Consider the following 72,089-nt stretch of genomic DNA (forward strand, 5'->3'; position numbering starts at 1 on the left):
GTTTGGTATTGACATTTAGAACTTGCCCAGTGTGTTCACAAAGCGAAATGAAGCTCGGTTGAGACTGGGAAATGATAGAGGCGCTTCTTTGATTAGTCACTAAAAAGCCTATAACGTTTATCCTACCAACTTGTAAATAGCACCCTAGTTAACCCTTTTGAACCTTTAGCCTTTTCGTTGATAGCAATAATTAGCCTTTACCCCTTCGTTCTATAAAACATGATTTTTGATCCAAATACTCTATGAGCACTTTAATCATTTACATATATAATGGGAGTTGGGATGTGAATGAAAAAGGGAAAATGGTTGTTAATTATAATCTAGTTAGACTATGGGCACACCAAGTTAAAAGAACTAACTCACTTGTTAGTTGGGAATTGAAAAAAAAATCTGAAAAAGACAGAAAAAATGTAGCGAAAAAGTTTCCCTTCCAACTTGTGTGACTTTTAAAAGAGTGGTGCTTAAACAAAGAAAAATGGGTGAATTGGGAGTAATTTAAAGGTTTGTTGGTGTTGAATAAAGGCTAATGAAGAAACTGTGCAAGAATGATAGAAGTATATGTAATAAAGAGCTTAGGGAGGATAGTCACTATTATACAAATAATTCCTACCCGTCCCTTAGCCTACATTACAACCCTTGAAGGCCTACTTGATTCCAGGTTCGTCCTACTTGTATTAGTGGAGTGGTTACACTAAGGGCAAGCCTATGGTACGTCGTAGCCTATGCAATAACATCTACAGGCTTGTGAGCAGTTCGAGAGAATATCATAAAGTTATAATTAACCCGTACCTTAGCCTATGCAATAACATCTACAGGCTTGTGAGCAGTTCGAGAGAATATCATAAAGTTATAATTAACCCGTCAAGTAGTAACCCAGGAAAAAAAATAGGTGGAATTGTCCGAAGATCAACTGGATTGTCGAAAGACATGACCCTAGATCTTTCTCTCATCTGATAAATGTTATAGTCTTTGTCAAAATACTCTCAGTCACAAAAACACCCATCACAAAGTATTTATTTTTCAGTCTTAGTTTAGTTACAACAAATACCTTCATTTTCACTTCCTTGAATAGTTTTATTCGAATTTGAATTAGTTTGACAGTGGAATCTAAGTCTCTGTGGAATCGATATCTGGACTTAACGGTCTATATTACTTGTACGACCACGTATACTTGCGTGTGCGTTTGGGAGCAACACACATGTATATATGTTGTATATATGTCGTATCTAGGGTCAATTTCCAAATATTGCAAATTATGAAATAAGGATTTTCATTTTAGCATATTCAAATTGTATTGATTATAATCAAATTAAATTCCAAAAATTAAATGACAATCAAATTAAACTCCTAAAATTAAATGACAATCAAATTAAACTCTAAAAATTAAATGAACTCTAACTTAGACGATTAACTTCCTAAAAATAAATTCAAACACGCTTTGTTTTACCTAATTAATCCAAATCTCTTAGCTTTGACAGAGTAAAAATACTCGATAACTAATTGCATTTGGTTAAAATAAATGACTCGTAATTGTTTTGTTCTTTTTTTTTTTTGAGAAAAGAAATAGTTATTCTCGAATTTCTTGAAAATTTACAAAAAATGTTAAAATGATATGCGATTGTTCTTTTGTTGGTGTTTTGCCAAATACAATTGCAAAATGTCACTGGTATAATTTAATATCCTCTTTGATTTATGTAATGCATATCCTACTCCATTTATAGTTCGGAAACTCTGAATAATTAAATAAGATTAACGGAGATAAAAAATAAGGTGTCAACAACTGTCCCTTCGTTTTGTGGGGATGGCAAAGCCATCTGCGAGCAACAAAATTTGACAAACCCTGATTTTTGGCCGACCAGTCCAATGTACTTCACTTTTGTGCATTTCTTTTTTATAGTGATGGTCGGGCCCTGATCTATGGGTTTCCTACATATCTCGGGTTGTACGAGAATTCAGGCCACTTGTAGTTCGACTCAACTAAACTTTTAAGTGATTTGACGGAAAGTCTCTAGATTTTCGGCATTGTGATTTAGATATTTCAGGACGACTGCTAGAATGAGACCGACTCTCTGGTTTTAAGCCCGACTTCATATCCCTGATTTCTAGGAATCATGTCACATGTATCCGACTGGTTGCGGTTTTTAGTAAAGAAAGCAGATAAACAGACATGATTGTGGACGAGTCTGAGATCGGATGGCTTCCAAATCCCGGGCGGAGAGCTTGACTTTCAAGGGCACCCTATGTTGACCGCTGCGCAAGAAAAAGTTTCACGTTTGCTTCGCAAGTGTCTGAATTCGGTTCAACGGCCTGCTCCTCTCTGGCAGCTCAATACATGTTTCCGTCTGTTGACAGCCTTGCCGATATACCCCGTGATGTATACATGATCCTTTGGTGAATGGTCCTTTTGGCGACAATTTGTTTGAATGATTGTCCCTTGTGGCATGCACATCCTTTTTGTTTGTATGAATGGCCTTTTGGGCATGTAGATGCTTTTTGTTTGGATGAATGGTCGTTTTGGCATGTATATGCTTTTTTGTTTGTGTGAATGCCCCTTTTGTCAATGCTTGTTTGAATGAATGGCCCTTTCGGCATACACATGCTTTTTGTTTGTATTAATGGCCCTTTTGGCATGCAGATGCTTTTGTTTGGATGAATGATCCTTTTGGCCTGCATATGCTTTTGTTTGTTTGTGTGAATGGCCCTTTTGGCAGTGCTCGTTTGAATGAATGACCCTTTCGGCAAGCACGTGCTTTTTTGTTTGTATTAATGGCCCTTTTAGCATGCAGATGCTTTTTGTTTAGATGAATGACCCTTTTGGCATGTATATGCTTTTTTGTTTGTGTGAACGGCCCTTTTGGCAGTACATGTTTGAACGAATGGCCTTTTCGGCATTGTCACGACCCAATTTAGTTAAGTCGTGCAAGCACTTACCTTTTCTACCTCGGTAAGCAAACCCTCAACCAACGATAATAAAAACGTAAATAATAACTAAATAAGTGGAAGAGAATAAATCACGTAAGTCTGACCATAATAATATAAATAAAGTGCGGAAATAGGAAAATACACCGTACAGTCTAGTCTAATCCATACCAGAAGATCTAGCTTGAAATATACAAGTCTTGAAATATAATAATATATCAAATCTAAATATGTCTCAGAATGGAAAATAAGACATAGATAAGAGGAGTCTTCAAGGTAGCGAACGTCTCGTGCTCACCCTGTAAACTCTAGGCTGTACTGATAGCGACTATCAGCCACGGGAGACGGAAGCAGATCCAACCTGGAACACTGCAGTCATAAAAGAATGCAGCAAGTGCAGGTCAGTACAAAACCACAGTAATTGGAAGGTATCATAGGCCGACTAAGTATAGCTAACATAATTCAAACAATAAAGAAAGATAAACAGATAAATCAACAAGTATACGTCAACCACAAACAGAACCAAGTACACGTCATTGTCACGACCCAACTAGGGGCCGCGACGGGTACCCGGGGCTAACCACGGAGCACCGTTCGTTCTATTTCTTATCATACTCATTTAATTTCTTTTAACCAATTTTATTCTCAAGTTAAAAGAAAAATCACTTTTCAAGTCAAAACATAATATCTTTATATGCATAAGCCTTTAGGCTATCAAAATAATGGTTGCATACATATACATCATAGTAACCTTGTGAGACCACATAACCCGCATCAAGTATCTACGAGCCTCTTCTGGAGTACAAAACACATGGACGGGCCCCATCGAGCCCAAAATATACAAATATACACAAAAGAATAATTAAGCACCTCCGGAACAAAGGAGTGCTTTCAATCGTTAACAGCTCCTACGAGTCTGGCTCAAGCTCGCTGTCACGACCCAATCCCGTAGGCCGTGACTAGTGCCCGATCTGGGCACTCAAACGCATTCCAGTGTATAGCAGAAGCCGACAAGGCTTTATTTCAAATTTAGCTAATTTCTAGAAAAATTTCGGTAGAGTCTCCTTTGTTTTACGGACTATCCCAAATACCCTGCACGCAGAAAATACCAACAAAGGCCACACAGGGCCAACAGAGCAACATTTAAATATATGCGGACCGGCCGCCGCGGCGAATGGGATCGCCCAAACACAACATATACACACATCTGTACAGAAAGACCCCAACCCACAAACATGTCTACAGACCTCTAAACAGACCAACAGAATCATATGGCGGGACAGGGCCCCGCCATACCCATGAACGAGAATATACATATATAGAAGTGACAGACTGTACCAAAAGATGGCTCTGAATAAAAGAGCGCTCCAAATGGCAGAAAAGATATCCTAGACAGACGGATCGGCAAACCTGTCGTCGGTACCTGCGCGGCATGAAAACGCAGCCCCCGAGGAATGGTGGTCAGTACGAAATATGTACTGAATATGTAAAGCCTGAATTACAGAAACAAAATCATAACTAGTACAGAAACATATGTCATATCAAATCCGGCCCCTGCCAAGGGACTCGGCAGACAGAACGTGGCCACCCTCCCGACGCTGGTGCCACAACACAGAAGGATCAGAATGGGGGCATAACCCCGTCATATAATATATAATATCAGATGGCCATAGCAGATCATATCAGAACAAGTGTACATGGCACAACATACTCCAAAAACCCATGTAGGCATATACCTGCCCCCTCACATCGAGGCACGGCGAACAATGCAAAGGATCACACTTGACAACATATCCTGGCCCGGGCTCAGTGTGGGAAGCATTGGGGCATCCACGAGTGGAGTAGTGAGAGACTAATGCAATTAAAATATCATAAATGTTTCCATAGACTCGATGAGGCATATCAAAGACAACCGATCCAATGAAGTCGGAAGGGATCATAATAAATGAGTTTCGGACATTATCGTGAATTACAGAGCATAACCTTTCTGAAGTTGTTCCGAGTGTCAAAACAATTTATCAGACTTAATGGAATATTTAAAACAATGTTTGTTAAGTAATTAGAATGGTAGTCAAAACATTTCTTTCGAAAACCGCTCGAAAGTAAGACTTGAGTACAATACGGGCAAAACCGGAAATAGTGGGCCCACCTCGGGACAAGCAAGGCGGTGGGCTCAAATTAAATATTTTAAACTTATGGGGTCACCTACAAAGGTTCTACGGACGTTCTATAGCTTTCCAAGGAGTTTAGAGAAAGTTTGCATAATTTCCAAGAATACAAACCAAAAGGGCTCAATCTTACTTAAGGAAAAAGCGATATTTTCAATTGCGGATTCCGATGGGCAGAAAGTCTTTCGAGGCCCGAATCCGATTCTAATACACTTAGGCATGCCAAAAGAAGGATCGGGGTAGCTTTACATACCTTTCTAGCTCCTTACGCCTCTCCAAACTCACTTCCCATTTTGTCAAAAATCTGCAAATGGTCAAGTTTACCAATTGTGAGTTATAGATTCTACGAATTCAACTTAACTCATATATGTCTATCGAAATTTCGGCAGCACCTCCCCTATAAATATAGCACCCCCGAGAATTCAACTCGGCCAAAACAATCATCAACAACCCAACAACAACACCCACAACAACAACAATCAATATAATACACAATATGACATAACTAGTTCTACTTGCCGACATAATGCCTTAGCCTTTATTTCATCTTTAATTTCCAAACAAATCTCAATGGTTTCACATTCGTCATTGATCTAGATCATCACAATATAGTTTAGAAGCATTTCATATCGCTTCCTTAAATTATACACACGATATACATAATATACAACTTTCCGCCAAAGTCATATTTCATCCAAAGCTTCTAATCTTTGGCATACATATTCATGACATGTTTTCATGTTCCAAATTCATCAATAATCATCATTACTTGCAACCTAACAACTTCATTTTCGCAATGTCGTAAGATCGTACTAAAACAACATAAGCTTCTACATTCCATTTCAATACAAACTTATATCATTTTATCTTCATTTACATTGCAAGCATCACAATAACACAACTAACACATTAAACAAAATTAATTCATTAGCATCCTACCAACACCATACCACACGGCCAAACCCCTATATTTCAACTTCAACCAAATTTATTCAACTCTCATTCTCCATATGAATTCCATCATACACACAACTAGAATACAACATAAATTTCAACTCATTTCACTTACACATTAACACACACACACAGCCACATTCTATATTCCATACCAACTTTGCAAACTTCCACTTTTCCATACAATCAACTCATTTCTACATACTACAACACAAACAAGACTTCATAACATAAGGATAGGGAATAAATTCTCACCTTTTCCTCTAGTCTTCTTCACTTGGAGGTATGGTCACTTTGATGAATTTGATGCTTCTCTCTCCAAACCAACTACACCAAGTTACAAAGGGTGCTCAACTTAGTAAGGAAATCACAAGAGAAATTTTTTTCGAGCAATATTTTTGGTGGTGATTTTTGCAAGCCAAACCCGAGCCCTTCTTCTTCTTGCTCTCTCTTGTTTGGTTTTTGTTTGTTCTATGCTTCTTGAACAATCTAAGGGATAACATGATATATATATAAAATGGTCCCCTTATTAATTTAACACATGGGAAAATTAATAAAATCATGGGCTTGGGCCATTGGCTTGGCCGGCCACCTACAAAGCTTTTGGGCGTCATTTTACTTCTTATTTTACAAGCCCAATTGGCTACAAATTTTATGTTTGCAATTCCCGAAGCTAATTTCTGAAATTCCACGTTTTGCCCTTAGCCTTCCTCGACACTTCCATATTAATATTCTTTCATGCACAACTCTTATGTTAAATACCCTCAACTATAACCTTATTTCTTACAAGTCAAAATTATTTCCAATTTTTCCAAAGGTGCGAAAACACGGGATATAACATCCTCCCCCCCTTTTGAACATTCGTCCTCGAATGTTAAATTAATCTTATAGGGTCTGAAAATACTTTGGGGGAGTTTCTGTTTATAGACAGCACATATGGCACACATTCATTATTGAAGTGGAATTAAGCAAAGATTCAAGATTACCTGAGGGCATAGGGAACAAATGAGGATATTTCTTCTTCATCTCCTCTTCGGCTTCCCAGGTCATTTCTTCCCTATTGTTGTTCCGCCACAGCACCTTAACAGAGGCTACATCTTTGTTCCGGAGCTTCCTTACCTGGCGGTCCAAGATAGCTACAGGCTGCTCCTCATAAGATAACTGCTCCGTCACCTGAATATCATCCGCAGGGAATATTCTGGAGGGATCACCAATGCATTTTGCGGAGCATAGATACATGGAATACCGGATGTACCGCTTCCAAATCTGATGGCAGATCTAACTCATAGGCGACATTTCCAATTTTTCTAATAATCTGATAAGGCCCAATATAACGCGGACTGAGCTTACCCTTCCTGCCGAACCGCATCACGCCTTTCATAGGCGATACCTTCAGGAATACCCAATCGCCTACCTCGAATTCCAACGGTCGACGCCGTTTATCGGCGTATGACTTCTGTCGACTTTGGGCTGCTAACAGTCGCTCTCGGATAAGTTTCACCTTATCAGAGGCCTGCTGGATCATTTCTGGGCCAATTAACTCTGTCTCGCCAATATCAAACCAGCCGATAGGTGACCTGCATTTCCTACCATATAAAGCCTCGTACGGAGCCATCTGGATGCTGGAATGGTAGTTGTTATTATGCGCAAATTCAATCAATGGCAAGTGATCCTCCCAGCTACCTCTGAAATCAATAACACAGGCCCGCAACATATCTTCAAGTGTCTGAATAGTGCGCTCGGCCTGTCCGTCGCTCTGAGGATGGAATGCTGTGCTCAGACTCACCTGAATCCCTAATCCCTCCTGAAAAGATCTCCAGAAGTTCGTCGTGAACTGGGCACCTCTGTCAGTAATAATAAATATAGGAACTCCATGTAGTCGCACAATTTCTTTAATATAAATCCAGGCATAATCCTCAGCGGAATAAGTAGTTCTGACGGGGAGAAAATGGGCCGATTTTGTCAGCCTATCAACAATAACCCAGATGGAATCATACTTCCGTGGAGTGCGAGGCAAACCTGTAATGAAGTCCATATTAATGATCTCTCACTTCCACGTCGGAATTTCCATTTCTTGCAACAGTCCACCCGGTTTCTGATGTTCAATTTTGACCTGCTGACAATTTGGACACTGGGCGACGAACTCTGCGATATCCTGTTTCATACCATCCCACCAGTATAGGCATCTAAGATCATGGTACATCTTCGTAGACCCAGGATGAACAGAATAGCGAGCATAGTGTGCCTCGCCCATAACCTGCTGCCGTAGCCCCGCAATATCAGGTACACACAACCTGCCTCTGTATAGTAAGGTTCCGTCTGGTGTAAACTCGAACAGAGTCTTCTCCATATCATAGGTTGTGTCTCTGTAACGAGCTAAAACAGGATCTTCATATTGATGCCGCCTGGTATCTTCCTTAATAGATGATTCAGAAATCCCTCGAACAGAAATCCGTGTACCGCCAGAATCGGCCAGACGAACCCCAAGAATAGCCAACTGATGAATGTCACATACTATCTCTCTCCTGTCTGGCTGTAAATCTGCCAAGCTGCCCATAGATTTCTGGCTGAGTGCATCTGCAACAACTTTAGCCTTGCCCGGATGATACAAAATGTCCACATCATAGTCTTTCAGGAGCTCTAGCCACCTCCGCTGCAGCAAATTAAGCTCCTTCTGCTTAAAAATATACAGGAGACTCTTATGATCTGTATAGATATCAACATGAACGCCATATAAATAATGTCTCCATATCTTAAGGGCATGAATCACCGCTGCAAGCTCCAGATCGTGAGTAGGATAATTCTTTTCATGCTTTTTGAGCTGTCGGGAGGCATACGCTATAACTCGGCCGTGCTGCATCAATACATAGCCTAACCCCACACCAGAAGCATCACAATAAATAACATACCCGTCTGGTCCCTCGGGAAGAGTCAGAACTGGAGCTGTAGTCAGCTTCTCTTTCAGCAACTGGAAGTTTCGTTCACAAGCATCAGTCCACTGGAACTTGGCTTCCTTCTGAGTTAGCCTTGTCAAAGGCGCTGAAATCGAAGCAAACTTTACCACAAATCTTCTGTAATAGCCTGCTAACCCCATAAAAATACGTACCTCTGTGGGCGTCGTGGGTCTGGGCCAATTCTTCACGGCCTCAATCTTCTGTGTATCCACCCGGACACCATCAGCTGCAATAATATGCCCCAAGAATGCCACTGAAGCCAGCCAGAATTCACATTTAGAAAATTTTGCATATAATTTCTGATGCCGAAGTACCCCTAATACCGCTCTCAGATGATTTGCGTGCTCTGCTTCGGACCGAGAATAAACCAGAATATCATCGATAAATACAATTACGAACATATCCAAGAACGACCTGAATACCCGATTCATTAGATCCATGAATACCGCAGGAGCATTAGTTAACCCAAACGACATAACTCTGAATTCATAATGCCCATATCTGGTCTGGAATGCTGTCTTAGGAATATCGGCCTCTCGTACCCGTACCTGATGATAGCCTGACCGAAGGTCTATCTTCGAGAAATATTTGGCGCCCTGCAACTGATCAAACAAATCATCAATTCTGGGGAGGGGGTATTTATTCTTTATGGTTACCTAATTCAGCTGCCGATAATCAATACACATACGCAGCGACCCGTCTTTCTTACGCACAAATAATACCGGGGCTCCCCAAGGCGAAGTACTAGGTCTGATGAAGCCTTTTTCTAACAAATCCTTCAACTGCTCTTTCAGTTCTTTCAATTCTACTGGTGCCATTCTGTACGGGGGAATAGATATAGGTTGAGTATCTGGAAGCAAATCAATAGAAAAATCTATCTCTCGCTCTGGAGGAAGGCCTGGAAGCTCTTCTGGGAACACATCTGGAAATTCATTAACCACGGGAACTGACTGAAGAGTCGGCGTTTCTGCTGTCAAGTCTTGTACCCGAACCAGATGATAAATATAACCTTTTCTGATCATTTTCTTCGCCTTAAGGTATGAAATAAACTTACCTTTCAGCGATGCTGTATTACCGGCCCATTCTATAACTGGCTCCCCGGGAAACTGGAAACGAACTACCTTATTTTGGCAGTCAATATTAGCATAACAGGAAGGTAGCCAGTCCATACCCATAATAACATCGAACTCGATCATATCTAACTCCACCAGATCTGCCTTAGTGTCTCGGCCACATACAATTACAGAACAATCTTTATATAGCTGTTTTGCTACAATAAAGTCCCCAATCGGTGTGGCTACCTCAAATGGCTCTATAGGTTCAGACGTTATACCAATTTTTCCAGCAACAAGAGGCGAAATATATGAAAAAGTCGAACCTGGATCAATTAATGCATACACAGACCGAGAGAAAACCAATAATGTACCTGTAACGACATTAGGCGATGCCTCCTGATCCTGGCGGCTGGCCAAAGCAAAAATGCGGTTCGAACGACCGCTAGTACCAGAAGCTCCACCACAGCCTCTGCCGCGACCCGCCGGTGCTGATGTACCCGGCCCTGTAGGGCGCATAGCCACTGACGAAGATGATGACCCGGCGACTGATTCGGTAGGCTGCGCTGCACCACCCGAACCGCCCTTATAAGGGCAATCTCTCACAGAATGGCCCTGATGGCCGCAAGAAAAGCATGCACCGGTGGCTCTGTAGCACTCCCCAGGATGGTATCTGCCACAATAAGAACACTGAGGCCTAGGTGGCCTCGTCTGACCAGAACCCCGATCTGTCCGCGAACCTGAAGCCCTGGAGCTCTGACCTGCTCCTGAATAACCTGGGCTATCAAATCTGCGACCTGTAGGCTGCGGAGGTGCGCTCTGTGCCGGCTGGGATAGATGTCTGCTAGGCTGCTGCGGCTGCTGAGGCTGTCTGCCCCGAAAATCTCCCGAATACCCAGATGATCTGGCCCTCTTAGGCTGTCTCCGATCATGACTCCTATCGGGCTGATGACCCCTGTGCCGGTCCTCCATGCCCTGGGCGTGCGCCTGAATACGGGCAATATCCATATCGGGCTGAGCGGCCAATACCAAACAACTGTCGACAAAATACCGGTCCAACCCCATAATATACATGTGCATCCTGTCCGCCATAGTAGCTACCACAGCAGGTGCATATCGGGCCAATGAGTCGAAATCCATACTGTACTCTCGAACACTGCGGCCCCTCTGTCTCAGCAATAAGAATCTGTCAGCCTTGGCCCGCCGTAACTCCGGAGGCAGAAAATGGCTAAGAAAAGCCTGAGAAATATTATCCCAAACTGCTGGGGGAGCGCCGTCGCCTCTGGATAACTCCCATGACTCGTACCAATTTGCCGCTACATCATACAACCGGTACGAAGCCAATGTGACTGACTCTGTCGCGGAAGCATTAATCAAATGTAAGGTGCGCCGCATCTTCCTGATAAACTCCTCAGGATCCTCCTCGGGCTTTGTCCCGAAAAACTCTGAAGGGCCACAAGTCAAGAACTCACGAGCTCTCAAACTGTCACGCCGATATGCTCGGTCACCTCGCAATCCGTGCCCCTGAACCTGTCCCGCCACAAGTCTGGTCAATAGCTGGACTGCCTCTCTCATAGTCTGATCCTCAGTCCCTGGCTGTGGAGCTGGAGACTCAGGTACTGGAATCTCGGGAGCTGGCGGTGGAGCCGGCCCTCGACCTGCAGCTGCTGCTGCTCCAATCTCCTCTACGTGTGGCGGTGTGGAAGAGCCCTCTGCCGGGGGCAAAATATCAGGAGCAATATGGGCATGGGCCCTGGTAACCCTCTGGGCCTGACTAGTCTCTCCCACAGCTGCTGCCTTGGCCTTTTGGGCCGCTGTCGCCTTTTTTGGAGGCATAACTGCAAATGTAACAATTCGTTAGGGAGGAGTCATCCTGATAACACAGCTCTATCGCACGATCTAAGACAGAAAGAAGGGTAGTATCCTAAATGCCCTGTGGCCTCCTGTTTATAGGTGTGGTGCACAACACACCGATAAACAAGACTCTACTAGACACGGTCTGTAGACATTCCGAGGACGAACCACTCTGATACCACTTTTGTAACGACCCAATCCCGTAGGCCGTGACTAGTGCCCGATCTGGGCACTCAAACGCATTCCAGTATATAGCAGAAGCCGACAAGGCTTTATTTCAAATTTAGCTAATTTCCAGAAAATTTCGGCAGAGTCTCCTTTGTTTTACGGACTATCCCAAATACCCTGCACGCAGAAAATACCAACAAAGGCCACACAGGGCCAACAGAGCAACATTTAAATATATGCGGACCGGCCGCCGCGGCGAATGGGATCGCCCAAACACAACATATACACACATCTGTACAGAAAGACCCCAACACACAAACATGTCTACAGACCTCTAAACAGACCAACAGAATCATATGGCGGGACAGGGCCCCGCCGTACCCATGAACGAGAATATACATATATAGAAGTGACAGACTGTACCAAAAGATGGCTCTGAATAAAAGAGCGCTCCAAATGGCAGAAAAGTTATCCTAGACAGACGTATCGGCAAACCTGTCGTCGGTACCTGTGCGGCATGAAAACGCAGCCCCCGAGGAAAGGGGGTCAGTACGAAATATGTACTGAATATGTAAAGCCTAAATTACAGAAACAAAATCATAACTGGTACAGAACGTACAGAAAGTGAGCAGAAAATCCAAAGTATCAAATACATATTTTCAAAACATGCAGAGTGTGTACAGAAACATATGTCATGTCAAATCCGGCCCCTTCCAAGGGACTCGGCAGACAGAACATGGCCACTCTCCCGACGTTGGTGCCACAACACAGAAGGATCAGAATGGGGGCATAACCCCGTCACATAATATATCATATCAGATGGCCATAGCAGATCATATCAGAACAAGCGTACATGGCACAGCATACTCCGCAAACCCATGTACGCGTATACCTGCCCCCTCACATCGAGGCACGGTGAACAATGCAAAGGATCACGCTTGACAACATATCCTGGCCCGGGCTCAGTGTGGGAAGCATTGGGGCATCCACGAGTGGAGTAGTGAGAGACTAATGCAATTAAAATATCATAAATGTTTCCATAGACTCGATGAGGCATATCAAAGACAACCGATCCAATGAAGTCAGAAGGGATCATAATAAATGAGTTTCGGACATCATCGTGAATTACAGAGCATAACCTTTCTGAAGTTGTTCCGAGTGTCAAAACAATTTATCAGACTTAATGGAATATTTAAAACAATGTTTGTTAAGTAATTAGAATGGTAGTCAAAACATTTCTTTCGAAAACCGCTCGAAAGTAAGACTTGAGTACAATACGGGCAAAACCGGAAATAGTGGGCCCACCTCGGGACAAGCAAGGCGGTGGGCTCAAATTACATATTTTAAACTTATGGGGTCACCTACAAAGGTTCTATGGACGTTCTATAGCTTTCCAAGGAGTTTAGAGAAAGTTTGCATAATTTCCAAGAATACAAACCAAAAGGGCTCAATCTTACTGAAGGAAAAAGCGAGATTTTCAATTGCGGATTCCGATGGGCAGAAAGTCTTTCGAGGCCCGAATCCGATTCTAATACACTTAGGCATGCCAAAAGAAGGATCGGGGTAGCTTTACATACCGTTCTAGCTCCTTACGTCTCTCCAAACTCACTTCCCGTTTTGTCAAAAATCTGCAAATGGTCAAGTTTACCAATTGTGAGTTATAGATTCTACGAATTCAACTTAACTCATATATGTCTATCGAAATTTCGGCAGCACCTCCCCTATAAATATAGCACCCCCGAGAATTCAACTCGGCCAAAACAATCATCAACAACCCAACAACAACACCCACAACAACAACAATCAATATAATACACAATATGACATAACTAGTTCTACTTGCCGACATAATGCCTTAGCCTTTATTTCATCTTTAATTTCCAAACAAATCTCAATGGTTTCACATTCGTCATTGATCTAGATCATCACAATATAGTTTAGAAGCATTTCATATCGCTTCCTTAAATTATACACACGATATACATAATATACAACTTTCCGCCAAAGTCATATTTCATCCAAAGCTTCTAATCTTTGGCATACATATTCATGACATGTTTTCATGTTCCAAATTCATCAATAATCATCATCACTTGCAACCTAACAACTTCATTTTCGCAATGTCGTGATCGTACTAAAACGACATAAGCTTCTACATTCCATTTCAATACAAACTTATATCATTTTATCTTCATTTACATTGCAAGCATCACAATAACACAACTAACACATTAAACAAAATTAATTCATTAGCATCCTACCAACACCATACCACACGGCCAAACCCCTATATTTCAACTTCAACCAAATTTATTCAACTCTAATTCTCCATATGAATTCCATCATACACACAACTAGAATACAACATAAATTTCAACTCATTTCACTTACACATTAACACACACACACGGCCACATTCTATATTCCATACCCACTTTGAAAACTTCCATTTTTCCATACAATCAACTCATTTCTACATACTACAACACAAACAAGACTTCATAACATAAGGATAGGGAATAAATTCTCACCTTTTCCTCTAGTCTTCTTCACTTGGAGGTATGGTCACTTTGATGAATTTGATGCTTCTCTCTCCAAACCAACTACACCAAGTTACAAAGGGTGCTCAACTTAGTAAGGAAATCACAAGAGAAAATTTTTTCGAGCAATATTTTTGGTGGTGATTTTTGCAAGCCAAACCCGAGCCCTTCTTCTTCTTGCTCTCTCTTGTTTGGTTTTTGTTTGTTCTATGCTTCTTGAACAATCTAAGGGATAAGATGATATATATATAAAATGGTCCCCTTATTAATTTAACACATGGGAAAATTAATAAAATCATGGGCTTGGGCCATTGGCTTGGCCGGCCACCTACAAAGTTTTTGGGCCTCATTTTACTTCTTATTTTACAAGCCCAATTGGCTACAAATTTTATGTTTGCAATTCCCGAAGCTAATTTCCAAAATTCCACGTTTTGCCCTTAGCCTTCCTCGACACTTCCATATTAATATTCTTTCATGCACAACTCTTATGTTAAATACCCTCAACTATAACCTTATTTCTTATAAGTCAAAATTATTTCCAATTTTTCCAAAGGTGCGAAAACACGGGATATAACACTCGCCCTCCTGTCTACCTGTGGGCATGAACACAGTGTCCAAAGAAAACGGACGTCAGTACGAACATTGTACTGAGTATGTAAGGCAAGAAGGAAATAAACATAACAGAAAGATCATGAGTCGAGAGGCAAAGATATAACCTGCACAAGTGTCATAGGCAATCGCCTTACTTACATATATCATATTTTACATAATCATAGTATACATGTCATCACATCATATAAATCATCTCATCATAGTCCTCGTCGTTAACCCGCGTCCGGGTAACCATCATATGCCGCCCACTAGCGGTGATCATGCCCGGCCCTCTAGGCTCGGTGTAACATCGCAGGCCGCCTTAGCGGTGACATGCCCGGCCATCTAGGCACGATGAAATCATATGCATCCCACCTTAGTGGTGACATGCCCGGCTATCATGGCGCGGTGGAATTTTATCATCACAAAATCAATCATAACACATCACTCTTACACATCTCATTACATAGCATCATCTTATGGACATATCATACATTAGCATCAAGAGCATACGTTGGGATTTAAGGGAAATCACACTATATCGGGGTGACGTAAGGTCGTAAACCCCCGATTACATTATGAACGTTTATGAGTATCGTGCCTCGCCTTGAAGGAAATAGAGCATAAGGCGAGTGTTAACAAAGATAACATCATACCACAACTTCTTGAATCGCTATACTCTAGCTCATTATCATTACCATCATATTCATATGTAGTTCAATATATAGAAGGACTTGTAGGCTTCGTTTTGAGAAGGATTATATAAGACTCGAAGGATTCATGCCTTTTGAAAGAAAAGATAAACCTTACATACCTTTATCGTCTAAGAAATCTAGCATTCACTTGCTCTCCTTCGATATCACGCCTCTACCTTCAAGAGAGAATTCGTACTAACGTTAGTTAATCAGCTATAAGAACGTGTTACTAATTCTAGAGAAATGTGGGCAGCATTTCCTTTGTTTATACTACTTTTCCCATCTTCTATATCAACTCTCAAGAGTTCACAACAACATTCACAATATTAAAATCAACAATCGTCATTCATATACATTTATCGCAATTCACCATTTCTTTCCAATTTCTCCACATTTAGACTTATACCTTATTATCACTCTTTCACGTATATAATACTTATTCCATGGTTTAAACATAAATTACAACATATTCGCAACCTCAACATATTAACATTAATGATCTAATTCAACTACCACTCACCCATGGTACTATTCACTCATTTATGACCCATTGGCTATGCTTTTCTACAATTCAGGTATCTTAACCTTCCAATACCTTAAAAAACATGAGATGGTCATGAAACTTACCTTGGATGATGGTTGAACAAGTCTTGAGTGGAGTTTCTCCTCTAACACCAAAACCCTATCTCACCTCTTTTGGTTTTCTTGGAGGAAGATGAACTTTAGTTAGGTTTCACACTTTTGTTTTCATGAATTTGATGTTGTTGATCTTGGTTTTCCTTTGATTTCTCTTGTAGTTGAAGAGTAGGAAGGGTTCTAGATGTTTCTTGAAGTGTGGAGTGAGAGTTGAATGAAAATGAAATGAAAAAGGGGTCCCTATATCAATCTTAGGGGCATTATGACTTTTCTCTTAGACATCATTATGCCATCATAGACTTGTTGCTCGAAATTCTTATCCATCAGACCACATATAATTCGCTTTCCTTGGCAACTTTCCTTCCTTGTTGTGTATGCCTTTAAAATCTCGTTGAGGGTCATCTAATACTCTTTCTTACTCGTCAAAACATCGCATATGCTATGTCCTCCGTTATCCTATTCACTGTACATGTACGGGGCATTTTCCAAGGTGTAACATTCTTCCCCCCTTTTGGAACATTCGTCCTCGAATGTTAAACACTCGGGATTCTACGAAAATTTCGCCAGAGTTTCCCCTGTAACTTGGCACTAACAACCTGTCACAACAACCCATAATATCATCGCCTCACAGGGCTACACCACAATATCAACATATCTATGGTCACACACGACCAAAAGCATAAAGATAAAGTATACATACCTTATATTGCTGGTGTTTCATCCTGGATTTCTCCTGGGGGTTGGAATAAGTGTGGGTACTTGAACTTCATACTCTCTTCCGCTTCCCAAGTCATCTCTTCCCGATTGTGGTTTCGCCACAATACTTTGACTGATGCTACTTCTTTATTTTGAAGCTTTCGCACTTGCCTATCTAGGATGGCAATAGGCACCTCTTCATAAGTTAGCCTTTCCGTTATTTGTACATCATCTATAAGGACAATCTTTGTGGGATCTCCAACACACTTACAGAGCATCGAAACGTGAAAGACTGGATGGACTAAATCAAACTCCGAAGGCAAATCCAATTCATAAGCTACCTGCCCCACCTTGCGGGTGATCTTGTAGGGTCCAATGTATCTAGGACTTAGCTTCCCCTTTTTGACAAATCTCATCACCCCTTTCATTGGTGACACTTTCAGAAATACCCAATCATTAACTTGAAATTCCAAGTCTCACCGGCGGTTGTCCGCATAAGACCTTTGCCGACTTTGAGCTGTCAGCAACCAATCTCGGATCACCTTGACCTTTTCTACTGCTTGTTGAATCAATTCGGGGCCTATTAATTGTGCTTCCCCTGTTTCAAACCATCCAATTGGAGATCTACATTTCTTTCCATATAAGGCTTCATATGGAGCCTTTTGTATACTAGAATGGTAGCTATTGTTGTATGCAAACTCGATTAGCGGCAAATAATCATCCCAACTACCACCGAAATCCAGTACACACGCTTGTAGCATATCTTCCAAAGTCTGAATAGTGCGCTCGGCTTGCCCATCGGTCTGTGGATGAAATGCCGTGCTAAGTTTCACTTGAGTGCCTAGACCTTCTTGAAAAGACTTCCAGAACTTAGCTGTAAACTGTGCTCCTCTATCGGTGATAATAGACAATGTAATTCCATGGAGTCGCACAATTTCTCTGAGATACAACCTCGCATTATTTTCGGCTGAGTATGTAGTTCTAACTGGAAGAAAATGGGCTGCTTTTGTCAATCTATCCACAATCACCCATAAAGTCATATCTGTCACGGGAACGAGGTAATCCCACGATGAAATCCATGTTGATCACCTCCCATTTTCAGGTGGGTATCCCTATTACTTGCAATAAGCCTCCTGGCTTCTGATGTTCAACTTTTACTTGTTGGCAGTTTGGACATTGTGCTACAAATTCTGCTAGCTCTCTCTTCATGCCATCCCACCAGTATATGATCTTGAGATCATGATACATTTTAGTTTTACCTGGGTGAATAGAATACAGGGAACAATGTGCTTCTTCTAGAATTCTTCGGCGCAATTCCGCCACATTCGGCACACATAGCCTGCCTCGGTATCGGAGAATCCCATCCATAGAAACTTCAAACAGAGACTTTTCTTTCCCGTGAGATGTGTCTCTGTAGTGGCACAATTGAGGATCTTCATGTTGCCGTTCTCTTACTTCCCTATCCAAGGACGAAATGGTGGAATCATTGATAATAATCCCTGCATCACCCGAATCAATTACACGCACTCCCAGATTAGCTAATTGGTGAAGTTCCTGAACCATCTCTTTCATTTCCGGAGGTATTTCACATAAACTGCCCAACGATCATCGGCTAAGTGCATCGGCTACTACATTTGCTTTCCCGGGGTGGTACAAAATATTTACATCATAATCTTTCAATAATTCTATCCACCGCCTCTGCCGTAAATTCAACTCCTTCTGTTTGAAAATGTACTGAAGACTTTTGTGATCTGTATAGATATGAACGTGCACACCATAAAAATAATGTCTCCACATTTTTAAGGCATGAATGACCGTAGCCAAATCGAGATCATGAGTTGGGTAATTCTTTTCATGTTTCCGCAGTTGTCTCGAAGCATATGCAATAACTATACCATGCTGCATCAATACGCATCCTAATCCCACACCGGAAGCATCGCAATACACAACATAGCCATCTGGCCCTTTTGGAAGTGTTAAAACTGGAGCTGAGGTCAACTTATTTTTCAACTCTTGGAAACTGCGCTCACAAGAATCGTTCCATTGAAATTTAGCCGACTTCTGGGTTAACTTCGTCAGTGGGGCTGAAATAGATGAGAAGCCCTCTACGAATCTTCTATAATAACCTGCCAAACCCAGAAAACTACGAACTTCTGTAGGCGTCGTAGGCCTTGGCCAAGTCTTCACAGCCTCAATCTTCTGAGTGTCGACTCGAATGCCATCATCTGAAATAATATGGCCCAGAAATGTTACAGAATTCAGCCAGAACTCACACTTTGAAAATTTTGCATATAATTCCCGGGCTCGAAGAATGCCAAGCACAATTCTCAAATGATCTGCATGTTCTGATTCCGTGCGAGAATACACAAGAATATCATCAATAAATACTATCATAAATAGATCCAAGAGGGGCCTGAATACATTATTCATCAGATTCATAAACACGACCGGAGCATTAGTCAACCCGAATGACATCACCCGAAATTCATAGTGGCTATATCTCGTTCTGAAGGCTATTTTTGGAATATCTGCTTCTCTAACTCTCACCTGATGATAACTCGATCTCAAATCTATTTTAGAAAACCACTTGGCACCTTGCAACTGATCGAACAAGTCATCAATCCTTGGAAGAGGATATTTGTTCTTTATCGTCACCTTGTTCAATTGCCTATAGTCGATGCACATTCGCAGGGAACCATCTTTCTTTCTCACAAACAAGACCGGTGCTCCCCACGGTTATGAACTAGGTCTAATGAATCCCTTCTCGAGTAAGTCTTTCAACTGCGCCTTTAGCTCTTTCAATTCTGCCGGAGCCATTCGATAGGGAGGAATAGAAATAGGCTTGGTGTCCAGCAATAGATCAATAGCGAAATCAATTTCCCTTTCTGGAGGAAGTCCTGGAAGTTCATCTAGGAATTCATTCACTACCGGAACTGACTGGAAAGTTGGCGGCTTTGCCTCTGTGTCATGAACCCGAACTAAGTGATAAATATAACCCTTGGCTATGATATTCCTTGCCTTAAGATAGGAAATAAACCTACCCTTTGGCGATGCTACATTACCTTTCCATTCAAGCACGGGCTCTCCCGGAAATTGAAATCGAACTACTTTCGATCGGCAATCAACATTTGCATAACACGAGGCCAACCAATCCATACCTATGATTACATCGAAATCTACCATTTTTAGCTCAATCAAATCAGCTTTTGTCTGACGATCACATATCACAATGACACAATTTCTGTACACTTGTCTTGCTATCCCGGGATCACCAACCGGAGTGAGTACCTCAAAGGGTTTAATTGACTCGGGTTTCACCCCAAAACAACCAGCAACATATGGAGTAATATAAGAGAATGTAGAACCCGGATCTATCAACACATACACATCACGGGAGAATATAGACAATATACCTGTAACCCCTTCCGGAGAGGACTCGAGACCCTGCTGTCCGGCTAAAGCTTATACACGGGCCGAGACCCTGCTGCCTCTTGGCCTCTCCCTCGGGCTGCTGTCATCTGGGGAGTCTGCCCCGCTGGCCGTGCTAATGAGGAACCCGCTTCTAGGCCTGTGGGTTGAAACCCACCTATGCCATACCGCGAAGGACAATCTCGCATCAAAAGCCTAGTCTGTCCGCAAACATAACAAGCATCGGTGTCCTGACGACACGACCCTGAATTCAACTTCCGACACTGGCTACATCGTAGAACTGGTGGTCCCCTCTGACTGTAATCACCCCCAAACTGAGAACCCGAAGCTCTCGAACTCTGACCCTAGCCTGAAGGAAAAGAGCGATCAAATCTCCTATCCGCGAGTCGGGGAGGCGCACTAGTCACTGACTGGCCTGAATGTCGGGAAGATGCCAATTCCACGAATTCGATTTCGAAGGCATGGGCAATCTTCAATGTCCTCAACATTTCATCAATGAAACCTTGTGGGTCTTCTTCCGACTTTGACTCGAAGAACTCCGGAGGATTTAGACTCATAAAATCACAGGCTTTAGTACTTGCTGCCCGATCACTTGAACCCACGTTTTGTCGTTGTGCTTGTGCGGTAACCAATTGTGTCAATAACTGGATGACCTCGGTCATTTGTTGACCCGAAGCAGCCGGCAGAGGAATGGGAGCTGGGGCTCCTCCTTGCTCTTCCACATTGGGCGGGGTAGAGGAAGTATTAGACAAGGCCTCGTTATGCGATTCGCCCTCTTCAATGTTCATTGAAGGCCCTCTTTCTACCCGCCCCTTTGTCGTAGTCTTGCTCTTCTGGGCGGCTGTAGCCTTTCCCTTTGGCAGCATTCTGAAATCATAACACACTATTAGGGAGGGTAAAATCTTATACATGGCTCTATCGCACGATCTCATAGAAGAAAGATGGTCATTTCTCCAGTGTTGATATATTAACGGTATGCACGAGTAGAATATCATGAGAAACCATATGCAAGCTAAATCATCATCTGAGACTCAATAGAATAATTAGAATAAACCAACACTGGAGAATCAAAGACAACTATCATGTCAAGTACCACTGAGAATTAGAGTTCATTGGAGTCATGTATGTTCATCATTTGCTCACTTTATGTAGTTCATGCCATAAAGAAAGAAGGGGTACATGCACTTTGGAACCTTTAGAAGTAGAGTCATAATCATAAAATCATTCCTATCCATGACATCATCAGAAGTGTTAAGAACCATGACTTTTAGCTTTTGAAGACAAGAAGGTTACGGAAGCATTTATGAAGTCATACCATAAGGATCATGCCTTTGAAAGAAAGGGATGAGCCTTAACATGCGTGTTAAGCCACCAACTACCTACACTTATCCGTCCGAGCCCGAAAGTCTACATATAAGACCATTCATACTATGATTAGGCCCATTATCATATACTTATCCTAAGCCTTCAAATAATTCTTCCTAAAATCTGCCAAAATTTCGGCAGTATCTCCTCTGTTTATATGCCTAGCCCAGAATCGTAATTCAGCAACCAACAACAACAAAAGTAACAACATCAATAATATCATTTCCAACACCAATATGTACCATAAAAATAGCCCACACGCTGTTTTTCAACTTCCATAACTAACCAACTTACTACATAATTATTTAACGACTTTGTGTCCGATAATAAACCTTAAATAATACCAAAAAATAAAGATTCATACCTTCTTTCTTGTTAATACCGCAGTATCCTCAGTATCCACGCTTAAATCCACCGCAAAACAACACTAGAATCACAACCATGCGTTGCCCGGACCTAAACCACTACTCCGCTACTTGAAAATTGCTCACTTTTTGATTCCCTCTCTCTTCTCTTTAAATTTCTGGAATTTTCTGGGGCAAATCTGATGAAACAAAGGGGTTCTTACCCTTTTTATAAGGGTCAAATTCGGGTCGGGTTACAGTAGCATTTTACTGCAGCAGCACTGTAGCAGGTCAGTACTGTAGCAGTACTGTAGCACGCATTTCTGCTCTGTCAGCTGAACTTGTAACGTCCATAATTCTCTACTCCGATGTCCTATCGACGAGCGATTTATTGCGTTGGAAACTAGAATTGACGAACTTCATCTTAGGCTTTTGTTTCACCTTAAAACACTTCATATGCTAAGAGATATGCGTCCCCCAAGTTGGACCAAAATTTTCACACAAGACATTACCCATCCTTTCTCCAAAGTCGTACTACTCCATTTCCTCCACCCATTTCCTTATAAAACCTTCCGGTATACCTTATATACATCCTTCACTCATTAAATATACTTAATAATGCTTGCTCCTTATATTCCAAAGTGGTTTTACATAACACTAACTCAACGTACTTATGTTTCAAATTTGATAAGTGCTCTTCGAAGATACGGGGTGTAACATCCTTCCACCCTTAAAAACATTCGTCCTCGAATGTTGTAGTGAGCCGATCCTCAATATCCTCATTGAATTTTGTTCGATTACCATATAGTTATACTATAATTTGGTCAGTTTCGTCCAGCTCTTTCTTAGCTCCTTATCAAATTCATTTGTGAGTCGTACAGTCTTCATGTCACGACCCAACCCCGTAGGCCGTGACTAGTGCCCAAGCTGGGCACTCGTATACATATCTGTTAGACATAATCAAACTAAAACTAAACATAATCTGGAAGCTTTCGAAAACATAATGTTATCTCAGGACATCACGTACATATATCAAGGCAACCTGTCTCCTGAGGAGTCACAACCATCAAAAGATAACATAGTACACAAGTCGACAAGGCTGTCATAACGCATGGGAACGTCCCAACTATACATACGCAAGCCGACAAGGCTGCCACTACATACAACATCCCAAAATATGTATATACGCAAGCCGACAAGGCTGCCACTACGAATGGGAACGTCCAAAAATGCAAGTCATGCTAACACAGCCGAACAACATCTATATACAACCCACACATATGTCCACAGACCTCTAAGAGTATAGATAGCAAAATATGATGGGACAGGACCCCGCCGTACCTCTGGATAAACATATACATATACATCATAAGATCTGAACCAAAAGTTAGACTCCGGAACAACGGAGCTCTTCAAGACATTTCAGTAGAAGTCCTATGCTGAAGGGTCACCAAACTGACTATCTGTACCTGCGGGCACGAAACGCAGCTCCCCGAAGAAAGGGGGTCAGTACGGAATATGTACTGAGTATATAAAGCATGAAATACAGTAAAAAGGATCATAACTGAAATAGGGGGTACAGAAAACAAGTACAATGTCCAGAATACCAAAACACTTGCCCTTTTGAAACATAAATCATGCATGTCAATATCATATATCATACCCGACCCATTATGGGACTCGGTGAACATGGTCGCCACCCCGTCTTTGGCGCCATAACACAGTATAACTCCATAAACACATCATAACGCCATAACACAGCATAACTCCATAAACACATCATAACGCCATAACATAGCATATCTCCATCATATATATATATATATATATATATATATATATATATATATATATATATCATATTCCGGCCCTCTAGTGAGGGACTCGGCGTACAATGCAGTGAGACTGTGCACGATAACATACCCGGCCCGGGACTCGGTGAAGGACATATTGAGGCATGCACGAGCAGAGTAGTGAGCAACCATATGCAATTTAAAATAGTATCAAGACTCTAACAGAATAAGAAGAAGGGATTAACACCTGAGTATCAATAGCGACAATCATTTCAAATATCCCCCGAATGGCATCATGACTAATATCAAAAGAGCCTTAGGAGTCATGGACATATGTCAATATAGTATGAAACAACTTATAGAAGTCAAAGACATGAGTTATCGTAGAGTTTCTAAGAATAGGAGCTTATGTATATCGACTACTATCCAACGATAGAAAACCTGAGAGGGAAGCTCAATCATTTTAAGAGTTCTAACATCAAGAAGTGAATAAGAATCATGAATCACACTTGAAACTTATGAATATAATTACCCCAAAGCTCATATCATTCTTCACTTAAATCTAAGACATGCCAAAAGAAAGAAGGGACAACTTTACATACCTGCTGAAGGTTATTCGTAATGTCGTTCGCTTCGTCGCCCCTTTAGCCTATTTAATATACAAGTAATGCTATCGTTAGTAACTATACTTCCTAGCTCATAAATCTGTGACCAATCGCCTATAGAACTTATTCTTTAACTTATACTTTCTCGATTAGGGTTTTTCATTAGTTAAGGACTTAACGGAAATAAGGCAGCATTTCCCTATATATTCACCTAGCCCGAATTTCCAATTATCCTCCTGTTATCACAGAAATACCAACAATGACAACAATAGCAATATTCGTATAGAATCCTTACAATTCAGCCCATAAACAACCCTAATAATCCAATAACCCTTTTTAATCATTTTCAACCCACACTTTCGTATACCAATGATTTCATGCAATTTCTTACTTCCAATTTCATCCAATCCAATTTTAATCCTTCCAATACAACACCATTAATACAATTATACTACAAAAAAAAAATCTTACCTTAATTTTCTCGGAGGAATTTTCTACACTTAATTGCTCCAATTTTACAATTTCTTCTTCCCCAACTTAATATCCAATGTTGCTATCACCTCCTTAAACTTGTAATGCACTTGAAACTTGATCAAAATATTCAAGAATGCAATTTTTCCTTCAACACCATGGCTGGCCGAGAGCAGCCATTGAGATTTTGTGATTTTCTTAAGTTAATTTTTCTTGAAAATGAATTCAAAGTGTAAATTTGCTCACTATTATTCATATATATATGGTAGTTTATAGAAGGACACGTTCCCCCTCCCTTGTGACTCACTAATCCACTTCATGAATTTTTTTTAACTTAATTCGGGTGGGGCCCACTTCTATTAATTAAATTAATTAATTTTAATAAATAATTAATCCTTACATAATAATCTAATCACAATTAATTAGTTCCTAACCTCCAATAATATTTCTACACTAAATAAAATTTATATACAATTTGTGTACTAATTAAAATTGAAAATTAAAAGTTCCTATTTCATGTCCGAAAATAATCTTGTCTTTAACTTGAGTCGATTTGCTTGCGAATAATTCGACATATAAAAATACGGGGTATAACATCCTTCCCCCTTTAGAACATTCGTCCTCGAATGTCAATCTGGTCCTGAACTCCCAATACTTTCTCATGTGTTCTCTTATTTAATTATGCCCTTCACATACCTCTTCCCTTTGTCGATTCACTATAATTCACTATAACGCATTCCAGATCTCTACATAGTCATTCCTGTAATATTTGCTCCTTCTGTTGCTTCTCAAGGTAATTATTTTACGTCGTTGTTTTTGTTCTCCTCTTTATTTCGCAATTGGTTGTCAGTTGTCTTTCGAGCTGTTCTGCTTAAGGGTTACTGTCTCTCTTATCTGCATACTGTTCAGTTGTACTGTCATCGATTGATTCGGCCTTGTACTCATGGTGCATGTAGTCATGACTCGACTCTTTCTTTTTCTATAGTTACTCCCTTAAGATGATGTGTCGTTCACTTCACTTTACCTTCTTATCTTTAAACAAGATCTTGTAACGCGCAGACATCCCTGATTTTTTTTATTTTGCAATTCTTAGAGTATTTCATACCTCCGGTATTTGTAGACCCCTCACAGACTCTACGGATAAAATGAAATTTCCCAGAGGGTAACATTTTTGTACTCCAATATCTTTGCTTTACTCCGTTGTGACTGTCTGTATTCTGAAATCCTCAGAAATCATGTGTCACTTTCTGACTTTCTTTTAAAGGTCTCTAAATATCACTTGCTTTTACTTCTTGATCTCAATCTTTAGGGTTGGCTATCAAATGGCGCTAGGGTTCCCTCATATTATAACTTCACTGTCATCCAGTAACCAGTAACCCGCTTGTTCCGATTATCTCGGTTAAATCATTTTGTAATTTCCTTTACCCTAACTGGCAATACTTTAGGCATATTATCGTTTCTCTATTTTTGACTCAAACTCTTTTATTGCCCCTTTACTCAAATTTGCTCTTAGTCCTCCTATCACGCATCTTATTGCAATCTTTACACAGGTATGTGTAGGTGCTCAAATCAGCCTAGAAAATACCTTAGCGTCGCCATACTAGTCTTTATGCATATCCTATATGCTTCTCTTATCTCTTACAATTGATATCAAGGCTCAACTATGGCTTTTTCCCTCTATACTAATTAGATCTCTGTAGTTTTGCCTCAAACCATCTTACACCTTTCTTTGGTGTACCCAAAATATTGCAACCGCATTGTTGTTACTGAATTCTTACTCTTCTTATCAAGTACTCGCTTGGTCTGATTCTTAGCATACAAATATTCGTAGGTTGCATAACTATTCGTGTAGAATTTGTACAAAATGCATCCAATCTTAGTCGTAGTCTTTCCTTCTCCTGGCTTATTCTGCTCTACATATCTTATTGTACTAACACTCACTTGCTGACTATTTCGTCATACTCCTTTCTCTTCCTCTATTCACCATTCATTTTTCTCATATTCTACTATAGGAGATGTTATACACTGTATATTTATACGTCGAATTATTCGCAAGTAAATCGACTCAAATTGGAGGCGGAATCATTTTCGGACACGAAATAGAAATCTTTAATTTTCAATTTTAATTAGAACATAAATTGTTTATAAATTTTATTTAGTGTAGAAATATTATTGGAAATTAGGAACTAATTAATTGATTAAATTATATTAAATAGGGATTATTGGTTAATTAAAATTAATTAATTTAATTATTGAAAGTCGGCCCCACCCGATTTTTTTTTTTTTAAAAAAGATAACAATTGAAGAAACATTTTTGGTGAGTCATTTAGGGGGGGGGGGGGGGGCACTTGTCTACCATAAGATATCATATACATGGGAATAAGTGTGAACAATTTACAACTTTGAATTCATTTTCAAGAAAAATTAACTTAGGAAAATCACAAAACTTCCATGGCTGCTCATGGCCAGCCATGGATGGAGGAAAAAAAATATATTGCTGCCATTTTGATTAAATTCAAGTGGTTTGCAAGTTCAAGGAGTTGATAGCAACATTGGATATTGAATCGAGGAAGAAGAAATTGCGAAATTGGAGCAATTAAGAGTAGAAATTCCTCTGAAAAAAATTAAGGTAAGATTTTCTTGTTTTATGGTGTAATCGTGTTAATAGTGTTGTAATGAAGTTATTAAAATTGGATTGGACGAAATTGGAAATAAGAAATTGCAAAAATTGATGTTATACGAAATCGCGGGTTGAAAAGGATTTAGAGAAGTTGTTGAGTTCTTGGAATTGTTATGGGCTGAATTGTGAGAATTTTATATGTATATCTCTGTTGTTGGTATTTCTGTGTTAACAGGAGAATAATTGGAAATTCGGGTTAGGCGAATATATAGGGAAAATGCTGCCCGATTTTCGTTAAGTCCTTAAATAATGAAAAACCCTTAACGAGAAAGTATAAGCCAAAGAATAAGTTCTATACGCGATGGGCTACGGATTGACGAACTAGAAAGTGTAGTTACTAACGATAACGTTACTTTTATATTAAATAGGCTAAAAGAGCGACGAAGCGAACGGGTTTGCGAATAATCGTTAACAGGTATGTAAAGCTGTCCCTTCTTTCTTTTGGCATGTCTTAGATTTAAGTGATGAATGATATGAACTTTGGGGTAATTCTATTCATAAGTCTTGAGTGTCATTCATGATTCTTATTCACTTCTTGATGCTGGAACTCTTAAGTGACTGAGTTTCCCCTCGAGTCCTCCATACGTTGGATATTAGTTGGTGTGTAAGAGTTCCTATTCTTAAATATTCTGTAATGGTTAACGTCCTTGACTTCCAATAGTTTTTTTTTGCATTATCTTGGCACATGACGTATGATTCCTGAGGCTCTATTTGATATAGTTCTTATTGACATCCATACTTACCATGACTATTGTCTTGATATTCGAGTGTTAGTTAGTCCACTTATTCTATTGAGTCTCAGATGATGATGTAGTGGTATATGGTTGCTCATGATATTCTACTCGTACATATTGTTATTGTATCATTCACCGAGTCCCGGGCCGGGTATGTATTCGTGCACAGTTTCACTGCATTGTTCACCGAGTCCCTCACTAGAGGGTCGGGTACGTTATATGATGATATGATAATATGATGATGTGATGATACGATGATATGATTATGGCACCGAGTCCCATGATGGGCCGGGTACGGTATACGTGTACACGACTTTATTCACCGAGTCCCTCACTAGAGGGCGGGGTACGTATGTATATGATGATATGATGGTATGATGATATGATGATATGATTTTATTCACCGAGTCCCATGATGGGCCGGGTACGGTATATGATAATGATATGCATGATTTTGTTTCGTAAGGCACAGGTACAGTGATTTCTTGATTATCATACTTGTCTCCTGGAATCTCTACTTCAGTTATGATCTTCCTTATTGTATTTCATGCTTTATATACTTAGTACATATTCCCTACTGACCCCCATTCTTCGGGGGGCTGCGTTTCATGCCCGCAGGTACAAGTAGTCGGTTTGGTGACCCTTCAGCTTAGGAGTTCTACTCAGCCGTTTTGGAGGCTCCGTTGTTCCGGAGTCTAGACCTTTGGTTCGGATCTTATGTTGTATATGTATATGTTTATCCAGGGGTACGGTGAGGCCCTGTCCCATCATATTTCGCTATTCGTACTCTTAGAGGTCTGTAGACATATGTGTGGGTTGTGTATAAGTTCTGTTCAGCTGTGTCTAAACGATGTGCGATGGATATGTCCGTCTGTGATGGCAGCCTTGTCGGCTTGCATATGATATGATATTGATGTGTAGTGGCAGCCTTGTCGGCTTGCGTATCATTTTATGATTTGATCAATTGTGACTCCTAAGGAGACAGTCTATCTGACTATACATATATGATGACGTTATGAACCGTTGGAGTTCTTTTGCAAGTTTCCGTATTGTTCATAGATTCAGTTTGATTATATTTAACAGGTACGTATACGAGTGTCCAGATCGGGCACCAGTCATGGCCTACGGGGTTGGGTCGTGACAGGAGATTCCCTATCCTCTCTCCTTTGCTACTTGTATGTCACAATATCATTAGCCAATGGCTCCGTTGCCAACATCTTAACCTCTAATCCAGTATAGCCTTGCTATCCTTTATAATATCTTTTAAGTTACTCGTTACCATTCTCTTGTCGTATTCTTCCTTTTTATAAGCATCCACTTTCTGATGTTATATTATCCAAGATCCTTACCAATAATGCTCAGCACTGTCTCAAATACCATCTTGGCTTCTATCCGTTTATTGCTGGCCTTCAAATCTCACTAACTTGTTTCAGAAAGGGATCTCACTTAAAGTTTAAGTATTCACATTAAACGTGTTGCAGTGTCAGTTGATTTCATCTTACACTTGCATTTCTCTCATCCGCTTCCCCACTTTAGGGTGTACCCATATCATTATCTATTTATATTCTACTCTATGTCCCCATTTCAAAATTTCAAATTCATATGATTCTTTTCCAATACGGTTGGTACACTGCACCATATCCATGTCTTCCTGTCACACCCTAACGATGATAGGGCATGATGGGCACCCGACTCTCATCAGAGTCGAGCGAACCCTTAGACATTCGCTCTATTAAAACCTGTCATTTCAAAAACTTTTAAGAACATAAAAATTTTCCCATTTGAAAATCATTATCTCTAAATGACTCAACTGATATCACTTTGTCGACATCTCAACAAACATACCACAGGACACTGTCTGCAGAAGTCTCTAAGAAGTGAACTGAACATTATGAGTCAGGACAGGGCCCTGACATACCCATAATCATACATATCTATACATGACTCAGCACAACTCCAGAATGAGGTGGAACTTTCCAATCCCAGCAGACGTCAGAGCATCCTAGCTATATACTTAACCTGCCAAGCAATCTGGGGCTGCGGGCATGAATGCAGCGTCCCAAGGCAAAAGGACGTCAGTACGGACAATGTACTTAGTATGTAAGGTGGTAACAAATCATAATCATAATTTGATTTAAGATAGAAGAAATAACAATATAACTCAATACCTGCAGCCTACGCTGGAAGAAACATAAATGTATACACAAAGTCTCAAAACAACATTTAAGTAAATAATGCAATCCAACACACATGCCGCTTCCGACATGTTAACAAAATGGTCCCTTCGGACAGCCGCTTCCGGCTAGTATTACAATAGTCCCTTCGGACGGCCGCTTCCGGCATAATAATACTGGCCCCTTCGGGCAGACGCTTCCGGCTTAGTAATGATCGCCCATTCGGGCAGCCGCTTCCGGCTTAATAATGATGTGTCACACCCCAATCCCGACAGGGTGTGATGGGCACCCGACCCCATATCTGGAGCCGAGCGAACCCACTGACTCTTATTACATACATAAACTCTTGAATCACTTAAGAATAAAATACATAGTAAGCTCTCCAAATCTTTTTTCATAAGTAAAGTCTATCATCATATAGGACCCGTGACATGAACATAATAACATATTTACTGGCGAAGCCATGTACAAAGTTGACACTCTATACCCACGACTCTGTCTGCAAAGTCTCTAACATCGAAAATAACATCATGGCTCATATACTCTGACTCAGCAGCGCTCCAGAACAAGTGGAGTCTACCGACCCCGCTGGAACGTCTTCTATGCTAGCTTCACTCGTCTGGGTGTACCTGCGCGGCATGAATGCAGCCCCCGAAGAAGAGGGGTCAGTACGAACAATGTACTGAGTATGTAAGGCAAGAGTAATAACATAAGATCATGGTAGAAGACATAGAGAATAGTATATAGTAAGAACATAACTTGTACCTCTGCTTGCCTCCTAGGGCAGATATCAAGTAAGCTAACTTTCCCTTTTTGCAACGACATATACACATTTACATGTAAACTGCCCAACCATATAGGTACGGGGTACTTCTGTCTGAGCATATCATGGAACAAAAGAGTAACCTGAACATATGAGTGCCCTGGGGGCGGATGCCATGCATGCTTTATCTGGTCATGTCATATCATGTCGTATCATATCATATCATGTCATGTCATATTATATCATATCATGTCATATCATAGCGTGTCACATCATATCATGTCATATCCTATCGTGTCATATACTGTCGGGTCATAGCATAGCACCGAACAATGTCGGCTCGCCCACATAGCACCGAAATACATCGGCTCGCCCATATATCCCGCGACCAAGCATCCCGCGTCCGGGATGGTAAGCCAGCTGACCATGTGGCAATGAAACATGTTTCCCTTCCAATCCCCATGTATCCTTTCCCCCCACCCCATGTACATATTCATATCTCATATACATATGTCATATAAGCATGCAGGAGAGCCCAAAGAAAATCATGTATCCATCGGAGTGACGTAAAGTCGGTGACCTCCGATTACATTATGGAATAACCGTGATCGCTTTGTCTCACCTAGAAGGAACGAGTATTTTAAGGCGAGACTATCAACGGAGAATGGCATTAGAAGAAAACATAGTATGAAATCATGGGCATCATAGAGATCAATTCATGTGCTTTGAAATCTTTAGAGAATAACGTCACGACCAAGGAATAGAATTAAAGATCATGAACTAGTTGGGCACTTTCATACTCACATTGAATTCTTGACTTAAGACACTTGGTAATGGAATCATTCTTGTCATACTTATCATGGACATATTCTCTTCCTTACATCATCATTATCATTATTATCATAGAAATATTCTCCTTGGAATAGTTACAGTACTTGTCACTTGATAAACGGAACAATAAGGAAAATCCGGGAACAATGGCCAACCTCGGGTCAAATGAGGCGGCGTACCAAATTTACGTACATTACATTTCATGACGTCACTCGTGGGGGTTTTAAGGTAGTCAGGTCATATTTATGCAAGTTCTAGATGCTTCGGAGGTTTTTCCAACATTTCGCACACTTTCTAATTCAATTCCATTGAATGAAAAGGAGAAACTTTAGGTGCGGATTCCGGAGAATAGAGTTGTCCCCGAGGCTCGTATCCAACCTAGTATTCCTAAGACATGCCAAGCAAGAAAGGATATAACCTTACATACCTTTTACCGCTCCTTATGCTACTCCAAATTCACGTTGCAAATCCGCCAGAATCTACAAATTGGTCATATTTACCAAACCTTATTTAGCGCATCTAGAAGTTGAATCTTAAGGTAACATTTATCTACCGAAATTTCGGCAGCACTTCCCCTATAAATACACCATCTCCAAAACTTCAACTTAGCCAATTTAATCAACAACAATCCGGGAATTCAACCCGGCCAAATTATCAACAACAATGCCAACAATCATAATAACAATTTCAATTAACATACTACTTCCTTCAAGACCTTCCAAGTCCAACAAAAACAATAACAACCCTATAATTTATATTCCAACAACACCATACTGACAACCTTATATGCCATACATGCAAGAACATCATATTCAATCTTCATAAACTTCTAGAACAAGTTTCCAACAATTACCACCTAAACTAAAATTATTAAGCATCCATTTTCCATCATAGATTTCACTACAACAACAACCAACATGCAAGATAAAATTTGCTAACTCTTCTAGCACCACACGGCCACACATGTACACTACATATTTTCATGAGTTTCATTCACTTCAACATACCACAACAATCGTGATACTAAGTAAAATTAATTCATCATTTCTCCACAAATGCAACTAAATTCGGCCAACACCATACTCACACGGCCACACTTCAACATTCATGTTTTCATGTTTCTCATTCATTTACACATCCTACAATATACACAAGCATCCATAACATATAAAGAAGATTTGTTCTTACCTTTTTTTCCTTCAACTTTCCTCTTGGTTAAGATTATGAATTTGTACAAATGGATGATTTTCTTGTTCCAACAACTCTTCCATGTTGTAGAGGGCCTTCCAATTGGTGGGATTGCTAGGAGAAAATATTTTTTTGTGATCAATTTCCATGGCATTAATTTTTGGTGTCTTGGCTGAAATGGCCCTTCCCCTTTCTTTCTTCTTTGTTCTTTAAAATTCTAGAAATTTCTAGGAAATGTTATAAAATAAAGATGACTTAGTCATCTTTTAAGCTTATTCATTAAGCTTCTAATTGGGCCTAAGCCCACCCCCTTTGAATGGCCCAAATGGCCTCTTTAATTGGAAGCCCACCTTTTTTTTTATCCTACAATTTATGAAAAAGTATTTTCCAAATTCCAAATTTGCCCTTCGTCTTCCTCCATATTTCCACGAGTCGTATTGCGAATTTCCCTTCATGCCCTTGACCTTTCTTAATATTCCCACTTCAAAATTTTCATAAACAACTTGTACACCAAACAAGATCAAAATTATAGTCTTGTTCTTAATCTTCCGCAATTATCTTAAATTATCCGAATGCTCAAAAATGCGGGATATAACATCCTCCCCCCCTTTAGAACATTCGTCCTCGAATGTTCAACTGACCTCATGGAGGGGGTCCCTTTATGTCTTGTAGTACTTCGGGAGGGGGTCCCTTTATAGTCGCCCTTTTCTCCATGTCCATTCCATATCTGTTGTCCTACTTTCCTTACTATGAAACTCGTGGATCCTTACATGAGTCCTCATTCCATGTCATGGGTTTCTTTTATAGCTGCTCTTTCCATTATACCCGTTCCTTATCCTTTACCTTATGATCCTTATAATCGAACTCTTTGACTTTTCGTGAGTCACCGCTCCATGTCATAGGTTTTTCTAACTCCCTGTGTCACCTCATTATCCTTATTCTTTCCGGGTCCTTCCTTTTCTATTATTGTCTCGTCACCGCACCTTAACGGAAGCCATGTCTTAGTACGCAATCCTTACTTAATGATTCAATGTAGCCGTAGGCTATTTCTTTTTCCTCAGGTCTATCTCTTAGTATACTTTATTTTGCTTCTACTCTTCTCCCAAGTATTCGTGCGACACGCCGACATATTTTAAACTCTTATTCCAAGCTAATAGATTTCCTTTTCTGACACTTGATAGTGTTGCAATTTCTTTTTAGGTCTAATATAGTATGATCTCCCCCCCTTTAGGGGGCTCCTTATATACTAACCGTTTTCGAGTACCTTCCTCTTCTTGCTATTTCTTCATATGAATTCTAAAGCTCGTGAACTATTCCTTTGTTTAATTAATTCCTTCCTTGTCATAGTGCCGGTTACTGGAACTCTGAGATTCACCTATACAATCATCTTGGAATATTCTACATCTTCACATGTAGATATATAATTACTATCAGCTAGCCCGCAAAGTACGTCCAAATGCTGTTCAAGCCTATCCTAATTTTAGGGCTGTGATGCACTCCCTGTCTCTTTACCGAGCTAATCCACCTTGTCTTACGCGTCCTCTTAAGGTTTCCAGCCATCCCATATACTCTAGTTTTCCTTAGGCTACGCTAATCTCCCATTTGTCCCTTATGTCTGAATATGCAGAATTTCTTGTAAACTTCCCAGGGGGTCACCCATCATGAAATTTCTCCCACCTGAGCACGCTTAACCCAAAAACTTCACTGGAATTCGGTGTCTTAATGCTGATATTTTCGCTTCCGCTTCCTCACATGACCTTTATTACATGTTCTGGAGCAAGTCGACGTCTTACAGGTCCCGAAACATTTGCGTAACTCGTCCTTTCTTTTACAATTACGGTTTTACCCTTTTGGTTTCCGATGTTCATCTTCCGCCTGCGTGTATGGCTACCTCCTGTTCTTGTCTTCCAGATTCTCAATTGTAGCGATCTCACCTTCGTTGCCACGCCAGACCCATAGGTCCTCTAGAACAACACATCCCATATATCGTCTGTTTATGGCATTCCCTTTTTCCGCGTCTCTTTCTATTAAACGTATCCATTCTGGTAGAACTTCGTCTACCACTCCTGCTATTTAAAATCAGTACATAGCAAATATCGACAATACTTCGCAAAACATATCGCTATATGACATATTCCAGCCATCAGAACTTCCAGTTCCAAGAAATAAAACAATTATCCAGGCTTACCTTTGTAACTTGCCATCTCGTCACTTGTCTTCTTTCGTCACCACTAGGCGGCTGCGAAAATTCGACGGTTAGTATAAGGAATCTCATTTCCTATGACTTGGCTTTGTCGCACGATCTAAGACAGAAAGAAGGTCAACAATTCCTAGATGCCCCGCAACCTCCTGTTTATAAATGTGGCCAGCTTCACACCCATAAACAGGACTCTACTGGACACGACTTTGCAGACAACCCTTAGACCGACCTGCTCTGATACCACTTTGTCACACCCCAATCCTGACAGGGTGTGATGGGCACCCGACCCCATATCTGGAGGCGAGCGAACCCACTGACTCTTATTACATACATAAACTCTTGAATCACTTAAGAATAAAATACATAGTAAGCTCTCCAAAAAGTTTTTCATAAATAAAGTCTATCATCATATAGGACCCGTGACATGAACATAATAACATATTGACTGGCGAAGCCATGTACAAAGCTGACACTCTATACCCACGACTCTGTCTGCAAAGTCTCTAACATCGAACAAAACATCATGGCTCATATACTCTGACTCGGCAGCGCTCCAGAACAAGTGGAGTCTACCGACTCCGCTGGAACGTCTTCTATGCTAGCTTCTCTCGTCTGGGTGTACCTGCGCGGCATGAACGCAGCCCCCGAAGAAGAGGGGTCAGTACGAACAATGTACTGAGTATGTAAGGCAAGAGTAATAACATAGGATCATGGTAGAAGACATAGAGAATAGTATATAGTAAGAACATAACTGGTACCTCTGCTTGCCTCTTAGGGCAGATATCAAGTAAGCTAACTTTCCCTTTTTGCAACGACATATACACATTTACATGTAAACTGCCCAACCATATAGGTACGGGGTACTTCTGTCTGAGCATATCATGGAACAAAAGAGTAACCTGAACATATGAGTGCCCTGGGGGCGGATGCCATGCATGCTTTATCTGGTCATGTCATATCATGTCGTATCATATCATATCATGTCATGTCATATTATATCATATCATGTCATATCATAGCGTGTCACATCATATCATGTCATATCATATGGTGTCATATCATGTCGGGTCATAGCATAGCACCGAACAATGTCGGCTCGCCCATATATCCCGCGACCAGGCATCCCGTGTCCGGGATGGTAAGCCAACTGACCAGGTGGCAATGAAACATGTTTCCCTTCCAATCCCCATGTATCCTTTCCCCCCACCCCATGTACATATTCATATCTCATATACATATGTCATATAAGCATGCAGGACAGCCCAAAGAAAATCATGTATCCATCGGAGTGACGTAAGGTTGGTGACCTCCGATTACATTATGGAATAACCGTGATCGCTTTGTCTCACCTGGAAGGAACGAGTATTTTAAGGCGAGACTATCAACGGAGAATGGAATTAGAAGAAAACATAGTATGAAATCATGGGTATCATAGACATCAATTCATGTGCTTTGAAATCTTTAGAGAATAACGTCATCACCAAGGAATAGAATTAAAGATCATGAACTAGTTGGGCACTTTCATACTCACATTGAATTCTTGACTTAAGACACTTGGTCATGGAATCATTCTTGTCATACTTATCATTGACATATTCTCTTCCTTACATCATCATTATCATTATTATCATAGAAATATTCTCATTGGAATAGTTACAGTACTTGTCACTTGATAAACGGAACAATGGCCCACCTCGGGTCAAATGAGGCTGCGTACCAAATTTACGTACATTACATTTCATGACGTCACTCGTGGGGGTTTTAAGGTAGTCAGGTCATATTTATGCAAGTTCTAGATGCTTCGGAGGTTTTTCCAACATTTCGCACACTTTCTAATTCAATTCCATTGAATGAAAAGGAGAAACTTTAGGTGCGGATTCCGGATAATAGAGTTGTCCCCGAGGCTCGTATCCAACCTAGTATGCCTAAGACATGCCAAGCAAGAAAGGATAAAACCTTACATACCTTTTTCCGCTCCTTATGCTACTCCAAATTCAAGTTGCAAATCCGCCAAAATCTACAAATTGGTCATATTTACCAAACCTTAATTAGCGCATCTAGAAGTTGAATCTTAAGGTAACATTTGTTTACCGAAATTTCGGCAGCACTTCCCCTATAAATACACCATCTCCAAAACTTCAACTTAGCCAATTTAATCAACAACAATCCGGGAATTCAACCCGGCCAAATTATCAACAACAATGCCAACAATCATAATAACAATTTCAATTAACATACTACTTCCTTCAAGACCTTCCAACTCCAACAAAAACAATAACAACCTTATAATTTATATTCCAACAACACCATACTGACAACCTTATATGCCATACATGCAAGAACATCATATACAATCTTCATAAACTTCTAGAACAAGTTTCCAACAATTACCACCTAAACTAAAATTATTAACCATCCATTTTCCATCATAGATTTCACTACAACAACAACCAACATGCAAGATAAAATTTGCTCACTCTTCTAGCACCACACGGCCACACATGCACACTACATATTTTCATGAGTTTCATTCACTTCAACATACCACAAAAATCATGATACTAAGTAAAATTAATTCATCATTTCTCCACAAATGCAACTAAATTCGGCCAACACCATACTCACACGGCCACACTTCAACATTCATGTTTTCATGTTTCTCATTCATTTACACATCCTACAATATACACAAGCATCCATAACATATAAAGAAGATTTGTTCTTACCTTTTTTTCCTTCAACTTTCCTCTTGGTTAAGATTATGAATTTGTACAAATGGATGATTTTCTTGTTCCAACAACTCTTCCATGTTGTAGAGGGCCTTCCAATTGGTGGGATTGCTAGGAGAAAATATTTTTTTGTGATCAATTTCCATGGCATGAATTTTTGGGGTCTTGGCCGAAATGGCCCTTCCCCTTTCTTTCTTCTTTGTTCTTTAAAATTCTAGAAATTTCTAGGAAATGTTATGAAATAAAGATGGCTTAGTCATCTTTTAAGCTTATTCATTAAGCTTCTAATTGGGCCTAAGCCCACCCCCTTTGAATGGCCCAAATGGCCTCTTTAATTGCAAGCCCACCTTTTGTTTTGTCCTACAATTTATGAAAAATTATTTTCCAAATTCCAAATTTGCCTTTCGCCTTCCTCCATATTTCCACGAGTCGTATTGCGAATTTCCCTTCATGCCCTTGACCTTTCTTAATATTCCCACTTCAAAATTTTCATAAACAACTTGTACACCAAACAAGATCAAAATTATAGTCTTGTTCTTAATCTTCCGCAATTATCTTAAATTATCCGAATGCGCAAAAATGCGGGATATAACATGATGGCCCCTTCGGGCAGCCGCTTCCGGCTTAATAATTATGGCCCCTTCGGGCAGCCGCTTCCGGCTTAATATCACAATTATGTCAACACAAATTTAATCCACAAATATCAATACAAGAAATGATGCTATGGAATGTAAACATAAATCGTAAATGAAATGAAATAGTAAAATCTCGCACCCCCTTCGGAGTGGTTTTGAAAATCGAACTTTATGTTCCCTTTATTATAAAACTAATTTCCTCGAAATCATTAGTAAAACCATATATACAACTCAACTGGCACCTTATGGATGTTCCCTTCGGAACAGAATAGGAGTACAATATCAATAAACCATCACGAGGAACATATAGACCTTACTCGTCTAAGAATGGAGTCATATAGAGTACATATAGAACGAAAGCACAAGAATCATGCCAAAGAAAGAAAGGTTTGCCTTACATACCTTTAGCGCTTATTTGTCACACAATATGTATACGCTGCCCAATAATACTTCAACCTATACTAAGACGCCAACAACTGTGGTTAAGCTACGGGGAGATTCAAAACGTATTCTAACGTTAGTAACTCCTTTCTAGATGTTTAGACGAGGTTTTCTCTTGTAGTAAAACCAACTACATACAACCAATCCCACATCAATAAGTATACATTGAACACCAATCCGGACAGCCCATGTCACGACCCAGCCCCGTGGGCCGCGACTGGTGCCCTTCTGGGACACCCCAAACGAACTCACACCCAGATCATCGTAATTCAAACTCAACCGAACTCAGCATACGTTATTCGAACTCAACATCACAATCAGACATCTACCGAACACTTATTCTAAGCAGTCGCCCGTACAGATCAGACAAATTTACAAATCAGAAAGGAGGCGGAATATACTTCGCCAAATTTCACACACACACATCAGAGGGGTGGCGGAATGTACATCGCCCCCAAATGCATACACACACATACAAACTCAGAGGCCGTCTTGGCCATAGTAGCGTACGGGCCACTCAGGAACGCAAAACAGACTCACATGCGAACACACCGGACCCACGACCCACAAATCTGACTACAGTCCTCTAGACAAAACAGAACATAAGAACATAGGACGGGACAGGGCCCCGCCGTACCCACTCATCCAAATATACAGAATACAGACACAACAAAAGATATGTACCAATGGCTAGGCTCCGAATCAAAGGGGAGCTCTCCAACACAGCAGAATGAGTAGCCTAGACTGAAGGACCACCCAAACGAGCTTCTGTACCTGCGGGCATGAAACACAGCCCCCGAAGAAACGGGGGTCAGTACGGGAGAAGTACTGAGTATGTAAAGCAGAAGGTACAGAAATCACAAACACAGCTGGAGTCAGGAAGAACAAACACACCAACATCGTAAACAAAGCAAACCTGCGCGGGAGGCGAACGTACAAATGCAAATCAAATCATGTATAGGGTTTAGGAACGTGGTCACCCCCCCGACGCTGGTGCCACAACACATCATAACTCCAGAAGTTTTCAAATCTCCATACAGTCTCCAGACACATCATATCACACACACATCATATCATCAGAACATATCAAATGCCATATCACATCATAACTCCATAAGCGGTAACCGGCCCTATGGCGAGGCCTCGGAAACCGTAACACATCATAACTCCCGAATATATTTTAGCGCGCACGATCACAAAGTCGGCCCGGGTACCGACGAACGAAATCACAGCAGACAGCACGAACAGAGTAGTTCAGAAACCATATGCATATCAAAAATAACTTGTCGGACTCAACATATAGTTTACGTATAGGTATATACTGACGCCAGAAGGCTCGGAGCAGGAATCAGATTGATCAAAGTTTATGTGTAAAAGTTACGAAGTTCCAAACTGCCAAATTCTCAAGAAAAAGCGTTCATAAGTCATTTTCCGAAAATCTCACATCATTCAGAGGGGAAAACGTACATTAATGGCATAGGAAGTTTCAAACGCATCTTTGGTCATAAACAGACGGTCGCAGATTATAACGGACACAAACGGACCAAACAAACCGAATAAGGGGAGCCTCGGGGCTCGCAGGCCCGCCTCGGGTCAAATTGAGGCGGCGGACACAAATCACAGACTTTCGGCTCCATAGAGCCATCTACGAAATTTTCGAGGAGTTTCGGACACAACAGCACAAGTTATGGAGGTACGAACATTCTTTTAACCAAATGCGACAAAAAGGGTTCAATCGCGCTGAATGAATAGTGCTCGAACTTGAACTTCGATTTCCAAGAGCAGGGTTATTCCCGAGGGGCCGATCTTAACCTAGTATGTCTAGGACATGCCAAAAGAATGATAGGTAGGCTTTACATACCTGGTTGGCGCCTTACGCTCCTCAAATCGCAATTCCCGTTTCGTCCAGAAACTGCAAATGGTCACTTTTACCAGTTACTATTCATGAGAATTAACATTTTAGTCTTTGGGCTATATTTGGCTACCGAAATTTCGGCAGCACTTCCCCTATAAATCTAACACCCCCGAGACTTAGCTCGGCTCAAAATACAACAACAACAACAGCCCAAACATCATTAAACCATACAAACCACAATCATACTACATTAACTTCAAAATTTCACTTTAATACATAAGTTGGCAAATTCTTGATTCAACTTCAAAATTCCAATTCTATTTCCACATTAGTCCATTCATTCACTCATTCACAATTATTCAAACACACCACCAACAAGTTCCAAACCACAAGCAAACATCCCCAAAGTTCACTACTTTCCAATTTTCATTCAAAATACCAAAAGTTACGACGAACGCTCTAACTTGCGTAGTTTCATTCCAAATTCGTTATCATCAACCATAAATCTTATTTAAGGTCTTTAGTATCATAAATATACTATGATATACACAAATATACCAAAGGTATACACTTTCCGATAACGTCCGAAATTATTTTCTAACACCAACTCAATTCTTTAATCAATCCTTTACAACATAAGGATCACAACAACACATTATTCAAACTAAACAAGATAAAATTCTTATGCCTTGCACCTCATTCCCTCACGGCCAAACACACCCTTTATACACACACACACCATGCACAAACACAACACCATCCCACAATCCTCATGCAACATCAATCACTATCACATATATGTCCATTTCATAACATTAAAACATAAAAATCTTACCTTTTTCTTGAATTTCCGACTTGTCGCAAACGTCGCTCTTTCTCCAAACTACTTGTATCACGTCGGAGAGCGTCTTGAGTACTTCACAATTATGTAAAACTTGAGATTTTTGAATCAACAACAAAACTTGGATGATTTTTCTTTTTCTCCTAACCCTTTCGGCCGAGAGCCTTTATTTGATGCCCTTTTTTTTTTTTTTTTTTTTGATCTTGATTCTAGATAATTCAAAGGGTTACATGATATATATCCACTATGTTGATCATGTGCATGGCACATGATCATTTAACAAAGGGGCTTGGGCCATGAATATGGCCGGCCACCCCTAGCTACTTGGGCCACAATTTTTTTGTTCCATTTCTTGGCCCGATTCATTAAACGTCCCGTTTTGTAATTCCCGAAACTAATTTCCAAATTTACCCTCGGCCTTCCCCGAGGTCTTGACATCAATGATTTCATAATCAACATGAGCATAGCAACTTGAATCAAAATATCTCCTCAACACACACAAGTCTTATTTATTTCTTGATTTCCCGTTATACGAAAATACGGGACATAACATTCTCCCCCCCTTAAGAACATTCGTCCTCGAATGTTGAATCGACCTCATGGGTGTCGCACTACTCCGGGAGGGTTCTCTTGATAGTTGTCCTTTATTGATTTCTCCGACATATCTTCTCTACCAATACCAGGGGTAGATTTCTCACGTCACCGATTCCCATGCCTTCATAATACATTTCCTCATACCCTACGAAATCCCCAAACCCTGCACTATATTCTTGTAATGGTCAGACGCTTTCCAGACATCATCGTCAATATCATTTCCTTGTCACACTCCTGAGTTCTCTTACCACATCGTCGTAATCTCTCTTTACTTCATATCTGACACTTCATGCCAACAGATTCAGAACTAAAACCGGACGGATTCATAATCGGAGGCAGACATACTCAACTATGGCGGTCGGATTCGTAGTCAACATCAAAGGTACGGAAGCATATCAGACACATCTGAGATCGGAGTCAGACGTACAAAGGCGTATCAAACGAATTCGTAGGCAGAATCAGACACACTAAGATATAATAAACAGATTCACAATCGAAATCAGACGTATGGGATCATATCGAACAGATCCGAAATCAAAAGTGAATATACAAAATTGTTTCATACAAAGTTGTGATCAGTCAAACCGAAGTGTATCAAACACACACGCGGTCAAAATCAAACGCATCGAAGCATATCAGACGGATTTATATCCAGAGTCAGACCCACAGAGGTGTGCCAGACAGAAACGGACTCAGAATCAAACGCACAAAAGGTTCATCGGACAGGTACATGGTCGAACTCAGAATTACAGAGGCGTACTAGGTAGAGCCTCCTCGGAATCGGAAGTGCAGAAGCACCACAGATAGATTGTCAATTTAGGATCAAATCGTTCATATTAAGGCTCCAATAATTCATGAGAATTTCCCTTTATTTGCAAACTCACTCACCAAGTCGCCACACAATTCGTCTTGCGTCTTACGTATCGACTTCCTTCAAAAATTCCACTTGCTCACACTGCTTATCTTTTATTTATCACAACATTAGTTTCCGGGGCTCGGCTCTTAGCCCTCATAGGCACCAAATGAGAATCATACACACACACATACACATACATATACACATACACACGTTTATTCATACCTTACTGGCGAACATCTCTGGCTGTTATTCAAATTCGTTCAATTTCCCAAGAGGTGTTGTACCCTTTCCTTTTTGCCCATTTAGTCCGCCTCGTTCCGCGCGACTCCCGAAAGGGCACCAATTACTCCACACACATCCTATTACCTTTTGGTTGCCTCAAATTCCCATTTACATTAATCATACTTACACTTATGAAAAACTTTGCATTACTTCCCAGGGGGTCACTCATCCAAGAATTGCTCTGGCTTGAGCACGCTTAACCCTGAAACTTTTACACATTTTGACGTGTTAGGGCTGATATAATTTCGCCAATTTCCCCGTACGACCTTTGTCACGTAATTTTAGGCCAAACGGGGTCTTAGCAAATTTTTCGGAAATTTTTCGTAGCGGGTCCCACTCTGACCCAAAGAGGTCGTTTGCTTTTCTGGTTGTGTGGTCTATCGTTCTAGCCTTCCAAATCCCATATATTTTCCTCCCACATGTACAGATAACTGCCTCGGATATTTTCATTAATTCGGATTCTTACCCTACCTTTACTGACACACACAAAAAAGAATATCGCATAATACTGAGGTACAAACCTACCATTGCACATATTCATTAAACAAAAGGGTTAGTAGTATACCTGGGTCTGTGTCTGGGGGTGCCTCTGGGTCCTGCCGACCAGTCAAAGCGTAGATGCGGTTCGAGGGACCGCTAGAATCTGAACCCCCACCACGGCCTCTACCGCGGCCCGCTGGTGCTGGCATACCTCGCCCCGTAGAGCGCGTGGCCGAAGGGGTAGATGACGAACCAGCAACGGATCTCATCGGTGGTGCTGCGCTACCGGAACCGCCTGCCCACGGACAATCCCGCATGATATGGCCCTGGCGGCCACAAGCAAAACAGGCCCCTGTGACCCTGAAGCACTCACCTGGGTGCGATCTTCCACAATATGAACACGGGGGCATAGGTGGCCTAATCTGACTGGGACCCCTGCTCGCCTGAGGACCTGGGGCTCTGCAACTCTGGTCTGCCCTGGACGGTCCTGCGCCATCAAATCTCTTACTAACAGACTGTGTGTCCCGGCCTGACGGAGGAAAGTACCCACTGGACTGATACTGAGGCTGCCCGCCCCGAGAATCTCCAGAATAACCCGCTGATCTGGCCCTCTTGGGCCGTCTCCCATCATACTCTCTGCTGGGCCGATCTGCTCGGTGCCGGTTCTCCATCCCCTGGGCGTAGGCCTGTAAACGGGCAATGTCCATATCTGTCTGTAATGACACCGCCATACAGCCGTCAATCAGGTAACGATCCAACCCCATAACATATCTATGCATCCGATCTGTCATATCTGCCACCACGGCAGGGGCATATCGGGCCAGGGAATCAAACTCCAAATTATATTCACGAACGCTTCGACCCCTCTGCTGCAGATGCAAAAATCGATCAGCTCGCTCCCGTCGTAACTCTGGGGGCAGAAAGTGGCGGGTGAAAGCAGTCACAAACTGATCCCACATAGCTGGAGGAGCACCCTCACCCCGGGATAGCTCCCGAGTCTCATACCAATGCGCGGCAACATCCCGAAGTCTATGCGAGGCTAGCTCAACCGACTCGGTCTCTGAAGCCCTGACCAAGTCTAATGCACGCCGCATCCCCCGAATGAAGTCATGGGGGTCCTCGTCGGGCTTAGACCCGAAAAACTCTGGAGGGCCGCATAACAAGAACTCCCGAACTCTCAGGCTGTCCCGCCTGCCCTCATCATCATCGTCCCTCCGCCCGCGACTGCGAGCCTGTCCGGCTACAATCGTGGTCAACAACTGTACAGCCTCCCTCAGGGTCCTATCCTCCGCCCCTGGCTGAGGAGCTGGAGTCTCAGGAGCGGGTACGCGGACCTCTGGAGCTGCTGAGGGTCCCGCTCCAGGCTGTACTAATGGGGGTGTAGCAGACCCCTCAGAATGAGGTGCAACCTCAGGCAGATCATAGACACGAGCCCGAGTAGCCCGTTGTGCCTGACTGGTCTCTCCCACCTTCGCCTTGCCCTTCTGAGCGGCCGTTGCCTTCTTCGGAGGCATCACTGCAAACACAACAACGGGTCAGGTCAGAATGACCCTAATAACACAGCTCTATCGCACGATCTAAGATTCCAAAGAAAGGGCAACACAACATCCTAGATGTCCTGTAGTTTCCTGTTTATAGATGTGGTGCACAACACATCGATAAACAAGACTCTACTAGACACGGCCTGTAGACATTCCGAGGACAAACCGCTCTGATACCACTTTTGTCACGACCCAGCCCCGTGGGCCGCGACTGGTGCCCTTCTGGGACACCCCAAACGAACTCACACCCAGATCATCGTAATTCAAACTCAACCGAACTCAGCATACGTTATTCGAACTCAACATCACAATCAGACATCTACCGAACACTTATTCTAAGCAGTCGCCCGTACAGATCAGACAAATTTACAAATCAGAAAGGAGGCGGAATATACTTCGCCAAATTTCACACACACACATCAGAGGGGTGGCGGAATGTACATCGCCCCCAAATGCATACACACACATACAAACTCAGAGGCCGTCTTGGCCATAGTAGCGTACGGGCCGCTCAGGAACGCAAAACAGACTCACATGCGAACACACCGGACCCACGACCCACAAATCTGACTACAGTCCTCTAGACAAAACAGAACATAAGAACATAGGACGGGACAGGGCCCCGCCGTACCCACTCATCCAAATATACAGAATACAGACACAACAAAAGATATGTACCAATGGCTAGGCTCCGAATCAAAGGGGAGCTCTCCAACACAGCAGAATGAGTAGCCTAGACTGAAGGACCACCCAAACGAGCTTCTGTACCTGCGGGCATGAAACACAGCCCCCGAAGAAACGGGGGTCAGTACGGGAGAAGTACTGAGTATGTAAAGCAGAAGGTACAGAAATCACAAACACAGCTGGAGTCAGGAAGAACAAACACACCAACATCGTAAACAAAGCAAACCTGCGCGGGAGGCGAACGTACAAATGCAAATCAAATCATGTATAGGGTTTAGGAACGTGGTCACCCCCCCGACGCTGGTGCCACAACACATCATAACTCCAGAAGTTTTCAAATCTCCATACAGTCTCCAGACACATCATATCACACACACATCATATCATCAGAACATATCAAATGCCATATCACATCATAACTCCATAAGCGGTAACCGGCCCTATGGCGAGGCCTCGGAAACCGTAACACATCATAACTCCCGAATATATTTTAGCGCGCACGATCACAAAGTCGGCCCGGGTACCGACGAACGAAATCACAGCAGACAGCACGAACAGAGTAGTTCAGAAACCATATGCATATCAAAAATAACTTGTCGGACTCAACATATAGTTTACGTATAGGTATATACTGACGCCAGAAGGCTCGGAGCAGGAATCAGATTGATCAAAGTTTATGTGTAAAAGTTACGAAGTTCCAAACTGCCAAATTCTCAAGAAAAAGCGTTCATAAGTCATTTTCCGAAAATCTCACATCATTCAGAGGGGAAAACGTACATTAATGGCATAGGAAGTTTCAAACGCATCTTTGGTCATAAACAGACGGTCGCAGATTATAACGGACACAAACGGACCAAACAAACCGAATAAGGGGAGCCTCGGGGCTCGCGGGCCCGCCTTGGGTCAAATTGAGGCGGCGGACACAAATCACCGACTTTCGGCTCCATAGAGCCATCTACGAAATTTTCGAGGAGTTTCGGACACAACAGCACAAGTTATGGAGGTACGAACATTCTTTTAACCAAATGCGACAAAAAGGGTTCAATCGCGCTGAATGAATAGTGCTCGAACTTGAACTTCGATTTCCAAGAGCAGGGTTATTCCCGAGGGGCCGATCTTAACCTAGTATGTCTAGGACATGCCAAAAGAATGATAGGTAGGCTTTACATACCTAGTTGGCGCCTTACGCTCCTCAAATCGCAATTCCCGTTTCGTCCAGAAACTGCAAATGGTCACTTTTACCAGTTACTATTCATGAGAATTAACATTTTAGTCTTTGGGCTATATTTGGCTACCGAAATTTCGGCAGCACTTCCCCTATAAATCTAACACCCCCGAGACTTAGCTCGGCTCAAAATACAACAACAACAACAGCCCAAACATCATTAAACCATACAAACCACAATCATACTACATTAACTTCAAAATTTCACTTTAATACATAAGTTGGCAAATTCTTGATTCAACTTCAAAATTCCAATTCGATTTCCACATTAGTCCATTCATTCACTCATTCACAATTATTCAAACACACCACCAACAAGTTCCAAACCACAGGAAAACATCCCCAAAGTTCACTACTTTCCAATTTTCATTCAAAATACCAAAAGTTACGACGAACGCTCTAACTTGCGTCGTTTCATTCCAAATTCGTTATCATCAACCATAAATCTTATTTAAGGTCTTTAGTATCATAAATATACTATGATATACACAAATATACCAAAGGTATACACTTTCCGATAACGTCCGAAATTATTTTCTAACACCAACTCAATTCTTTAATCAATCCTTTACAACATAAGGATCACAATAACACATTATTCAAACTAAACAAGATAAAATTCTTATGCCTTGCACCTCATTCCCTCACGGCCAAACACACCCTTTATACACACACACACCATGCACAAACACAACACCATCCCACAATCCTCATGCAACATCAATCACTATCACATATATGTCCATTTCATAACATTAAAACATAAAAATCTTACCTTTTTCTTGAATTTCCGACTTGTCGCAAACGTCGCTCTTTCTCCAAACTACTTGTATCACGTCGGAGAGCGTCTTGAGTACTTCACAATTATGTAAAACTTGAGATTTTTGAATCAACAACAAAACTTGGATGATTTTTCTTTTTCTCCTAACCCTTTCGGCCGAGAGCCTTTATTTGATGCCCCTTTTTTTTTTTTTTTTTTGATCTTGATTCTAGATAATTCAAAGGGTTACATGATATATATCCACTATGTTGATCATGTGCATGGCACATGATCATTTAACAAAGGGGCTTGGGCCATGAATATGGCCGGCCACCCCTAGCTACTTGGGCCACAATTTTTTGTTCCATTTCTTGGCCCGATTCATTAAACGTCCCGTTTTGTAATTCCCGAAACTAATTTCCAAATTTACCCTCGGCCTTCCCCGAGGTCTTGACATCAATGATTTCATAATCAACATGAGCATAGCAACTTGAATCAAAATATCTCCTCAACACACACAAGTCTTATTTATTTCTTCATTTCCCGTTATACGAAAATACGGGACATAACAGCCCACACAATATTCTAAACAGCCCACATTCATAACATGCAATAACGATTCACATACGACTACGACATTCTCAAGTTACTTCTAATAGTTTGTAGCCTTAACGTTTGCATGTAATAACTTATAACAGCCCATCCAACATACAATATGATGTATACTCTTAACTTATAATTAGTATTTCCAACTTAATGAAAACACAAGTCCAAAACAGTCCCTAACCAACAACACATCCAAAACAGTCCCTAACCGACAACATAACAATGTTCGGAATTCTTGCAAACGTTTACGAACATACTAAGCCAACCACATACGATTTTTACACATCATTTCATGTCTTCTTTTCATATAATTTCAGTAAGTTATGACGAGCTATCCACACGACAAGTACGACATCAATTCATACGCAACTACGCTATATCGTCATTTCTATAATCCTTACAACAATTCTCAAACGACTTTAGTTTCAACTCCAATCATTAAACACCTTCATTTCCATCATAAATTTCATGATAATAACAATCAAAATATCAAGTAAAAACAGTTCACTAACTTCCTCACAAAACAGTCCACACACGGTTTCAACATGCTTCAACATCACTTCACATAAAATCATAGATTCACTTTATTTTCATACTAACACAACTTCACCTTTAACCTTCCAATTCTTTTCATTATTTTTACCATGAGATCTATGATAGTAACATCCATATTTATTAAATAAAATTAGTTCATTAATTCCACCAAAACAGTCCCCTCGGTCACAACAACATTCCAACACCAACATTCATGATTTTATGCATGTGATTCATGTTCTTCAAGTTACAACCATACTTCAACATCAACACATATAACCTCATGGTTACTATCATGTTCCAACATCATCAACCCTTATTTCATAGATAAAACTTATATCTACTCATCTACATCACCCTTAATGCATGGAAAAGAAAGTTAGATCTTACCTTGACAACTTGACTTCTCTACTTGGCTAGAGTTGGTGACTTGAGATGAAAATGGTTCTTGTTGCTCCAAAGACTATCTTCAAGTTTTAGGGACCTTATAAAGGGTTGAAACACCTTGGAAAGTAATTTTTGGATCAAGACTTAAAGAGCTCAAAAATCAGCCCCTTGGCCGAATGCTCTCTCTCTCTAGGCTTAGGTTTTCTTTCTTTGTGTTGTGTAGTTGAAATGAATTGTGATGGCTGATTTCTTGGTCATTATTTGGTTCAACTTTTATGCCTACAAGTTGTTCACATGCTCCACTTATGGCATGATTCATTCCATTAACTTTACACTTAAAATTTTCTAATTTTTTTTCTTCAACTTTCGGCTAAGTGTGTTGGCTGATTTTTCATCTTTGTTTCCTTTCTTCTTTCTTTTCAATTGTTTACAAGACAATCTCATCTGTGGTGAATGATTCACACACCACCCTTTGTCCATTGTAATCATTCCAAGATGAATGATCCATATTTAATGTGAAATGATCCCTCCACCATGTTATGTCTTCCTAAAATAATGTACACTTTTATAAAGTAATGCATGCTTCAATATTCAATTGCATGACTAACCTTTTCCTCCTCCAAATTTCAGCTCCTTGGCCGAATATACATGTATATTTCTTCCAATTTAATTGTCCACAATATAATGAAAGTGTAGTGGATTAATCAATAATTAATGCATATTTGTATGTCTTCCATAATAGCCTTATTTTAGATGACTTTGAGTCATCTTTTGGACATGGCATGTTAATGTTCATATTGACTCATTGTTGCCACTAATTTTTACTTAACACCATAATTAAATAGTTCCTAATTTCCAACAACATTTGTATACTAAGTAAATTTATAACCGATTAGTTCTAGTTTAGAAATTAAAGTCCGAGGTTTCTATCCACATTCCATTCATTCCAATTAGTAATTAGCTACTGCTTATAGTCGTTTCAAATTCTCTATTTGGTAGCACTTATATTCTAATGATAAGTGTCCCAAGCTTTCTTATAACACTATCTTTATCCCAACGGATATCACCTGTTTCCTCTAATAACCTCACAATACATCAGTTGTTTCGCAAATCTACAATCCTTGTCCTTTAAGGATTTCACTATTTTCCGAGGTGAAGTCACATACACGCAGTGCTCCTTTATGCCTCATGCTCTTTCATTCTTGTTGTATACGCAACGCTAACTTCTAAATTACTCAAAATCATATCAAAGTCGTCTTAATAGTGGTCTTGTCTTATCACCTTCTCGTCGTACTACACCTTAAGTTCGTAGCTATATATTTCCTTTTATCCTATACTCATACTCAATTAATTATGCTTGTTTCGAGTGCTTCCTTTAGTGTTCCTTTCATTTCTCCAGTCTATGTCCATCTTTTATTTTGTGCATGAGAAATCTCATGCTACTCCTGTATCCTTTGGAAAACACTACCTCTACATAACCCCTTTTTCATTTTCAAAACACATCCTGTTCATTCCTATTTGTTCTTACCATACCAGTCATTTCTGGCATTCATTCTGTCTCGTTGCTCATCTTCCTTTAGGTTGGTCTTTCACAATTCTGTCTCTTATATTACTCGTTTTCCTAGCTATACATGTCATAACGCATCGCTACACTGTAATCCCACTTGCTTTCTTCTTATCTCCTTCTCTCTATTAACTCTTTCTCTTTCCATGCTCGCCTTCACTTTCGTTACCACTTGATCTCTATTCTGAACTTTCCCTATAGGAGTTTGTAAGTTCCTTTTTTTTTTAATTTGTTCTATATTTGCTTTTTCGTTTCACGCTGATCACCTCATATCCTTTAGTTACTTCCTCGCTAGGCTTTACTCATTTCTATAACAATCCTTATGGTATTCACATTACATCCTGTTCGTAATCCATCCTATAACGTAACACTTCTTAACCTTATTCACGATTCTTACTATGTTTTAATTACACTCTGTGGAGTAGGCGTATTTAACCCTTCACCCTTTCTGATCAATCTTATCCTTATTATCTCACAAGCTGTCTTATCAATATCCCCATAATTGCCACCTTTTTCTAAATCATTCCTTAGTGTCACAAGCCCTTCCCAATCACCTTAGCATTTCACCAACAACATACGAAATACATGATCCTAGACAGCTCACAAGTTTATGTTTTTCCTTTCACAAATTCCATCTCCAATTAGTTGATTAAGAACTAGTAGAATGTCATCATGATGCATTCTCCAACCACCATAAGAAGAAGAATTAGAATCCGACCGGCACCACGGGACTCCTAATGCTTGATTCACATAGTTTACTTCCAGATTTGTTCTTGGGTCATGAACGAACTATTTAGTTCATAAACTACCTGTTGTATGCTTTGTACTCTTCCAATAAAAGTGAAACTTAATTGCTGGACGTTTTTTCTCTTCAACATGAGCATTTTTCTAAGGTAAAATGTGGCTGGAAAATATTCTGGTCCGTTCAAATGAATTCCAAACTTTTGCTGCTCATATTTGCTTCTTCGAAATCAAATTTCCCAAATAAGAATGATGCCTCTTACGGATGACATAGAGGGTATCTCTTAAAGCCTTACCTCAACATAATAAATTTTCCCTATCGGTACCGACTTTCAAGACATATTATGAACTTATATCTCATTCTCTTCTTTTTCTATTTCTAGGAAAATTTTGGCAGAGTTTCCTCTGTATTTCTTACTTGTCCCAAAACCTGCACGCAGGAAATACCAACAATGCCTCACAGGGCCAACATATATACGCATATATCATATCGTATCATAGCCACACAGGGCTCCCAATTTCCAATAAAAAGTATAAAGGTGTCGGAACTTACCTCACATATCACACCTCGAGACGTACCTAATCCTTTAACGATCTATCCTGTTATACCTTCCGATCTACCTCCCTTTTCATTCTTCAACTTTACATGTTAATCATACCTAACTATTCTTACCTTATCCGACATGCCTCTTTCGCACCATTACTTACCTGTGTACTTTGTAACTTCCAATATCATCAGTCGCTTCCTTCTGTCGATGTCGTTCTTCAGCTGAAATCAAAGGTTAGTATAAGGAATTTCATTTCCTATGGCTGGGCTCTATCGCACGATCTTAGATATGAAAGAAAGGTAACATCCTAAATGTCCTGTAGCTTCCTGTTTATAGATGTGGTGCACAACACACCGATAAACAAGACTCTACTAGACACGGTCTGTAAACACTCCGAGGATGAACCGCTCTGATACCACTTTTGTCACCACCCAACCCCGTAGGCCGTGACTAGTGCCCGAGCTGGGCACTCGTATACATATCTGTTAGACATAATCAAACTGAAACTAAACATAATCTGGAAGATTGCGAAAACATAACGTTATCTCAGGACATCACATACATATATCAAGGCAACCTGTCTCCTGAGGAGTCACAACCATAAAAAGATAACATAGTACACAAGCCGACAAGGCTGTCATAACGTATGGGAACGTCCCAACTATACATACGCAAGCCGACAAGGCTGCCACTACGAATGAGAATGTCCCAAAATGCAAGTCATGCTAACACAGCCGAACAACATCTATATACAGCCCACACATATGTCCACAGACCTCTAAGAGTATCGATAGCGAAATATGACGGGACAGGGCCCCGCCGTACCCCTGGATAAACAAATACATATACATATGAAACGCACCCCCCCCCCCCCCCCGAAGAAAGGGGGTCAGTACAGAATATGTACTGAGTATATAAAGCATGAAATACAGTAAAAAGGATCATAACTGAAATAGGGGGTACAGAAAACAAGTACAATGTCCAGAATACCAAAACACTTGCCCTATTGAAACATAAATCATGCATGTCAATATCATATATCATACCCAGCCCATTATGGGACTCGGTGAACATGGTCGCCACCCCGTCTTTGGCGCCATAACACAGCATAACTCCATAAACACATCATAATGCCATAACACAGCATAACTCCATAAACACATCATAACGCCATAACACAGCATAACTCCATAAACACATCATAACGCCATAACACAGCATAACTCCATAAACACATCATAATGCCATAACATAGCATAACTCCATCACATATATATATATATATATATCATATTCCGGCCCTCTAGTGAGGGACTCGGCGAACAATGCAGTGAGACTGTGCACGATAACATACTCGGCTCGGGACTTGGTGAAGGACATATTGAGGCATGCACGAGCAGAGTAGTGAGCAACCATATGCAATTTAAAATAGTATCAAGACTCTAACAGAATAAGAAGAAGGGATTAACACCTGAGTATCAATAGCGACAATCATATCAAATATCCCCCGAATGTCATCATGATTAATATCAAAAGAGCCTTAGGAGTCATAGACATATGTCAATATAGTATAAAACAGCTTATAGAAGTCAAAGACATGAGTTATCGTAGAGTTTCTAAGAATAAGAGCTTATATATATCGACTACTATCCAACGATAGAAAACTTGAGAGGGAAGCTCAATCATTTTAAGAGTTCTAACATCAAGAAGTGAATAACAATCATGAATCACACTCGAAACTTATGAATAGAATTACCCCAAAGCTCATATCATTCGTCACTTAAATCAATGACATGCCAAAAGAAAGAAGGGACAGCTTTACATACCTGCTGAAGGTTATTCGTAATCTCGTTCCCTTCGTCGCCCCTTTAGCCTATTTAATATACAATTAACGCTATCATTAGTAACTATACTTCCTAGCTCATAAATCTGTGACCAATCGCCTATAGAACTTATTCTTTAACTTATACTTTCTCGATTAGGGTTTTTCATTAGTTAAGGACTTAACGGAAATCGGGCAGCATTTCCCCTATATATTCACCTAGCCCGAATTTCCAATTATCCTCCTGTTATCACAGAAATACCAACAATGACAACAATAGCAATATTCGTATAGAATCCTTACAATTCAGTCCATAAAAAACCCTAACAATCCAATAACCCTTTTTAATCCTTTTCAACCCACACTTTCGTATAACAACGATTTCATGCAATTTTTTACTTCCAATTTCATCCAATACAATTTTAATCCTTCCATTAAAACACCATTAATACAATTATACTACAAAACAAGAATATCTTACCTTAATTTTCTCGGAGGAATTTTCTACACTTAATTGCTCCAATTTTACAATTTCTTCTACCCCAACTTAAAATCCAATGTTGCTATCACCTCCTTGAACTTGTAATGCACTTGGAACTTGATCAAAATATTCAAGAATGCAATTTTTCCTTCAACACCATGGCTGGCCGAGAGTAGCCATGGAGATTTTGTGATTTTCTTAACTTAATTTTTCTTGAAAATGAATTCAAAGTGTAAATTTGCTCACTATTATTCATATATATATGGTAGTTTATAGGAGGACACGTGCCGCCTCCCTTGTGACTCACTAATCCACTTCTTGATTTTTTTTTTAATTTAATTCGGGCGGGGCCCACTTCTATTAATTAAATTAATTAATTTTAATAAATCATTAATCCTTACTTAATAATCTAATCACAATTAATTAGTTCCTAATCTCCAATAATATTTCTACACTAAATAAAATTTATAAACAATTTGTGTACTAATTAAAATTGAAAATTAAAAGTTCCTATTTCATGTTCGAAAATAATCCCGTCTTTAACTTGAGTCGATTTGCTTGCGAATAATTCGACGTATAAAAATACGGGGTATAACACTTCAATCCTCATGTATACAAGTTAGCTAGTATTCCATTCTCATTCTGTCTTCCTTCCTTTGGTTTAACTAGCCACGCCACAGTTACTCGCCGTCCTGCGAGCGTCCTTCTTCTTCGTTCCTCATTTCTTTATTAACGGATAACTCCCTTGCTCGAATACAGCACTTTCTTCTTTCTCTTGTTGACTCCTCCGATGCTATCTTGGCTATCCCTACTTGTACTTGTTGAGCTTAGATACGTGCTAGATTATCCCCTCGTAATTCATCAGCCACGCTTTCCGATTCATCATAGATTTTCTTATACTAATGTCCCATTGCTTGTTCAACGTTACTCTGCTACTGACAAATCCTTACTCTTAACAGTTACGTTTCTTCAACCATCCGTCTTAATTCCTTTCCATTATAGGTTATAACCATATCCTCAATACGATTTTTTAAATACGTACATTTCTAATGTTCCATCACCATCTCTATTATTCCTCGTAGCAGGATTATATATTGCGATGAACCAATAATCATAGTTCGAACTGATCTATAGCTCACAATATCTTTGAGTTCTTTCAAACTCTCCCTTTAATTGCTTTGCCTCAAATCTTGCAATATAACTTATAATTATAAGGTTAGGGCAATTCTCACTTTACCACAGCTTCTTTCCAACATCAGTATCGTATACTTACCCTTGACTTCCTTATTCCAGTGATCACTTAGTTAGCTATCTGTCACGACCCAAACCCGTGGGCCATGACCAGTGCCCGAGCTGGACACTCATATACAAACCTATTAAATATAGACAAACTGAAACTAGGGACAATATGGAAACTTATTAAAACAAACGAAGGATTCACAACGCCACATATCGTAAACCTGTCTCCCCTGGAGTCATGGCTAACCAGAGCATAACAATAACATAATACGAAAGCCGACAAGGCTGCCACTATACACAGGGATATCCAAAGCAAACCATATAATGAAAGTATCAACGATGGGTAGTTTGGAAATTTTTGAAGGGAAGAAAGAACGCAGTGCCTATGAATGAAATAAAAGAGTTCATCGGATATTAAAAAGTAGTTCATGGACCATTGATTATATGGAGCATGAGAGTATACGCTATGGAATTATATGAACCATCGACGTGAAGCAATGCTCAATCATATTCGTAAGGAATCCACACCGGAGAGCCAACAAGGAATAACGATGGACGAAACAAGCGCCAATATAAAGAAATCAAAGACAAGAATACTTGTGTCAATAAATGACCTGGGAAGGACAAGGATAATAAGTTGGCACAAAGGATTAGAAAAACCCATGACACGGAATGAGGATTCATGTAAAGACCGAGGGGTTCGATTATAAAGAAAATAGGGTGAAAGATAAGAAACAAGCATGAAGAAAAGGACAACTATCGAAAGGACCCTCCCGAAGTATTATAACACCCCATAAGGCTAGTTGAACATTCGAGGACGAATGTTCTAAAGGGGGGGAGGATGTTATATCCCGTATTTTGTACATTGGGATATTCCGAGCTAACTACGATAAGGCTATTCTCCGATTTTGTCTTAATGAACAAGTTGCTTGTAAGTATTATTAGTATGGAATATTAAGGAAGGCTAGGGGTAAAAAGGGAAATTCGCAAGAGGGCTCATGGAAATATCGAGGAAGGCTAAGGGCAAATTTTGAATTAGGAAAAATAATTTTTCATGAATTACAAAACAAAACAAACAAAAAAAGAAAGAAGTTGGGCTTAACGAAATGGGCCAAGTGGCCGGCCATGTTGGGTTGGGCTTTGGCCCACATAGATAAATTATACATGTGCATAAAAAGATGACTAATTAAGCATATTTCTCATCTTCATCTTTTGGAAACTTGGAGAAGCTTGGAGCGAAAGAAAAGGAAAGAGCCATATTCGGCCATGGCTAGGGGAAAATGATGCCATAAGATTGATCAAGAAAAATTATTTTCTTCTAGTATTCCAACCAAATGGAACGTCCTCTTTAACATGGAGTGGTTGTTGAAGCAAGCAAACCACTCTTTGTGCAAATTCCAACCCCTAGCCGAGTAAAGAGGTGTGTGGAGAAAGGTATGTGTTCAATCCTCTTTTACTTGTGTTAGGAATGATTTATGCATGTTGTAGTATTGAGAAATAAATGAAATTCATGAAATAGGTATGTGTATGCTATGGCCGAATAAGAGTGAAAATGGTAGGATGTGATGAATTGAATTTTATTTAGTAGTTTGATTGTTGTTGTTGTGGATTTCATGAAGAGAATGAGGTTTGATGACTTGAAATGAATTTGTAGTTGTTGTGGGATTATTGAATGAGTTAATGTAACACTAGTATGGTTTCTTACATTTGTACGAATGATATTGCTAAAGTATAGATTGTTGGTGTAGTTTATGAATTTGGAAGAAAGGAAATGTGTTGTTAGTGTTCTTGTGGAATTTGGAAGGTTTCGAGTGAAGTAGTATGTTGATTCGGTTGTTGTGAATGTTATGTGAATTGTTTGAAGTATTCTTGAATCATGTTAGAATGATTTCGGATAAATACTTAAATGTTGGATCATTGGCATTAGCTTGAATATACGTGAATGAGTTGAATAAAAATGAAATGCCGTCAAATTGTGTAGAAAGAATTGCTAGTGTTAGAATGCATTGGAAATAATTATTGAAGTTGGAGATATGATTGTTGGTATTGTTGTTGATAATTTTGCCGAGTTGAATTCTCGGATTGTTGTTGATAAAATTGGTCGAGTTAGATTCTCGAGGATGGTGTATTTACATGGGAAATGCTGCCGAAATTTCGACAGATTATAAATGAATTCATTTGAAAAGCTAAGGCAAGCGTGTGACAATGAATCTAATGATTATGTAAATCTTCTTGAATGTAGACTAGCAAGTTTGGACAAATAAGCGTAGCTAATTGGACGTGGAACAGGTATGTAAGGCTTACCCTTTCTTTCTTTTGGCATGATCCTTGTGAAACGAACATACGATATGTATATGATTCCAAAGGAACTCCCATTCTTGGAGCCACTAGGATGGCTAACGTTCTTCATTTCCATAAGCTGTTCCATATGGTTTTGATGCGTGTTTATGATGTCCGAAGTTCAGTTTGATATTTTTCCGAATGGCATTCGAAAGATAATTGATATGACTAAAGTTTTGATCTTCAAATGCTAGCACGTTCGATTATTCCAATGAGTCTTTGATATATTTTGATAAGTACATATGGCTCCAAAAATGGATTCTGTAACGTTCGTAGAAAGTTCTGTACTTAAAACGCCCATAACTTCCTTGTACTAAGTCGGATTGATCCCAAACTTGTTTCTGAGCCTTCAGGTGTCGGTAAGTATACTTGTCTATTGAGTCTTGATTTATGTGCATATGGTTTCGCACTACTCTGCTCGTGCATACTATTGTTATATTGTTCGCCGAGTCCCAGGCCGGTTATGTCATTGTGCACACTATGTTATACTCGGCATTAAAATGTTATGTTATATACGGATCGGGTTGCACGTTCCGTAGCAATATAATATATGTATATGGATCGGGCTGCACGTTCCGCAACAATATAATATATGTATATGGATCGGGCTGCACGTTCCGCAGCAGTATAATATATATATGGATCGGGCTGCACGTTCCGCAGCAATATATATACGGATCGGGCTGCACGTTCCGCAGCAATATATTTATGGACCGGGCCGAACGTTCCTCGGCACTAATATATTATATTTATGGATCTGGTCGTACGTTCCTCGGCACTATTATATCGATATATGGATCGGGTTGTACGTCCCACAACACTATTAGTTATTCTCATATATGATATATGATGTCAGCATACATGATGACTCCATCCACCGCGTCCCTCACTAGAGGGCCTGGATCTGTTATATGTATATGTATATGATGACATATTGTCACAACCCAACCCCGTAGGCCGTGACTAGTGCCAGATCTGGGCACCCAAACCCATCTATCAAATGCATTCAAGTATATAGCAGAAGCCGTCAAGGCTATATTCTAAATTTAGATAATTTCCAGAAAAATTTCGGCAGAGTTACCTTTGTTTTACAGACTATCCAAAATAACCCTGCGCACAGAAAATACCAACAAAGGCCACACCGGCCAACAAAGCAACATGTAAACATATGCGGACCGGCCGCGGCGGCGAATGGGATCGCCCAAACACATCATATACACACATCCGTACAGAAAGACCCAACCCACAAACATGTCCACAGACCTCTAAACAGACCGACAGAATCATATGACGGGACAGGGCCCCGCCGTACCCAAATAGTCAGATATACAGAAATATATACATAACAAAAGGTGTATGTACCAAAAGTGGACTCCGGATCAAAAGGGAGTACTCCGAAATAGTAGAAAGTGGAGCCTACAGTGATGGATCACCTGTGTCTGTACCTGCAGGCATGAAACGCAGCCCCCGAAGAAAGGGGGTCAGTACGAAAGATGTACTGAGTATGTAAAGCATAGAGTACAGAAATATGAGCCACAACTGAAAACAAACAGGATACAAAGGGGAAATCCTGAACAGTATATCAAAATCTGTATCAAAACCATATATACGTAATGCAAACAAAATCATGCAAAGCTCAGGAACGTGGTCACCACTCCGACGCTGGTGCCACACACAGCATAACACCGGAAGGTTCAAATCTCCGTACATCCCCGAGCACACATATCAGCATAGCATATCACCAGCCATATCACAGCATAACTCCAAACGGGACCTCTGTCTGTACCTGGGTGGTCTGGGCTGGCTGGGACCTCTGGCTACCTGTGAACCTGACGCTCTGGAACTCTGACCGGCCCCAGACGGTCCTGCACTGTCAAATCTCCTACCGGCTGGCTGTGTACCCCGGCCTGACGGAGGAGGATGTCTGCCTGACTGCTGCTGCTGAGGCTGTCCGCCTCGAGAATCTCCAGAATAACCTGCGGATTTGGCCCTCTTGGGCAGCCTCCTGTCCCGATCGCTGCTGGAATAATCAGCTCTTTGTCGATCTTCCATGCCCAGGGCATAAGCCTGTAGTCGGGCAATATCCATGTCTGTCTGCAATGCCACCGCCATACAGCCATCAATCAAATAGCGGTCTAACCCCATCACGTATCTGTGCATCCGATCGGCCATATCTGCTACTATGGTAGGTGCATACCGGGCCAAAGAATCAAACTCCATATTATACTCACGGACGCTCCGACCCCTCTGCTGCAAATGCAAAAATCGGTCAACCCGCGCCCGCCGTAACTCTGGGGGCAAAAAGTGGTGAGTGAAAGCAGTCACGAACTCGTCCCAAGTAACTGGGGTAGCACCCTCACCCCTGGATAGCTCCCAGGACTCATACCAGTGAGCAGCAACATCTCGTAGTCTATGCGAAGCCAACTCAACAGACTCACTCTCTGAAGCTCTCACCAAATCTAGTGAGCGCCGCATCCCTCGAATAAAGTCATGGGGGTCCTCGTCGGGCTTAGACCCGAAAAACTCTAGAGGGCCACATAATAGGAACTCTCGAACCCTCAGGCTGTCACGCCTGTCATCATCGTCATCATCTCTCCGCCCGCGTCTGCGAGCCTGCCCCGCTACCAGTGTAGTCAATAACTGCACAACCTCTCTCAGTGTCCTGTCCTCCGCCCCTGGCTGAGGAGCTGGAGGCTCGGGTGCGGGTACTCGGGCCCCTGGAGCTGCAGATGGACCTGCTCCAGGCTCCGCCGGTGGTGGTGTAGCGGATCCCTCTGAATGGGGCACAACCTCGGGCAAATTATAAACACGAGCCCGGGTAACTCGCTGTGCCTGACTGGTCCCTACTATCTCTGCCTTGCCCTTCTGGGCCGCCGTTGCCTTCTTCGGAGGCATCACTGCAAACATAATAACGAATCAGATCAGAATCATCCTAATAGCATAGCTCTGTCGCACGATCTAAGATTCCAAAGAAAGGTAACACCCTAAATGCCCTGTAGCCTCATGTTTATAGATGCGGTGCACAACACACCAATAAACAAGACTCTACGAGACACGGCCTGTAGACATTCCGAGGACAAACCTGGCTCTGATACCACTTTTGTCACGACCCAACCCCGTAGGCCGTGACTAGTGCCCGATCTGGGCACCCAAACCCATCTATCAAATGCATTCAAGTATATAGCAGAAGCCGTCAAGGCTATATTCTAAATTTAGATAATTTCCAGAAAAATTTCGGCAGAATTTCCTTTGTTTTACAGACTATCCAAAATAACCCTGCGCACAGAAAATACCAACAAAGGCCACACCGGCCAACAAAGCAAAATGTAAACATATGCGGACTGGCCGCCGCGGCGAATGGGATCGCCCAAACACATCATATACACACATCCGTACAGAAAGACCCAACCCACAAACATGTCCACAGACCTCTAAACAGACCAACAGAATCAAATGACGGGACAGGGCCCCGCCGTACCCAAATAGTCAGATATACAGAAATATATACATAACAAAAGGTGTATGTACCAAAAGTGGACTCCGGATCAAAAGGGAGTACTCCGAAATAGCAGAAAGTGGAGCCTACAGTGATGGATCACCTGTGTCTGTACCTGCGGGCATGAAACGCAGCCCCCGAAGAAAGGGGGTCAGTACGAAAGATGTACTGAGTATGTAAAGCATAGAGTACAGAAATATGAGCCACAACTGAAAACAAACAGGATACAAAGGGGAAATACTGAACAGTATATCAAAATCTGTATCAAAACCATATATACGTAATGCAAACAAAATCATGCAAAGCTGAGGAACGTGGTCACCACTCCGACGCTGGTGCCACACACAGCATAACACCGGAAGGTTCAAATCTCCATACATCCCCGAGTACACATATCAGCATAGCATATCACCAGCCATATCACAGCATAACTCCAAATGGAGCCCGGCCCTATGGCGAGGTCTCGGGAACCGTAACACAACATACGGCCGAATTTATCATAGCGCGCACGAATCATAACCGGCCCGGGAACCGGTGAACGAAGTCATAATAAGGGCACGAGCGGAGTCGTGAGCAAACAATGCAACTTATAAGTTAAAACACTTTTTGAAACTTGATAATATCATAGGCTAACTCATTAATCAAATAATTCGAAGAACTAGTCAATACGGGGTTCGTTTCACAAAAGTATTTCCAACATAGTATTTATGGTTCAAAATATAGTTTAGAATATTGTGGCAGTCAAAACATTATTTTATGATAGCCAAATTCATAACCAAAAGTGTTTTGCCGACATTATACAAGAATGGGCATAATAGAGCCAACAAAGAAGTCTCGATGCTAGCGGGCCCACCGCGGGTCAAGTCGAGGTGGCGGACATGAATCACAGACATTTGGGGTCTATGGAATCATACATGGAAGTCTCGAGGCAACTTGATTACATTTACAAAAGTTTCGGACATTAGATCACTTTTCAATATAATATGAGTTTTGTAATTCAATTCAATTGAATGAAAAATACTAAATTTCCAATTCGAATTTCTAGGAACAGAATTGCCCTCGGGGCTCCAATATCGACCTAGTATACCTAAGACATGCCAAAAGAAGGAATGGGTAGCCTTACATACCTTATATGCGTCTTACGCTCGCCCAAAACTCAAGTCCCGTTTCGCTCAGAATCTGCAAATGGCCAAAGTTACCAATTAGGGATTTCAAGGCTTAAGAATTCACTTAACCTCATTTTTGTCTACCGAAATTTTGGCTGCATTTCCCCTATATATATAACACCCCGAGACTTAGCTCGACTGCATATACAACAACAACAACAACCCACAATATCACAAACATCACAAGTCATAACAAAATCACTCTAACGTCAATATTCTTTCTTTCTACCTAATTCAACAACTTTCATCCAAACTTCACAACATCAAACCAATATCAACATTATCTTATTTATTTACTCATTGAAGATTATTCAAACACAATCCAATAATGTCCCAAGCGATTTATATGGATTTAAGCAATCCGCCGCTTTCCATATTCTACCCGAAACGTCAACAACTACGACGAGCATACTAACTCGCATTGTTTCATTCCAAATTCATTAACAACAACATGAATTCTTATTCTAGAACCTTACTCCCATACTTACACAAAAATCATATAAAATTCACATAATTTCTCATAATTACATATAAGGAATTTCAATGCCAATTCAATTCATTAAACCTTCATTTGCATCACAAGAGGTCACCATCATACAACTAATCAATCCAAACAAACTTGAATCCACTTCTCCTCCTCCCTATATGGTACACGGCCAAACACCTTCCACCCACACACACGGCCGTGCACAACACAACACAATCCCATATTCTTCATCCAATTCTAATCACTATAACATATATATCCATTTCATAACATAAAAACATAGAAATCTTACCTTTTTCTTGAAATTTCGACTTGCCACAAACGTGGTTCTTTCGCTTAACTAATTGTATCACGTCGGAGAGCGTCTTGCATAATCTATGAATACAAGAAGGATAAGATGTTTAGATTAGAATCAAAGCTTGGAATTTTTTTTTCTTTTCCTATAGGGTTCGGCCGAGAGGGGCTTTTTGAGCTCTTCAATTTTTTTTGTTTTGATTTGTTCTTCTTGAACATTCTAAGGATTAGCATGAATATATAGTATGCTTCCTTGATTTAATGATCATATGCAAAGCACATGATCTATTTGTTGGGTTTGGGCCATGGTTTGGCCGGCCACCCCTTGGCTTTGAGTTTCAATTTTTGCATTAATATTTTGAGCCCAATTAGTTGAAATCTCATTTTGTAATTTCCGAAACTAATTTCCGAAATTCCAAATTTTCCCTTGGCCTTCCTCCACATTTCCACACCAATATTTTTCATAAACAACATAGGCATATTAACAAAAATCAAAATATTGCCTTACAACATACAAGTCACAATTATTTCTAAATTTCCAATTATGCGAAAACACGGGACATAACATTCTCCCCCCCTTTAGAACATTCGTCCCCGAATGTTAAATTACTCTTATAAGGTCTTATGAGCATTACGGGGGAGTCCCTATCTTGTAAGTAGTACACATAATTCATCCATCGATTAATACAACAAGTTTAAAAAAAGTTTAGATTACCTGTGGGCGTAGGAAACAAGTGGGGATATTTCCTCCTCATCTCCTCCTCCGACTCCCAGGTCATCTCTTCCCGGTTGTTTTTGCGCCATAGGACTTTAACACAAGGCACTTCCTTAGTGCGTAGTTTCCTAACCTGCCGATCCAGAATAGTTATAGGCTGCTCTTCATAAGACAAATGCTCCGTTACCTGAATATCATTTACTGGGAATATTCTGGAAGGATCACCAATACATTTTCGCAGCATGGACACATGAAATATCGGGTGCACTGCCTCCAAATCGGGTGGTAAGTCTAGCTCATAGGAGACCTCGCCTATCTTCCGAATGATTTGATACGGCTCGATATACCGCGGGCTTAACTTACCCTTCTTACCGAATCTCATAACACCCTTCATAGGCGATACCTTCAGAAATACCCAGTCGCCAATCTGGAACTCTAATGGTCGACGTCGTCTATCTGCATATGCTTTCTGTCGGCTCTGTGCAGCCAATAATCGCTCCTGAATAAGTTTTACTTTATCCACTGCTTCCTGGATCACATCTGGCCTAATTAATTTGGTTTCGCCCACATCGAACCACCCAATAGGAGATCTGCATTTCCTGCCATAAAGAGCTTTGTACGGTGCCATCTGAATGCTGGAGTGATAACTGTTATTATAGGCAAATTCAATAAGCGGCAAATGATCATCCCAGCTACCTCTGAAATCAATAACGCAGGCCCGCAACATATCTTCTAGCGTCTGAATAGTGCGCTCGGCCTGCCCGTCGGACTGAGGATGAAAAGCTGTAATGAGGCTCACCTGAGTCCCTAATCCCTCCTGAAATGACCTCCAGAAATTTGCCGTAAACTGGGCACCTCGATCAGTAATAATAGATACAGGGACTCCGTGAAGTCTGACTATTTCTCTTATATAAGATCTAGCATAATCCTCAGCCGAATAAGTAGTCCGGACGGGGAGGAAGTGGGCTGATTTCGTCAATCTGTCAACAATAACCCAAATAGAATCGTACCTGCGTGGCGTGCGTGGTAACCCAACAACGAAATCCATATTGATCATCTCCCATTTCCAGGCTGGAATTTCCATCTCCTGTAATAATCCACCGGGCTTCTGATGTTCAATTTTAACTTGCTGACAATTTGGGCACCAACGAACTCTGCAATATCTTTCTTCATACCGTCCCACCAATACAAACTTCTGAGATCATGATACATTTTAGTGGAACCAGGATGAACAGAATACCGTGCATTATGCGCCTCGCCTATGATTTGTCGCCGTAAGCCTGCAACATCCGGTACACAAAATCTGCCTTCATATAATAATACCCCTTCAGGCGAAATTTCAAACGGAGTCTTTTCTTTATTAAGAGCCACATCTCTGTACTGAACCAGAATAGGATCCTCAAACTGTCGTTGCTTTACTTCTTCTATAATAGATGATTCAGCAACTGCACGAACAGAAATCACAGAATCTCTAGAATCTGCCAAACGAACTCCAAGGCTGGCCAACTAATGAATTTCACGAACCAAATCTTTCTTACCAGGTGGTACATCAGCCAAGCTGCCCATAGACTTGCGGCTAAGTGCATCCGCTACCACATTGGCTTTCCCAGGATGGTGCAGAATATCAACGTCATAATATTTCAATAATTCAAGCCATCTTCTCTGCCGGAAATTCAGTTCCTTCTGCTTAAAAATATACTGGAGACTCCTATGGTCCGTATAAATATCAACATGGACCCCATATAAATAGTGCCGCCAAATCTTCAAAGCGTGAATCACCGCGGCCAACTCAAGATCATGAGTGGGATAATTCTTCTCATGCGGTCTGAGCTGCCGGGAGGCATAGGCTATAACTCGACCGTGCTGCATCAACACACAGCCTATCCCAATACCAGAGGCATCACAATAGACAACATACCCGTCTGATCCTTCTGGAAGGGCTAGAACTGGAGCTGTAATTAATTTTTCTTTCAACATCTGAAAGCTGCCCTCGCAGGCATCAGTCCACTGAAATTTTGCTGCTTTCTGAGTAAGCTTCGTTAGTGGTGCCGCAATAGAAGAAATAATTTCCACGAACTTCCGATAATATCCGGCTAACCCCAGAAAACTGCGAACCTCTGTCGGTTTAGTAGGCCTGGGCCAATTCTGCACAGCTTCAATCTTCTGCGTATCGACCCGAATACCATCTGCTCCAACAATATGCCCCAAGAATGCCACAGAAGTTAACCAGAATTCACATTTGGAAAATTTAGCATATAATTTTTGTTGCCGAAGAATGCCAAGTACTGTTCTCAAATGATCTGAATGCTCCTTTGCTGATCGTGAATAAATCAAAATATCATCAATAAACACAATCACGAACATATCCAGGAAAGGCCGAAATACCCGATTCATCAGATCTATGAATTCCGCTGGAGCATTAGTCAGCCCGAAAGACATCACTCTGAATTCATAATGCCTGTACCGGGTCCTGAAAGCAGTCTTCGGAATATCTGATTCTCGCACTCGCACCTGATGATAACCCGAGCGCAAATCTATCTTTGAAAAATATTTGGAACCCCGCAACTGATCAAACAAATCATCAATCCGGGGGAGGGGATATTTATTCTTTATAGTCACCTTATTTAATTGCCGATAATCAATACACATTCGCAGTGACCCATCTTTCTTTCTTACGAATAATGTCGGCGCTCCCCAGGGTGATGTGCTGGGTCTGATAAAGCCTTTATCCAACAGATCCTTCAGCTGCTCTTTCAATTCCTTCAATTCAGCCGGTGCCATTCTGTACGGAGGAATAGATATAGGCTGCGTATCTGGCAACAAGTCTATAGTGAAATCTATCTCCCGTTTAGGCGGAAGACCCGGAAGATCATCTGGAAACACATCTGGGAATTCATTAACAACCGGAACAGACTGAAGAGTAGGTGTCTCGGCTGTAGTATCGTGCACCCGAACCAAATGATAAATATAACCTTTCTGAATCATCTTCTTAGCCTTAAGGTACGAAATAAACTTACCCCTCGGCGATGCTGTAGACCCGAACCACTCTATAACTGGTTCCCCTGGAAACTGAAAACGGACTACCTTTTTCTGGCAGTCAACATTAGCATAACAAGAAGCCAACCAGTCCATACCCATAATGACATCAAATTCCAGCATATCTAATTCTATCAAATCAGCTTTAGTGCAGCGATCACATATAGTCACAGAACAATCCCTGTATACCTGCCTCGCTATAATACAATCCCCGACCGGGGTAGCTACCTCAAATGGATCTATAGGCTCAGACACTATCCCAATTTTACTAGCAACGAGCGGGGAAATATATGATAAAGTAGAACCAGGATCAATCAGTGCATATACAGATCTGGAGAAAACTAGTAATGTACCTGTGACGACATTCGGCGAAGCCTCCTGATCCTGGCGGCTAGCCAATGCGTATATGCGGTTCGAGGGACCGCTAGAACCCGAAGCACTGCCACGGCCTCGACCGCGTCCCGCCGACATACCTCGCCCCGCAGGGCGCGCAACTGATGGAGCAGATGATGAACCAGCGGCTGATCCCATCTGCTGAGCTACACTACCGGAATCGCTCGCCAACGGACAATCTCGAATAATATGGCCCTGACCGCCGCATGAAAAACAGGCTCCGGTAACTCGATAGCACACCCGGGATGTGATTTCCCGCAATGAGAACAACGGGGCCTGGGTGGTCTGGGCTGGCTGGGACCTTTGGCTACCTGTGAACCTAACGCTTTGGAACTCTGACCGGGCCCAGACGGTCCTGCACTGTCAAATCTCCTACCGGCTGGCTGTGTACCCCGACCTGACAGAGGAGGATGTCTGCCTAACTGCTGCTGAGGCTGTCCGCCTCGAGAATCTCCAGAATAACCTGCGGATCTGGCCCTCTTGGGCGGCCTCTTGTCCCGATCTCTGCTGGAATAATCAGCTCTATGTTGGTCTTCCATGCCCAGGGCATAAGCCTGTAGTCGGGCAATATCCATGTCTGTCTGCAATGCCACCGCCATACAGCCATCAATCAAATAGCGGTCTAACCCCATCACGTATCTGTGCATCCGATCGGCCATATCTGCTACTATGGTAGGTGCATACCGGGCCAAAGAATCAAACTCCATATTATACTCACGGACGCTCCGACCCCTCTGCTGCAAATGCAAAAATCGGTCAACCCGCGCCCGCCGTAACTCTGGGGGCAAAAAGTGGTGAGTGAAAGCAGTCACGAACTCGTCCCAAGTAGCTGGGGTAGCACCCTCACCCCTGGATAGCTCCCAGGACTCATACCAGTGAGCAGCAACATCCCGTAGTCTATGCGAAGCCAACTCAACATACTCAGTCTCTGAAGCTCTGACCAAATCTAGTGAGCGCCGCATCCCCCGAATAAAGTCATGGGGGTCCTCGTCGGGCTTAGACCTGAAAAACTCTGGAGGGCCACATAATAGGAACTCTCGAACCCTCAGGCTGTCACGCCTGTCGTCATCGTCATCATCTCTCGGCCTGCGTCTGCGAGCCTGCCCCGCTACTAGTGTGGTCAATAACTGCACAGCCTCTCTCAGTGTCCTGTCCTCCACCCCTGGCTGAGGAGCTGGAGGCTCGGGTGCGGGTACTCGGGCCCCTGGAGCTGCTGATGGAGCTGCTCCAGGCTCCACCGGTGGTGGTGTAGCGGATCCCTCTGAATGGGGCACAACCTCGGGCAAATCATAAACACGAGCCCGGGTAACTCGCTGTGCCTGACTGGTCCCTGCTATCCCTGCCTTGCCCTTCTGGGCCGCCGTTGCCTTCTTCGGAGGCATCACTGCAAACATAATAACGAATCAGATCAGAATCATCCTAATAGCACAGCTCTGTCGCACGATCTAAGATTCCAAAGAAAGGTAACACCCTAAATGCCCTGTAGCCTCCTGTTTATAGATGTGGTGCACAACACACCGATAAACAAGACTCTACGAGACACGGCCTGTAGACATTCCGAGGACAAACCTGGCTCTGATACCACTTTTGTCACGACCCAACCCCGTAGGCCGTGACTAGTGCCCGATCTGGGCACCCAAACCCATCTATCAAATGCATTCAAGTATATAGCAGAAGCCATCAAGGCTATATTCTAAATTTAGATAATTTCCAGAAAAATTTCGGCAGAGTTTCCTTTGTTTTACACACTATCCAAAATAACCCTTCGCACAGAAAATACCAACATGTAAACATATGCGGACCGGCCACCGCGGCGAATGGGATCGACCAAACACATCATATACACACATCCGTACAGAAAGACCCAACCCACAAACATGTCCACAGACCTCAAAACAGACCGACAGAATCATATGACGGGACAGGGCCCCGCCGTACCCAAATAGTCAGATATACAGAAATATATACATAACAAAAGGTGTATGTACCAAAAGTGGACTCCGGATCAAAAGGGAGTACTCCGAAATAGCAGAAAGTGGAGCCTACAGTGATGGATCACCTGTGTCTGTACCTGCGGGCATGAAACGCAGCCCCCGAAGAAAGGGGGTCAGTACGAAAGATGTACTGAGTATGTAAAGCATAGAGTACAGAAATATGAGCCACAACTGAAAACAAACAGGATACAAAGGGGAAATACTGAACAATATATCAAAATCTGTATCAAAACCATATATACGTAATGCAAACAAAATCATGCAAAGCTCAGGAACGTGGTCACCACTCCGACGCTGGTGCCACACACAGCATAACACCGGAAGGTTCAAATCTCCGTACATCCCCGAGCACACATATCAGCATAGCATATCACCAGCCATATCACAGCATAACTCCAAACGGAACCCGGCCCTATGGCGAGGTCTCGGGAACCGTAACACAGCATACAGCCGAATTTATCATAGCGCGCACCAATCATAACCGGCCCGGGAACTGGTGAACGAAGTCATAATAAGGGCACGAGCGGAGTCGTGAGCAAACAATTCAACTTATAAGTCAAAACACTTTTTGAAACTTGATAATATCATAGGCTAACTCATTAATCAAATAATTCGAATAACTAGTCAATACGGGGTTCGTTTCACAAAAGTATTTCCAACATAGTATTTATGGTTCAAAATATAGTTTATAATATCGTGGCAGTCAAAACATTATTTTATGATAGCCAAATTCATAACCCAAAGTGTTTTGCCGACATTATACAAGAATGGGCATAATAGAGCAAATAAAGAAGTCTCGATGCTAGCGGGCCCACCGTGGGTCAAGTCGAGGTGGCGGACATGAATCACAGACATTTGGGGTCTATGGAATCATACATGGAAGTCTCGAGGCAACATCATTACATTTACAAAAGTTTCGGACATTAGATCACTTTTCAATATAATATGAGTTTTGTAATTCAATTCAATTGAATGAAAAATACTAAATTTCCAATTCGGATTTCTAGGAACAGAATTGCCCTCGGGGCTCCAATATCGACCTAGTATACCTAAGACATGCCAAAAGAAGGAATGGGTAGCCTTACATACCTTATATGCGTCTTACGCTCGCCCAAAACTCAAGTCCCGTTTCGCTCAGAATCTGCAAATGGCCAAAGTTACCAATTAGGGATTTCAAGGCTTAAGAATTCACTTAACCTCATTTTTGTCTACCGAAATTTTGGCAGCATTTCCCCTATATATATAACACCCCGAGACTTAGCTCGGCTCCATATACAACAACAACAACAACCCACAATATCACAAACATCACAAGTCATAACAAAATCACTCTAACGTCAATATTCTTTCTTTCTACCTAATTCAACAACTTTCATCCAAACTTCACAACATCAAACCAATATCAACATTATCATATTTATTTACTCATTGAAGATTATTCAAACACAATCCAATAATGTCCCAAGCGATTTATATGGATTTAAGCAATCCGCCGCTTTCCATATTCTACCCGAAA

The sequence above is a fragment of the Lycium barbarum genome, chromosome 7, assembly GCF_019175385.1.
Source record: "Lycium barbarum isolate Lr01 chromosome 7, ASM1917538v2, whole genome shotgun sequence".
Classification (NCBI taxonomy): Eukaryota; Viridiplantae; Streptophyta; class Magnoliopsida; order Solanales; family Solanaceae; genus Lycium; species Lycium barbarum.